Genomic DNA, 60948 nt, shown 5'->3' on the forward strand with positions numbered 1-60948 from the left:
AGGCTGGCTGGTCTACCCCCAATCCTTTGCCTGGCCTGTGGGCCCCACGCTCTGTCTTCTTCCATGGGCTTTTTCCTTCAGGGGGCCGTAGCCACATGTTTGGTCTGTGGAGGCTCCGGCTTGCATCTTCCCAGTTCAGGGGTCCTGGGAGGAGGACAGCGGCTGTTCGCAGCAAAAGTCCTGGGACTCACTGGAGGAAATCGGACGTGGCCCCATCTACGAGCTGATAAAACTGCCTGACTGGTTGTAGGGGATGCGTCCTGCCAATTGGCCAGTCACAGGAGCAAGGGCGGGACCCACCATGGAACAGTGGTCCTTTCCAAAAAGTAAAAATGGGGTCAGAAGGGAACCAGCCCTGAGCAGTCAAAACCAGCAAGTAAGCCATGGAGCCCAGGAGGACAGCCCTGCGGAGTCCCAGGAACACTTGGGTTTCTCCTGAGCCTGGGAAGCCCAGAAAAGGCAGAGCAGGAGTGAGGATAAGGGGACCAGACTCAGGGAGACCACTGCAGACCGAACTGTTGTGTCACCACCCAGATGCCCTGGAGGGGGCTGGGCGCCCAGGCTGGCTGCACCCTTCCTCCTCAAGGCCGCCAGTCCAGCCTGTGCCCTGCTGTGGTCCCATCCTTCCTTGGACACGTGGCAGGGAAGTTCCTCGTGCGGCGGGCGGGTTCCTTACGTCTGCACACTGCGGCTTCAGTACACAACTTCCTTCCTGCTTTCGTCATTTCTCAGTTCCCGCTCCTGATGTGCATCAGAGCCTACGTTAGAGAATGAGGTCATCCTGCGGCCAGTGTCCACTCTCCGACCCGGCGGTGCACTGACCTCCCTGTGACTGATGAGGGCAATGGCCAGAGGGTGGGCAGGATCGGGGGTGGGGTTGGTCCCATGGAGCCCCATTGCCCGACAGAGTCTGGGGTGTGCAGGAAGGCATGCACCCCCACAACCCCTGATCCCCTCCCCTGATCCTCAGGACCACAAGCCCCCAAACTCAGTCTGCCACATTCAAAGTCTCCCCAGTTTGCACATGACTTTGGGGCTCCATTCCTGGTATGGTTTGGATGTGAGGTGTCCCTCCAAAAAGCTCCTGTGTTAATGCAGGAATATTCAGGGGTGAGTGGTTGGCCTGAGAGGGCCGCACCCTAATTAGTCCTTCCTGGTTTGGGTGGACTGCAGGCTGGCGGGGGTGACTGGGGGAGGAGGTCCCTGGGGGTTGCCCTAGTGTAGGGCTGCTCTCCCCACGACCCCGTCCTCTCTCTTTCTCTCTCTGCTTCCTTGGCGCCAGGAGCTGAGCAGCTTCGATCCACCCCCCCTCCCCAAGGATGTTCTGCCTCACCTTAGGCCCAGAGAGAAGGAGTCGGCCATCTACGGACTGAGAGACCTCTGATACCATAAGCCAAAATAAACTTTTCCTCCTCTAAATTGTCTTTGTCCAGTGTTTTGGTCACAGTGACACAAAGCTGACTAAAACAGTGCCCTTCTCTGCATTCGCAGCCCATCCTAGATTCTGGACCTAGTATGGGTCTATTTCTTATCAGCCCTTCCTTGGTTTCAGGATTTAAGATCATTCAAAACACTCACAGAAACACCCAGAATAATGTTTGGCCAAATGCGTGGACACCTGGGGCCCAGCCAGATGGACATCTGAAGTGCAGTGTTTCCCCGTGGTACTTCCAGCACGGAGACGGATTTATACCCAGCTGTTGGAGCCCCTGGTGATGGTCTTGTCCTCTTTCCATTCAGACCTGTGCCCTTTGTGCCATCGCACAGGCTCACAACTTCAGATACCACCCGGATCCTCAGGATTCTGTGTTCTCGTGTCCAGCCTGAACTCTTTCTCCAGATCCACGTATCCACCTCCTCCTGCCTTCTCTCCACTTGTGTGTCTAATGCACACCCAGCCCGGCCTGTCCCAAGCTGAGCTCTGACACTGGTCACTTTAAGCCCACCATGGCTCAGACCCAAAACACTGGCTTCATCCCTAACTTTTCTTCCTCTTCCTGTGGCATCTGTCTGTCAACAAACACTGTCTTTTCACTCACTCCTCTGCCCTGCACCACACCCATCTGGACCCCAAGTCCTCATCTCCTATCCCTGGCATTGCAACTGGCAAGTTTGTGCAGCAAGTGGGGTGATCACTGGAAACAGGAGAAACTCCTGTTCGAGAACAGTCCTCACAGTGCACTCAGGGAATGGCTCATCTTAGGCATCATCGGGACTGGGTCATGGGTTATCTGGACGTTTGCTCAGACATTTTTCTGGGTGCTTCAGTGAGGGCATTTGGAATAAGATCGACATTTAAATGAGCAGACTTTGAGTTAATTGTGTTGCCCTCAATGTGGGTGGGCCTGGGCCTACCAGTTGAATACCTGAGTGGACTGACAGACCATCCTGCAAGTAAGTAGATCTAGTTTGCTGACTGCTTCAACCTGGGGCATGAGTTAGTTTCTACCTTCAGGCTGGAACTGATATGTGGGCTCTTCCTAGCTCTCTTCCTGCCAGCTGTGGACTCCAACACCAGTGGCTGCCCTGGGTCTCCAGCTTGCCAACTACATATCTTGGCATCTGTAATTGTGTGAGCCAATTCCCTACCCAGGACTTACCCTTATCCCTGAGGGACTGCTTCCAGGAACCCCAGGGGGTGCCTGAAGCTGCAGATAGTGCCAAGTCTCCCACAAGCATTGAGAACTTTCACATTTTCCCTGAAGGGAAGAAATTTGCATTTCTCTTTGGCCAATCTAAATTGTTGACATAATTTTTCTTGAGCTCTGGGGACATTCATAAGTAAAGTAAGGGCTACCTGAACACAAGCCCATGAAATGGCAACAGTTGGTCTGAGAACTGAAATGGTTAGTAATGGGAGGGTAGCCTATACAGCTACGGATATGCTAGAAAAAAGGAGAATACATATCTTGGACAAGAGAGAGCAGGACAATACATGATTTCTTCACAGTGCGTAGAATGGGGAGAAATTAAAATTTCTGGATTGTGGATTTCTGGAATTTTCCTTCAACTTTAAATTGTTGTTGTTGTTGTTGTTGTTGGACCATGGTCAACTGTGGGTAACTGAAGCCAGGGAATGTGAAGATGTGGAATAAGAGGGACTACCACAATAAATACACACACGCACATACAATCGGTTGGGTTTCTCAGGAGAGCCCTGATGAATGCATTCAGCAATAGTCAAGTTCATGCAACAGCCTCCAGATCTCTCCACCATCTGGCCCAGGACAACTTCCAGGATCGCACTCCCCCCTTTCCCATCCGTCACTGTCCTGCTGTCACCTGGCATTTCCCATGCCCGTCACCTGTTCTTCCTTGGGGTTCTAGAGGTGCCTTTTCCCTTGGAATGGACCACTTTGCCTAGACACTGAACTCACTGCCTTGCTCCCCTCCTGTCTTGACAGAGGGCATCTCGGGCATGTGGCCTTCCCTGGCCATGTTACCAAACACAGCAGATCTCAACAAATCCTCTTCGGCACTCCTGTTTTCATATTTTTCCTAGAACAAATCATTCCCTGGGAGACTATGTTTTAATTTCCATAATAAAAGTCTGTGCTGAGGGCCATTACCAAGTAGGTATGACGCATCATAATCCTTGCCAGTGTACCCCATGTTAAATGGACTTGCCTTGGAAATTTGCTGCGACCTTGCTTGTGTGTTTGAGAAAGGTGACCCTGCTCAATCACCAGGGTGGATCCAGGATTAGGGTGTATTCCTACAGGAAGTATCTCCGTCCTTGGGTTTAGGGCGTGACAATAGGAGTTTTAGGGAAGTTGAGGTTGAAGATTATTGATGCTGGGATTAGGGTGTTCCTGCTGCTTGTTCCCGTTGAGTTCTGGTGAGATTAAAATGGGACTTGAAAAAAGCCTCGTGGAGTAGGATTTGGGATCGGACATATTGAGATTGCCCCTGAACGTGTGTGGAGGCTGGTGTGAGATCGGGAATAAAGAATTGCTGTTTGAACCTACAAAGCTGTGGTGCCTCCTGATTCTGGTGCCCCCCAAGACATCGGCAAGTCTGTCTCCCCACTGGAATTTCTGGCTCACCTCCCATCCTGAACTTATCCTCTGCGGTATCCTCTGGTGCCCTGTGGTGCCATGAAGAATGAAGGAATGAAGCTCAGTGCCAGGCATCTCCTAGGCACACTACACACATGAATCAAGGGACCCTCACCCAGCATTTCAATGATTGACTCTATTTTCCAGATGAGCAAATTTAGACACAGAGAGTGCAGGTGACTTTCATAAGGTTGAACAGCTATAGGCCAAGTCTGGGTTCCTCCTCGGGCACTTCGTGTCCTCCAAACCCCGACTCTAAGGCCTGATCTGGACATCGTCACCAGGTGTGAGGACGATCACAGGGTCAGTGACACAAATCCCAGGGACCAGGAGACGCCATGGTAACTGATCAGAGGGTCCACATCTTCCCTGTTATGGGCCAGTTCACGTCCACGTGGTGCATGTGTGGCTAAGGACTTGCCCCCCTTCCTGAGGGGGGACACCCACCACCTGGACACAGCCCAGCCTCCCCTCGTCACAGCTCCTGACAGTGAATTTGCTCTTTGTTCCCCCGAGGAGACTCAATGAGCCTCAGGAAAGGGGGTCCCCACTCAGGGTTCTGGATCTTGAGTCTGGGCACATTCTCCACTCCCAGCTGTCCTTCCTCCTTCCCGTCTGCATCCACCCTTGATGACCCACTGCTGATTTACACCATTTTATAGGAGAGGCACTTCCAGCCTCCTGTCTGGACAAGACTCCACCCTCTGGGGACCTCAGCTCATCCCTGAGGCAACTGTAGGTTGGGGAGGCAGCTGGTTCCCAGCCCCACCTCAGCACCAGCAGCACAAGGCACCAGTTCCCCTTTGGAGGGTGACCACAGCTGTCACTCACCACTGGCTTCCTGCCAGGGCTTCCTCTGTCCCGCCCCACCCCAGCTTCAGAGGACCCTGGACTGGCTCCGGCCCTGGCACATGCAGGATGCTGCCCCTGCTGCTGCTGCCCCTGCTCTGGGCAGGTGAGTGGGCTGAGGGAGGGGCGGCCAGGGCGGGGGCGGGGCTGAGCTGAGCCTGTGTGTCCCCCCAGGGTCCCTGCAGGAGGATGCAGGGTACAAGCTCCAGCTGCAGGAGTCGGTGACAGTGCAGGCTGGCCTGTGTGCCCTGGTGCCCTGCTCCTTCTCCTACCCCTGGAGTGGGTGGAGTGCCCCCAGCAAGCTCTACATCTACTGGATCCAGGAAGGGGACAGGTCATACTATGATGGTCCTGTGGCCACAAACAACCCAAACATGAACGTCAGAACAGAATACAGGAATCGATTCCATCTCCCTGGGGACGTCAGGGACAACAACTGCTCTCTGCTCATCAGAGACGCCAAGAACAAGGACACAGGAAGCTACGTCCTGGTGGCAGATATAGGACTGGATACAAGATATATCTACAGAGATAAGAAGCTGAGTCTGCAGGTGACAGGTAGGCGGGGCCCAGATGGTACCCAGGGAGTGGAGACCCCTGGATTAGAACAGGGTCAGGACGTTAGAGCTGTCCCTGCTCTGGTCTTGGGGCCGGGTGCTCAGAGGTGGTACAGGACCCAGGGCCAGCTGGGACCTGAGGCTCCAGTCACTCTCAGCGTCCCCTGGGTGTCCCCTCTCTCTGGGGCCCAGGCATCTGGCTCTCTCCTCCTCAGCCCTCACAGAGAAGCCCGTCATCCTCTCTCGGGAGCCTCTGGAGTCCGGCCACCCCACAAACCTGAGCTGCCGCCTGCCGGGGTCCTGTGAAGGGGGAAGGCCTCTCCAGTTCTCCTGGACAGGGGCGGTCACTAGCTCCATGGCCCCCGGGGCCCTCCAGTCCTCAGTGCTCAGCCTCACCCCGAGGCCCCAGGACCACGGCACCAACCTCACCTGTCAGGTGAAACTGCGAGGATCTGCGGTGACCACGGAGAGAACCGTCCAGCTCAGTGTGTCCTGTGAGTGCAGGAGGCCAGGGGGTCCCCAGGGTATTGTGAGCAGGGAGTGTGTGTGTGTGAGTGTGTGTGAGTGTGTGTGTGTGTGTGTGTGTGTGTGAGTGTGTGTGAGTGTGTGTAGGAATGTAGAAGGATAATGTCAGACAACCAGTTTGTGGAACTGAGCGCTTGGAGTCCAGGTGGGAGGGTCAGAGGGACAGCACCCCCCCTTCCTGGTGTCCATGGCCCCCTTGGGCTCCTCCATGGCCCACGCCCTTCCCGCTGCTCACTCTGAAGCAGGACCCTGTCTTTCCTCCCAGATGCCCCTCAGAACCTCAGCGTCCGCATCCTCTTCGGAAACGGCACAGGTAGGAAAGCGCTCTTCCTGTCCACAGCTGAGACCACCTCCAAGTACAGGGGACTCAAGCTTAATGGAATTGGATTTAGGAGCAGGAAGGAAGAACCGTCCCCTTCCATCACCTTCCCTCTGTGCACCCCACGTTCACACACTAGGTTCTTCTCAAAGACACAGCCTCTGGACCCTGCCGGTCCCCTGTCCCTGCCAGGTCCACTTCTTACTGGGATCTCCAGGACCCACAGATCCTTGCCACCCCACCTCACCATGGCTCGGTTCTGGGGGCTCCTGCCCCTGCATGGCCTCCTGAGTCCTGGTCCTGCTGCACTGACCTACCCTCTTTCCAAGGCCACAGGGCTCTCTGCTTTCTCTGCCACACAGTCCACACATGTCCCTGTGAGACGCTGCACCTCCTCTCAAGACTCGCAGCCAAAGTCTCCAGGGTGTAAGGGCCAAGCCTTTGAGAACCGACGAGGAATCCAGTCGGGATGGGCCAAGGCAGTGGGGAGGTCCAGTCAGACCTGGGAGCAGGGTCCCATGAGTCCCCCACTGGCGGTCTCTTAGCACCCCTTTCCCCCCAGCTTTCCTGGAAGGCCAGGCTCTGGTGCTGCGCTGTGCTGCAGACAGCAACCCTGCGGCCCAGCTGAGCTGGTTCCAGAGGTCCTCCACCCAGAACGTCTCCCAGGTCTCTGACACTGGGCTCCTGGACCTGTCCCGAGTAGGGGCTGCGGAAGGAGAGGCCTTTACCTGCCGAGCTCAGAACGCACTGGGCTCCCACAGTGTCTCTGTGAGGCTCTCCTGTGAGTTCGGGAACCCTGAGGTCTGGACATCTGGATTCTGGAGGAGGGGCACCTGCTGACCCTCCTGCACCTTCCCCACAGACCCCCCAAGGCTGCTGGGACCCTCCTGCTCCTGGGAGGCCCAGGCTCTGCTCTGCAGCTGCTCCTCCTGCGCCTGGCCGGCCCCCTCCCTGCACTGGCGGCTGGGGGAGGGGCTGCTGGAGGGGAACAGCAGCAATGCCTCCCTCAGGGTCAGCTCCAGCTCCGCGGGGCCCTGGGCCAACAGCTCCCTGAGCCTGCACGGGGCGCTCAGCTCCGACCTCAGGCTGAGCTGTGAGGCCCAGAACGCCCATGGCACCCAGAGTGCCACCGTCCTGCTGCTGCCAGGTCAGGGGCCTGTCGTGGAGGGGGACAGGGTGTCTGAGGGGAGGCTCCTGGATCTGAGGGGGGGGCTGGGTCTGGAATAAGCGGCTGGGAGTGGGTCCCTTGGCTTCCTGACTGAGCCAGCCCTGAGCGGCTCCACCGGGAGCGGGGGAGTGAGTCCTCTGCCCTTCTTCTCTGCAGGAAGGCCCGGGCCAGGGGTGCTGCTCGCAGCCCTTGGAGGTGCTGGTGCAGGGGCTCTGCTCTCTCTCTGTCTCTGCCTCCTCTTCTTTTGCATGTAAGTCTTGGTCCCGGAGTTGTGATTCGGGATCTTTAAGATGCGGGGAAGGCCTCCAATGATCAGGATGGAAATAAAGATTTTACTACTCACAGACCCTGGGTTTGGGGGGTGCCTGAGGTCATGCGCATGGCAGTCAAGGAGCACCCCGGCTCCTTGGGGGGGGTACGGCATTATCCAGACAGGTGGATTCAGGGGGGGTTAATGGAGCAGGTGAATGTGAGCCCCAGGGAGTCACATTCACAGGGTGACATCTGTGCGTCCATGCAGGGTGTGGGGGCAGGGGCCACTCAGGTGTGCTGTCTGCAGCTGTGATCTCCAGGACGGAGGGGCTGAGGCAGATGTCTGGTGGAGCACACTGAGGGACGGGAGGAGGTGGAGAGCTAGAAACTGTGGCTGAGCCCCGCTTCCAGCATCAGGAGCTCAGGCCAATGCAGAAAGGCTGCTGAGGCCCCACCAGGTCATGAGAATCCACTAGGAAAGGACAAGGAGGTACATGGCAGTGAGCAGGCGAGGGGCCCCTGGATCCCAGAAACGCCACGCTCAGTAGATGCAGAGGGGCCTCTGTTCTCCTTCCTGACAGCCGTATTGGTCCATACTGCGTGTACTTGCCATCTAAGGGCTGAAGGTGAATAGCTCAAGGGCTTTCAGCTGTTCACAGAGGAACGCACCCATCGCCACCATCAATTTAGAAGGTTTTCATGAGGCCAAAGTGAAAAAAGGGTTCTGCTCCCTCTCATCGTCACCCCCACCCCCTGATTTTCCCCCCGCCCTACCCTCTTCTGTCCCTGGCTTGGCGTAGGTGAAACCCTACGGTTCCAGTCCTTTGCGTCTGGATCCTCTCACTTCGCACAGTGTCTTCAGGGTTCCCCCACGTTGCAGCCCGTGTCAGAGCTTCAACCCTCTTGGTTCCTAAAGGGCACTGCTTGGGGGCTGGAGCTGGAGCCCAGTGGAGGAGCAGGTGCCCACCATGCTCAGGGCTCTGGTTAGATCCCAGCACTGGAAAAAGAAAACAAGGCTCCAGTGATGTTCCACCGTACGGATGACACACATTTCCTTCATCCATTCACTATGTGATGGGCACTTGGGTGGCGTCCACCTCTTGGCCATCATGAATAACGCTCCTATGATCGTTCATACGCAAGTTCTTAGGTACAAGGGGGTCCTGTAGGAGTGGAAATGCAGGCTCAGGCCACTCAGCCTCACCCCTGGGTGGGCACGGGATGGAGTCCTCTCTCACGTCCAGGCCTCTGGGTCGGCTGGGTTCTCCATCTTCGTGGGGCAGAGGCAGGCTGCCCACTTGTGCTGGAGCTGGTCCGACTGCCTGTGTGTTCCTTCCCTCAGAGTGAAGTCCTGCAGAAAGCACGGGCCTGGGAAACCAGAGGTCATGGATGACAGGGACCCTGTCATGGACACCGTCCCCTGGGTGAGTGATGTGCGTTGGGTCATGGGGCGGGGCGGGGAGGTCTGTGCACGTCCACACTGAGGCCTTCAGCATTTCCCACACCTGCTCCTCCCTGGTCACCTGGCAGAGACCCAGGAGGTGCCCTCTCTCCTGTTCTCGCCCTTCATCTCCAGGAGCCAGTAACGGCTATGTCTGCCCAGCCTTCCTTCTAGGAAAGCTAACTGGCCCTCGACTCATCCTCCTGCCTGAACTCTGCTGGACACTCAGTCTACCTCCCTCCTCGCCTCCGCCTTTCACCCTGGACACAGGCTGCCAAAACCTTCTCCCCAAGACTCTTACCTTCCAGCCTACCCAGAGCCCCATTGCTGGGAGAATCAGGTCCACACTCCTGGGCCCATCATCTGTTGGCCAGCCCCCACTGTGTCCTGTCCTCTGGTCCAGCCACAGTGGCCTTCTCACCGTCCACACACAGAGACACACACTTGCAGCTCTGGCCTCGGCAGGCACAGCTCCTCCTGCCTGGAACACCCTTTCCTCCCCCTTTCCACCAGGCCCCCTGGTCTAACCCTCAGCTCTAACCTCCACTCCAGGAGAACCCTGTCTCCCTCCCTGCGGGCATCCCCCCTCCCTCCTCCATGTCCCCAGGGTCCTGCAGGCCTCCCTGTGCTGAGGGGCTCAGGATGCCCTCTTCACCTGTCTCCTCCACCCTCTCACTGTATTGGTGACATTCTTCAGGACCAGGGCTGGCTCTCCCTCAGCCTGCTCCTGTCTAGCACGTTCCCCTTTATAGAACCAGGTCCACGTTACCCTGGATGGAATTACCCACGGTGCTTGGTTCCTGATCAAGCACTTAGCCCAGGAACAAGCATTGTTCACTCTTACTCCCTCATTTTTATTCATAATGTGTGAAACACCGGGAGCCTTCCTTCCAGTCTGAGGCCAAAGGCGTGGGCGATGGCTGACACCTCACCCTGCCTGTGTGGCTGCTTGGTCCCCGCCCAGGGCTGCTGTTCTGGGTCTCCTCTTCCTAATGCTGACATGTGCATATAAGAAGCACACTCCACTTGGTTTTCCCAACCCACAAAGGGCGCCCTGTTCTGCTCACTCTTCTTGGACTTGCTTTGTGGACTCTGGATCACACTGATGATTCAGACACATTATTGTGCAGAGCTGCAGCCTATTTTTCCCTCCTGTGCAATAGTTTATCTTGTGATCACGTCGATTATCTAGGCTCAGACAGATGGGCAGTTGAGTTGTTTCCAGATTCAGGGAGTTTTTCTTGAGCATCATGTGGGAATTGAATGGCTGGGTCACGGGTATGTGAAGGTCCATCTTTACAAGATTGTGACACGCACTTTCCCGAAGCCCTGGTCTCCACGTACACCCCACCTGTGCCTGTGAGACCCAGGAGGTACGCCCACAGTCTTCGAAGTTGGTTTGACCACTTGTCTCAGTGTGTTCTCGTCTCACTCTCTCACTGTGGGGTCAGTTTGCATTTCCTGGGTGTCCAGGAAGATGGAAATCTCTACATTTTCTCTGGCATGTCAACACCTCTCTATGCAATGCCGGCCACATCCGGAGCCCGTTCCTCTACTGAGTGTTCACTCTTGTCAGATTGAACTTGAATTTGTTGGGGGGCTTTATGTATTGATACACTAATTTTTTTTTCTGGAAATATGTACCTCCCAGTGCGTCGCTGGCCTTCACTTTTCCCAAGGTGACCTTGGGTGAACGTAAGTTCTTAATTGTAAGGTGATCATCTTCATGGATCATCTTTATTCTACTGAGTGTCTTTTAAGAAAATCTTTCCCATCCTAAGATTGGGATATTTGGGTAAAGTTTCTAGTAAAATTTTCATATTTTGCTTTTCACATGTAAGTGCTGAGCCTGCCTGGGCTTGGTGTCTGTGTGTGGTGTGCAGTGTGTACCCACAGGTGTTTCCTGTGTTGACACACATGCCACTCTGTCATGTATCCTCATACCTTGTGGGAGTGGGCCCCTTCTGTGGCCTCTGCTATGATGCAATGACCAAGTTTATTGTCTCCAAGCCAGAACGGTCTAGGAGTAAACAGAGAGGCCCCCATGTCTAGTGGGGCAAGACCCCTCCTCGGTCTCCTTCCACAAATGGTCTTGGCTCTTCTTGGCCCTTTGTTTTTCATGTGACTGTAGAATCAGTTGGTCAAGTTCTAAAACAGACTTCTGTTGGTGTTTTAGTTGGAGTTACATTGAGCCTGTTTGTCAGTCTGGGAAGAATTTGCTTATTTATGAATCCTTCTTATCCACACAAGTATATTCGTCTTAAATCTCTTTTAGTGTCTTCAAGGAAGTTGTAGGATTTCTCCACACAGGGCTGGTTCCTCTTTTGAAGTTTCTTCCTAAATATGGTTAGGGTTGCTATGATAATATCTATCTTTTAATAAGTGTATTTTTTAAAATTTCATATTGCCTAAATGATGAGTGAGAGCCTTTTTTTTAATATGAGGGATTTTTTTTGGCAATAAAAAAATATGACAGGCAGGACTTAGGTGTCATTTAGGGTCTCATTCCTTTGGTAGCTGAAGAACTCTTCGGTCTTTTCATGAGCCTGCTGATCTGTTAATGACTGATTGATTGACTGGTTGCAGTGCTGGGGATTGAACCCAGGACCTCGCTCCTGCTTCACTAATGCTCTGCCCCTGAACTACACCGCCAGCCCTTTTTATTTTTTATTTTGAGACATGGTCTCGCTAAGTTGCTGAGCCTGGCTTTGAACTTGCCGTCCTCCCACCTCGGTGTTTCAGTCAGCGATTTGGCTGCTGTGACCGAAAGACCTGACAAGAACAATTTTAGGAGGAAAAGGTTATTTGGGGCTCATAGCTTCAGAGGTCTCAGTCCATAGAGAGGCAGCTCCATTCATTCCTGGGGGCTCCAAGTGAGGCAGAACCTCATGGCAGACGAGTGTGGCGGAGAGAAGCCGCTGGAGACATCACACCAGGAAGCAGAGAGAGACAGACAGACAGACAGACAGAGGGGGAGATCCCTTCATGGACAAAATATAAATCCGAGGGGCAGGCTCCAGTCACCCCACCTCCTCCAGCCACACCCTCTCCAGTTATCACCGGCTATCCCACCAGGGGATTAGTGCACCGATTGGGTGAAGCTCCTCATAACCCAATCATTTCTCCTCTAAGCTTCTTGCATTGTCTCACTCAGGAGCTTTTGGAGGACACCTTCTATCTAAACCATGACACTCAGCCTCCAGGTCACTGGGATTACAGGCGTGCACCACTGCACCAGCTGACCTGTTCTTTTCTCAGAGAGAGATGACATCTCAGAGACGGGTGTTATCCTGGACTGTCATGATTTGCGGAGTCAGAGCAGCTGAATTCGATGCAGGTGTGATTCTATTTTCTTCAACAATCAGCTCATCCTTTTGGACTTCCTCTCATGTGCCCCATAGGTGTATTTTCTTCTAGGAGATTTCAACAATTTACCCACTTTCCTGAATACTCACTTTGAGGGGAAGTGAAAGCACACAGACCTGGCTTCCTGCAGCCACAGAAGCTGCACCACCTCTCTGGCCACAGGGTACCGGCTGAGATCCGTTGAACTGCTGACAAATGCGTTTCACTTCCTCACTGTCCGTCCACACAGAGCTTCTGCTTTTTCTTTCCAACACAGATGGAGCTGAATTCCTCTGGTGGGCTCCCCAGGGCTTCTCTGTGACTGCATCCCTTTACGGTGACACCCACCTCCACGGGTGACACAGATGTCTGGGTGCCGAGAACCAGCTCCATTGTCTAAGTAGCTTCATCGGGTGAAACTCAAATTACTAATTTTTTATTGTTGTTTTGGTGCCAAGGATTGAACCTGAGGCCTTGCAGATGCTAGGCAAGTGCTGTACAAGTAAGCCACATCTTCAGCTCAAATTACATTTTTAATTTATCTTGTATCCTTTTGATTTGGTAAGCTATCCTATTAATTGAAATAATCTGTATATATAAATTGAATTATTTTGAATAATTTTAAAATTTAAAAACATCATATATTGGTTGGTGTGGGGTATTACTTTGAATCCTTGGGGATTTCGAATTAGATGATTTTTGTCAGCTACAAGATCATACCAGCTTATTTCTTCTCTTTATATCCTTTGTTCCTTTTGCTTGTTCTAATGCACTGGCTGAGACTCCAGTCGAACTCAAGGAGAAGTGTGTGACCTTGGGCATCTTTTGTTACTCCTGACTTTGAGGGAAATGAACTCTCTAACTCACTATCCTGCCATTTAGGTTGGTTTCTGTCAACCTTATTCAGGTTAAGGAAATTCCTTTCTATCACTAAACCACTTTACATTTTTTATTATAAATTTTTATTGAACATTTCAAATAAAATCCAACGGATAGGATTTTTGCCCTCCTAAATCTATTACCATTGTTAGTGACGATCAATTTTTTGTTGATGTCGTTGTACTGGGGATTGAAGCCTGGGTCTTGCTCATACCACACGCTTCTGTCCAAGATTTTTCTCAGGTGAAACTACTCTGTCTTTCCTGGGAGAACCACGTTGTTCCGGGCGTATGTTTTTGGTACCCTGTAGATTCGGCTGGTTAGTGTCTTTGCCTCTCTACATCAACAGACCCGTCACTTCCTTTCTTCTCCTGTCGACTTTGTTTGGACATTGATCTGCCGCGCGACCAGCACGCTAGCTTCCATTCTAGAGGTCCTGAGCATAGAAGTTAACTAGTGAGATCAAAGCAAACACACAGAAACTCATTTTACCTTTTTCTTGACCAGGTCTGAGAGGCTCCTGCCTCGAGCCACCCGAGCCACCCGGTGGGACAGCGAGGTTGACACAAGAGACCAGCAGGAGAGAGGAAGGGGCACGCCAGGGAGTGGCCTTTTATTGGGGAACAAGAAATTCAGGGGAAAATTCCATGCAATGAAGGTTGAGGGGGACAGCATTCCAAGGTCAGGGTCAGTGATTGGTCTCAGGGTCAATGGTCAGTCACACCCCCACACGGATGGGCTCTCGCACCTAAAAAGGGTGGGGATTAGTTCTGACACAGCTTGGCCGGAAAGCCTCGCACCCAGTCAGGGAGGTGCCCAATCACGTATGGCTTCCCACACATTGAGATAACATTGAGGTGGTGAAGACAATCGCTCCTTTTTATCGTCTGGAAGAGAGTGCATGAATCTGGGATGGCTCACTTCTTGACAGGCTGATAGATGTCAAGGGCTTGGTGTTGTCTCCTCACTCCATTTTCCTAGATCAGTCATTTTATGTGTTGTTCAGTGAGCTTTATCCTGGGGACATGTTAGTTTTTTGACAAAGGTCATGTGTGCGTGCATTCTGCAGTCTCTGTACTAGTTTAGAGAGTTTACTTCCCCTTTTATATTCCTGGTAGAGTGTCCAGTGACTTCTCTCTTTTTCTCTAGGTAGATCTCACTATCTTCTTATTTATTATCAGTTTCAGAGAACCAACTTCTCAGATGCTTGACTTTCTCACTGCACCTTTGTTTTCTACCTGGTTTGGTTTTGCTCTCATTTTCTCAGCCCCTGCCTTCTGCTTGCTTCCGTTCATTCTGATGTGCGTCACTAATTTTTAAGAGGGATACTTAGCTTATTAACTTATAGCTCTTTCTTCTTTTTGAAAGTAGTTATGGATGCATTTCTTTAAAACACCACCAGTTTTGATATGTTATTTTTACATCAGTCAGTTCCAGATATGTTAGAGCTCATCAAAATTTCTTCTTGGAATCTTACATTATTTGGTGTTTTAAAAAATTATACAGATATTTTTAGACCACTTTCCATAAAAGATCCTAACTAGATGCCTTCTGGTGAAAATGCATGGTCTTTATTATACCGAATTTTACATTGTATTGAGGCTTGATCTGTGACCTGTACCTAATAAGGTTTTATAATGTTTCCTGTGTGCTTAAGAATATGCACATTTTTATTTCTTAAATTCTAGATAAAAGTTCCCAGACCAGTGCATTCATTGTAATATTTAAATCCAGATCTTTTCTGATAGATTCCCTGATCTGCAAATATTCGGGAAACGTGTCTTAAAATCTTAGATGATGATAACATATTTGTCAATTCCTCCCTGCAGATCTACCACGTGTTTCTTATATCTGTGTGCTTTTAATTAAAACTATTTATTTTAGAAGCATCAATTCTCAGTGTATTGAACATCTGATCACACATGATGTTCCTTTCCATTCACACGGATAAGTTTTGCTTTAAAGTTTATTTGGTTGGATCTTAACACAGCTACCCAACTTTGCGGTGGGTTAGATGGGGTCTTATGCTTTTCAAGCCTCATTTTCCCCAACATTTTAAATCTTTATGCTTTAGCGGTGGTTTTTGTACATGGTGTGTCAGCAGCTGTTCAAGAGTGCCCTGTGACACCCTCTAGCGTTTACCCTGTTGGTGTTGATTGTGGTCATTGAGGTGGAGATTTCACATTTTATTTTTACTTGGCTCTACTTCTCTAATGTTTTGTTTTCCTTCTTTCTTACTTAAAAATCAATGCCTCTGTCTCACACAGAACACTTTCATATCTCTTGGTCACTCTTCCTTCTACTCTGTAAAATGTTGGTATTTTCTATAGATCTAAATTTTCATTCTGGGTTATTAAGAACGTATTTGTGATTTTTCCATTCCTTTTTTGAAAATATGCAGCTACACGTTTCACCAAGCTATTTTGCACCTTCACATCCTGTACTTATCACAGGATATCCTGGGGTTGCACTCTCTCTCTCTCTCTCTCTCTCTCTCTTTTCTTTTTTTAAATTTGTCTTCCCAGTGGGGCTTCAGTCTGGGTTTCCCTGTGCTGAAGCTTCTGGGGGGGGGGGTTGTGAAAAAGTGAAAACAGTTTTTTTGCCCCTATTTTTACCCGGAGAGAAGAGGAATTCCAGGATCTGATGTCCCTCAGCCCTTGTCCCTTCAGCCCGACTTCCTCTTGAGCCGTGAGATGTTTTCCCCAATTGGACCTGGGGTCTCTTGGGGAGTGGTCCCCTACCCCAGCTCCCAAGGGCACCTGAGGGGTCTGGTTGGGGCTGTTCACAGGTGCCTTCTGCAGGACACCTCTTTGCGGATGGACTGCTGAATGCCCCAGAACCCTCTGTGACCTGGCGGCCCTTGTTTATATGGGCAGGTGCCTTGTGGCTCTCATCTGGCTAGCATCCGGTTCATTCCCACCAAGACGGCCACTCTGGGGGGAGCGCTGGCCAGGAGAGCCCGGTTTGGGCGTGGGGTCAAGTCACAGCGCAGGCCGGTGGCCCAGCACCTGCAGTGCAGCGGCAGAGCTGTGCTGGGGACCCAGAGAGAAGAGGGCAGGTCCCGGGGGCAGCGGGAGGGGCGGCGCAGGACGCCTCCACCAGGCTCGGGCGGGACCTGCAGGCTGTTGGAGAGGGGGGCTGCCCCTGGGCTCTAGAGCAAGCCGATGGGCTCCCTGGGGTCACGCAGTGATGACAGGCACCTGCTTGGGGGCGGGCACCAGGTCAAGTCAGGAAAGCTGCCCGGCTGCCCCGTCGGGAAGCGGTGACAAGGGGTCCAAGGAGGCCAACTCCGCATCGACCACCCTGAGGAAGGAGCAGGGCGAGACCCCGGAGCCGCCGAGGGCGACTGCGCCTGCTGCCGTAGGGGGGAGCAGATGCCCCTGCGACGGGGTTAAGAATTCGCAGGTGAGGATTCCCACCTTGCCCGCCTCCAGATTCCGCCTTTCTCCCTCCTCCCCTCCAGGGTCCCAGGCAGAAGTCCTGTCCCGACACCTCTGGGGACCAAGCCTGCCCGGCTGGGGGCGCTGTCCCCCCGGGGAAGCAGGAGATGCACTACGCCACGCTCAGCTTCCACGGGACCCCGTCGGCAATGCCTCGGGGGCGCGAGGCCACCAGCAGCACAGAGTACTCAGAGATCAGGACGAGCAAGTGAGGACACCCCAGAGCCCGGCCTGGCGGAGGAGAGGAGAAGTCAGGACTGACTGCGGAAGCAGGAAGCATCGCCACCCAAAACTGAAAGCGCAGCTGGGTGGAGCAGAGAGGGGCCACTGCGGGATGGAGAGACTTGGGCTCAAACCGGCCCCAGCGCCTTCTGGGGCGTTGTTATCAAGAGAGCCACCTCACCTCTGTCCTCCTTTCCCATCCTGTAAGTCAGAGAAACCGAGACATGGAGGCCACAGCAGAGGTGCGCTGCAGGGCCGCTGCTTCCTGCTTCTCCCAACAGAAAGCCTCTCCAGGCAAGTTCCCCTGAGGCTGGGGGACCCGGGCAGGAGCCGGCCACCAGCTTGTGGAAGCCCCTCCAGGAGAGGCCAGCTCCTCTGCCCAGCATCGGGTTCATGCTGTGACCACCACTGTGCTCTCCAGGTCATCTCTTCACCCCACCATGTCCACCAAGGGCTCCAGCATCTCTCTTCCTCCCCAGTCCCTTCCTCAGCCCCTTCATGGGACCCAGAGGGCCTGTGCACAGCCTAAGAGCTGAGAATGACTTTCTTCCTGGCCTCAGACAACCTGTCACAGGCCTCTCCTTCCTCTGGTGCTCCGAGCCCTTGATGGTCTCCCTGCAGCCCCCACCATTCCCTGGACCCTTCACGCTGGTTCACACCACCCCAGCTTTGCAGCTGCGACCCTCCTCCTGGTGGCCATGCCCCTGGCTTCCGTCTGGTTCATGCCTTCCCGCTGTCCATCCTGCTCTCCAGACGCTGGTCCTTGGTGGATGGTTGAGAGGGTGGACCGAAGACAGACCACATACATGCCCTTCTCGAAACCCAAACTCGTTGGGTTTTTTAAGTGCTAAGACAAAAGCAGTGACGGGTTTTCAAGCACCACCCAAACGTAAATAAACAGCATTGTTGTCTCCTAAGCGTTCAAGTGGCCATGAGGAAAGGAGTGGGCAAGTCCAGTGTGGCACAGAGTATTGGATAAAGGCTTCAGTTAGAGACAGAGTCAGCTTGGGTTAATATCCCAGCCACAGGAGCTCCTTGGGTCATGACGGGGGTGCACATAAGACCCTTAACCCCGGGACGGCACAGCTCAGGGGCTCAGCACAGCTCAGGGGCTCAGCACACTACCATGGATCCCTCATTTACCCTGATAACGGTGGGACTCGCTGGGAGCTGAACCCAGGGCCTCGTGCAGGCTGAGCAAACACTATTCTACTGAGCAGTATCCCCAGCCCTGCTTTGTGCCACTGTCAAGTTGAAACATCGTAAGTCAAGTCGTGCAAAGTCAGGGTCAGTCTGTTCAAGGTCTTCACCATACACACACCTAACGTAAAACACCAGAGAATGTCAAGGAGCAGAAGGAGATGAATTGTGCATTATGCCAACTCTGAGAAAAAGAAAACTTGTGTAGTCCTTTTTGGTGATACCAAATACCCAGGGCCACACTGTTATGTTCTTACAGGATTCCAAAGCACCCACTCGTATTTCAGAATATGTACACAAGGGTGGTGCTGATAGTCAAAGGCCGAAAATGAGACGCTCTCAAGTGTCAGGATAGGGGCCACTCATGAAGAGGACCTTCTTGTCCTGCTTCTGGGCCTGAGAGATGACCGCACAATGTGAATCTTTGTAACAAAAATGTGAAAATATAGCAAGATAGGACAAGTCTGGTGTTCTGAGAGTCATCTTTTGTTGGAGATTTTGAATAAAAAATAAAAGTTTTTTAACAGAGATGATGGCCCAATGTCAAGGACAACTCATCCTGCCTATCCAGAGGTTTGATAGATTTGACAACATTAAAATTGGAACAGTTTTCTCAAAGGACTCTGGAGATAAAGTTAGGTCTGCAAAGTATAAAGCTAACCAGACATTATTGGTTGTGGGGACACTGGGAGAGGTCCTGACAGTCAGCAAGACCCATCTGACTAAAGGCCAGGGGCCTGGCAGGGCCTGGCAGATCCTGAAATGGTGAAGGGGGTAAAGCCAGGGCTGAGTGAATGCTGAAAGGAAGTCGGTCCTGGTGGAAGTGGGTCCAGGTCCCCACAGCCCCTCCCCAACTCACAGCAGCCCCAGGGCTGCTCAGGGCAAGAGGAAGAGATGGAGGCTGCAGGCCGGGCTGGGTTCCCTCTGCAGTAGGGCCGAGTCCGCCTGGCTCCAGTGCCTGCACGGTGTGTAGCCAAGGCAGAGCTCAACGCTGATTTATGGGTGTTTTGAGTATCTCAGCCTCTCCCCAATATAGTCTATTCCATGAGGCAAATCCCTGCACTGCTGGTTGCAGTGAGGAAACAGCCACAGGCCCACAGCTCACACCGCTGCCGGCCCAGAACAGGCAGCAGGTGCCCTTTACCAACTCCAGCCTCGGCCGGTTCTTCCTGCTTCAGCGCAGCTCATCCCCAGCCTCCTGCTTCCCCTCGCCTCCCCCGACCCTCTCTGCAGGCCACATGGAAATCCCGATTCTCCGAGGTGCTCTGGCTGGCTTGGTCGCTCCCCTAAGACGCACGGAAGTTCACCGGGGACCTTTCTCCTCTGGGAACCTTCTGGTGGATCACTCCTTGCCTGTAGTAAGCAGGTTGAGAATCCGATGGAAGCAGAGCATCCTGAACTAGGAGGAAGGTGGTGCTGGGAGCTGGTCCTTGGAGAAATGACCTCAAACCCCCTGGACTCCCCTCCGGTGGCAGCTCCTGGGCTATGGTCTGATGGTCCATCCCTCTTGAATGCAAACCCTCCCCAGAGCACGTCTGGTTTCTTTGGGGATCCAGTGTTTGATACAGGGTTCAGGAGCACGCTCTGTGGTACCAGGTGGGTGTCGGTTGCCATCCCAACCCCAGAATGTAGGCGATGATGTGAGACCCTGTGTGGCCACTCCATGAGGAGCCTCAGTTTCCCACTCTGTCAGATGACACTTACCAACTGCCCCCTCTCAGCGGGTGGCGAGGGTGAAATGAAGCAGTGTGGGGAGACAGCCGGGACCTGGCACCCGGGGCCTGGCACCGGGGAGCGCCAGCCGACACCCAGCTCCTTCCTGGTCTCCTGAGCAAGGGGAGAGCCAGCAACACTAAATACGTGGTCTTCGGAAGAATTCCTCGTCTCCCCTGTCTCCCACCAGAGCGGAGGAATAAGCACCGGGCAAACAGAGGGCCCGAGGGAAAGCACCGAGAGGCGCCCACCTGCCCCGTTTCTTCCCCGGATCCTGCTTACCTGGGCGTCCTGCGGGCCTGGGGCTCGGACCTTGTGCCTGGGGATTTGGGCGAATGGCAAGAGCGGGCGGTTTCCGGGATTCAGAGACCCGCGGTGCTCCAGGACCACGGACAGCGCCAACCCCGCGGCCCGGCGCCCAGCAGGCCCTGGCGGGTGGAGCGCCCCCTGTAGACAAGCTCGGGTCTGTCCCGGAGGCAGAAGGAAGCAAGTCGGGGAACCAGGTTGGTGACATTCTGTCCTGCAGGACAGAGGGGCTGTTAAGGGGTCCAAGCTTCTCCTCAGCCTCCCCTCTGAACGCGCCCTAGGGAAGAGAGGACTTAGCTGCAGAGAGACAACACACTTCTCACAAGGCACCGGGTTCCTCACCTCTCAGGGCCGACCACCTGTCCATACAACACTGTGTCAGACTCCTTCCCCTCCTCCCCTCACTGTCCAGTGGGCTGGGATTCATCTCTTGATTTAACTCCCTTCCTTCTACTGTCATGGAGCTCTGGACAACACTATTTTTGAACAACAACAACAACAAAATAACATTTTTGTGACCCTGTTCTGTGCCTGGCTCTATGTCAAGTCCTGCTTGATCTCACGTGAAAGAATGAAGTATCAGGAGACTCATTAGAAATGTGTATTTTAGCTCATGGGTTACAGAAATAATTTCTAATCTCTTCATTCGGTGTGAACAGTGATTACTCAGATTGGAAAAATGATCCTGTGGCCTTAGGGGACCCCGGGATGGAAAAATTTGTCATGAGGGGCAGAGAAGACCCAGAAAGGGCAAAATGGTGATATGGTAAGGAGAGGAGAATTGATAGATACCATGAGGGGGGAGGCCTGGGGGGATGAAGGAACTATTTAGAAGTCAAAGCTCATTCTGAAGGTGTGAGCGCAGGGCCCGTGGGAGACGTGAGAACTGGCTGAAAGATGCCAGCAAGTCCAGCTGCTTTCTGGACTCAAAGTGACACAAGAAGAGCAAGTGTCACACCCTCGTCTGCGGCTTGAGCCAGGGGCCCGGCTCTCAATTACAGCCCTGACCATGGAGGAAACCATCTCAGAGGAGTTTGAATTCAATCATCCTTTCTGGAAGCTTCTTGGGTGGCCAGACATGGGCTGAGGGCCAGGGAGGTCTTGGCCCCAGACCCTCCTGCTCCTAGAGAGAAGCTTCAAGAATTCCAAGTGGGGAGTGGGAGGGAGGGAGGGAGCCAGGCCCCACATCTGAGGGCAGTGGAGATGGACACCTGGGAAGGCAACACCTGAACTGGCCGTGGGGGGAGGAGCCATGGTCAGGCGGCCGCTGGACCTGGAGTGACAGGAGCTCAGTTTCATTTCCTGGGTGGTCCTAGGCTACCCTGGTGGAGGAGCTTGGGGAGCCCAATCTAGAAAGTGTCTCCAGCTGCCTGCTCCTCCTACATCTGTCCTGGGGCTCCAGACAGAAAGGGCTGGTCAGGTGACATCGGGGGTCCCAGACCTGCCCACTCCAAGTCAGGTTGCTGCTGCTTCCCGCTCTGTGAGCATGCAGAGGAGAGAGGGCTGCTGCGGGTGGACTGACCCCACGGAGGGTCTCTGGGCTCCGTGTCGGGGTTCAACGTGGAGAAATGCGCAGTTAGGAGCTGCAGTGTGAGAAGGTCCATCCAGCGCAGGACCAAGAGCCTTTGCCTCCTCAGGCTCTGACCTTCCTCACCCTGAAAGCTCTGTTTTTATTCTAGAATCATCTCTATCTTTTGAACTGTGGAAGAGGCCGGAACATACCACCGACTTCTTATACCCACAGACAGCTGCAGCAAGCCAACCAAAGGTCCTGGGCCAATGCCACCGCTTTAGGGACCTCCAGATCAAGCTCCCCGGGCTGCAGGGATGGCAGGGTGAGGGAGAGGAGGACATTTTTCATGAGACACTCTCCCAAGTAGAAAACACCATCTTTGCATGTGCCAGAGAGGGACAGAGCCTCCTCCAGGGGCCTGGGCTGAGGAAGGCAGGAAGGCCCAAGGCTGAAAGGGAAGGGTCAGCAGGGGGCTGTGCAGAGGCCACTCTTGTGCCACCTGTGCTCTGTGCTCTAGGTCCCCCAGTGCTGACCCAGGTACCTGACATTCACGTCCTGGAGTCTGGGCACAAAGGGATCCTGCCTTCCCCATGCAAGTTTGTGGGGACAGGACCCAACAACTCTCCAGGCAGTGGGTCACCCTGAGACACTGCACCCCAAACCACACTTCTTCTAATCCAAAGATCCTCTGCACAGGATCCCCAGGTGGACTCAGATCCGGTCACATTTGCTGGTTCCGTGAAGGGGCCGTCCTCACCCAGATGCTCCAGGGTCACACAGCACAGTCCTCAGCACCAAAGGCCAGGGCAAGCCCCCCACTCCAAGACCTCCAGACCAGCACCATCCTGCCCCCGAGTACAAGTTGCTCCAGATGTGGAACACAGGGACACCAGGGCTCTTTGAGGATGACAGGCATGTCCTAGAAGAGGGCAAGGTCATGGAGTGTGGGGACGGGGAGGAGGAGGGCGGGCAGGGGACTGCTGACTCCCCTTCACAGCTGGTGATGCCCCAGAGTGGACGTTGTGTGGTGCAGCTCTTGTGTCAGGTCAGCTGGCCATGGGACAAACAGGCCTACGGGGGTCCATTCATGGATGGCATCCTAGGGACAGAGGCACTAGAGCGGTAAGGTGCAGCAAACTCTCTAGTTCAGGTGACCAGATTCTGACCACAGCTTTCCAGGTCATTTCAAACCAAATGCGTTTGTGGAAAAGAAACAAACAACCAACCAAAAAGTAGAAAAGCTGGATACAATGTTTCAAATATTTGGAGTCAATGGAGAGAAAAAGTTCACGGTAAAGATCTGAAAGAAGTGGGAACTCAAGAGAGAAAAGCCAAGTGTCTGGACATGGTTTTTATCCTCAAAATCGTTGCTGAATCCAAGCAGATGTTGAAAAGCTGAGTAGACTATTCTCAGTTACAAGGAGCTACAGGGGTAAAAACTGTGGTTGAGGCTTGTCAAAGACGAGCATCAACACTGACATGTTTCTATAAGTTTACAGAAACTTATAGAGTGGGGGACCTTATAGAGTGGGGTTGAGCCAAATAGATGAGACCTGGTGAGGACTGAAACCAGACTTAGCTCTCAGGAGGCTGAGGCAGGAGGATTGCTAGTTCAAAGCCAGCCTCAGCAACTTATCTGGACCCTAGGCAACTCAGCAAGACCCTGCCACAAAACAAAAGATAAAAACGGCAGGGATGGGGCTCAGTGGTTGAGCACCCCTGGGTTCAATCCCCTGCACTAAAAAATAAGAACAAACAAAATGGAAAAAGAATGTGAAAAACAAAATTAAAACAAAAACAGACTTGAAATTTCCTCCATCTCTGATCAGACGAAGGTGATCCACCTGCTAGAAGCAAGAGTGGATATGCTCTGCAGAATGATAATTTGACCCGGAGTCTAAAATTGTTTCTCTGCTTTTTCAAACTGTAACTGAGCACAGCTGGGGAATCACGGCCACCGAGGGAATGATGAGAACGAGGCTCACCAGCGGACCTGGCCCTTAGCCCAGCTGTGGTGAGAAAGCCGGGGGGCGGTGTTCCCAAGGTTCCCGGAGGCACAGGTGCAGTGGACAATACGGAGCGTGCAGAGAAACCTGCCGAGCCAAGCGTGCCCACTGCTCCTGGGGGAGCCCACGGGGCGCTCACAGGAAGCCCACAGGAGGCCTGTGAGCTGCTGTGCACAGTGGTGGCGTGAAGCTGGTGCTGTCATGGGCTGGCAGTGGGGAGAGCCCTCTGTGGAGGAGGGCGGAGCCAAGTGGAGCCAGGTGCCCCTGTAGCAGGTCATTCTGTAGTGCCCACAGCAAGAGCCCACTCTGGTTCTCTGCCTGGTTCCTTTTAAAATGTATTCCAACTCAGCAGTGAGCTCTTCCAGGGCGTCTCTGTTTCCTGGGCCCGTGGGGACAGTCGAAGCCCAGGCCTGCTCTCCTCTAAGTGGGTGACCTGTGAAATCCTCCTGGTGCCAGTTGTTCTGTCATGTCTCCCAGAAGGCTCGCAAATTTTTTTAAATAGAATGTCCAGTATTTTGTATAAAAAGGTGTGGAAATGAGTGCTGTCTGAAGTGTCCTTCCTCTGGAATCAAGGACAGTCTAGCACAGCGCTGCACAGTGATGGCGGAATGGTCCTGTGGTCTGTGCTGTTCAACGTGGCAGCCGTGGCCACGTGTGGCTGTGCAGCACTTGAAAGGCATCTACAGTGACTGAGGAACGAGTTTCAAAATTAACTTTAGTTAAACCTAAATGGGCTCATGGGGCTGGGAAGAGCCTATTTTTGCCTTCTGGCAAGCAGATAGAGTAGGGATAGATCCCCGCATCCAGTCCAGGGTCGAGTTTGAGGCATGGCTGGCCTTTTGTGGGTGACCCTTACTTCTCATCTGTGTCCCTTCTTAAGTCCTAACTGAAGGTGTGGGTGTTCACTGGGTCCCTTCTTGTGGGATCCTGAACATCAAGTTCTATTCACCCCGTCCCGCGGTTGTCCAGGGAAAGTCTAAGCACACTGCTGGGCTCCACCCGCTGCACGGTGGTCCCTGAGTTCTGCCTGCAGCAGTAGCTCCAGACAGCACCACGCTGTCTCCAGCCCACCCTGACGCAGCTCAAAGCTAGGCTTGATCCCCCCTCTGAGCCGGTGCTCTCTGCTTGCTTCCTTAGCCTTCCGGCCCCTTCAGCAGAAGGGGCTTCCGGTTCTCTAGGTTACTGCCACCTGGTAGCTCTCCGACGTCTTTGGACTGGTGTGTGTGTTGCTTGGTTTTCCAGCTGGTCTCACAATCTCGGTTGACACAGGCCACTCCATCATGGCTAGGAACCTGCCTTTACCTCAAAGAGGCCCTGACCTCCCAAACTAAAATAGCATCCCTTTATACCTTTTCCCTTTATGTTGCTTTATTCTAAATTCCCAGCACTCATCGTCACCTGACCCGGTGATATATATTGATTTATCCATTATCTCTCTCCTGTGAGACTGAAAGCTGCGCGCGCGCGCACACACACACACACACACACACACAAAACACACATACACACACACACCATGACCCATGCCTAGAACAGCCCCTACTGGAGCTGTTATTATGTATGTTATTATTTGATCAATAAATGTTTCTAGATGAATGATGCTATGTGATCCGATGGGGAGAAAGATGTGTTTTTTGCCCTCAGAGATCAGTCCAGCTGGGTAGAACTACACCCCAAAGGGTCGGACGGTCACATGGGAGGGCCCTGTGCCCAGGGTTGGGTGAGATGGGTGGAGAGAATCAGGAACGATTCCAGGAGGACCCTGGAGGATTTAAGAGGAAGGTGGGAACGGAAGGGCATATTGATAAGGGACCCAGCCCAGCAAAGCTCCTGAGGAGGCTCTGAGAACCTCATCTCTTCTGGGACCACAAAGCAGCGACCCTGAAGCCAAGAGGTTTGGTGGCCAAACCTCAAAAGTAATAAGCAAGTGTTCACCCTCCTTTCTGCACTTGGAACCCCATCCCCTCAAGTCCTTTGGAGGGTTTTGAAGCTCAGAAAGTTTAAGTCACTAATACAGGCTCGCCCAGCTCTGCCCCCAAAGCCTGAGGTCTGGGAGCCACCAGGCCCTCATCACCCATGCCAGAGACACCAGGATAGATTCAGGTGGGGACGCACAAAAGAATAGGACAGAGTGGGGGAGGGGAAGTCCCACAGCATCTGGGAGCTCTGGAGCCAAGCAGGCGGCGGTGGGAGCCCCAGCTCAGTTACCGAGGCTTGGCTACAGGCAAGGAGGGGGACACGGGGATGGAAGGAGAGGGCGCAGCACCTGGTGGACTGGAGCCCTGGAAGGGAGGCATTCTCACGGTGACTGGGACCTGTATCTGTCACTTCAACTGACTTTGTTCATCTCACTGCACGGAGCTCTCAGCGGCTCGCCAAAGCCCCACAGAAGCGCTCAGCACACGGACCCGAAACTCCACTGGCTCTGAAAGCAGGTGGCTGGGCCCCAGGCCTCTGGGGCGCAGTTCCCACAGAGTTCCTGGACCCCGTCCCCTGCGAGCCCCTCGCGGAGGGCCAGACACAAGCTCAGGAGTTTAATCAGTGCTGTTTACAGGCATCCCCGCCCGGCTGGCCCGGACCCTAGAGAGACCTGAGCCGCTATAAAGTAGCGACCCCGCGGCGCCTCCTCGTGGCAAACACTGTGATCCCAGGAACGTGGGAGTTTGAGACAGGAGGCTCTTAAGTGTTGAGGGCTCTGCAACTTCAGGCCAGACCCTGTCAAAAAATTTAAAGGTGGGGGGTGGGCATGCTGGGGATGCAGCTCAGGGGTAGAATGCTCCTGGTTGGATCCCAGTACTGCAAAAACAAAAAGAAAGCAACAAACAACACACACAAAGCAGTGTTTTGTTTTTTTTTTTTTAAAAACACCCCCCCACACACACAAAACAACAAAAGCCTTTTTAAAAATGACAAAATGTCTTTTTTAAGTAGAGAACTCCAGCTCTAGCCTTTGCCCCTCTATTTGCGTGGACCAAGAAAGAGGGCAAGATCAGATGTTTTAAAGCCTGGCCTACTCCATCTCGGGGAGGCGCGCAGCCTTCCGAGAACCTTCAGTGGGAACCAGCCCCAAACTGGAGCATGCGCATATCCCATCGCTTTACTGGGCTCCTCCTCTTAGGTTATGCACAGGGTCTCCTTTTTCCTCTTGGCGCCTTTTCTTCCTCGAAAACTCCTGACCACACCCTTCCAGTTATGTCGCGCTCACGCGTCACAATGTGCGTGGCTCCCACGAGACGTGGCACACCATCTTGCCGAAGGTGCAGCAGGAGCTCCGTGGTGCTACCGGCTACTGCTACTGCGTTCCTAGTCCAAGCCCCAGAGCAGGTCTCCATAGATGGCGAAGGTGAGCAGCAGCTCCTAGCGCGCCGCCTGGCCGCCAGCACCACGTCTGGGTAGTGGCGGATGCCCTCGTCCACCTCAACGAGGCGCAGCAGGAGGTCCCGGTGCGGTGTGCGTCACGTGCCCAGCCCGGCGGAGTCCTTGCTAATGGAGGCACCCACATCACCATGGCGCCACACAGTAGCAGGGGGCGCACCTGGGCCTCAAGGCAGAGCAGCGCGTCCTCATTGTGGTCGGAGGAGGCTCACCTAAGGGCGGGCATCGTGGGGTTGGCTTCCCTTGGATCAGAGGGAGAAGTGGGGAGGCTGCCTGGACAGCGCCCCTGCCTGTAATGGACCAGGCACAGGTGTGCACAAGAGGAAGCTTTCTCGGCCAGGGGCTGGAGGGTTATATTTGGCTAAAGAGAACACCGCGCCTGAAAAGCTGCTCAGGTTGCACTCATGCACCACAAAGAGGTGAGGCCTAGGGATTTCCAGGGCAGAGAGAAATAAACAAGTATATTCAGAATTAGGTTGTGTCCCTTCTAGAGGAGTGGGGTGCCTTTCAGGACCAGTTGCAGAGCCTCCCCTGTTACAGCCCTGATCAGAGGGGCACGGTGGAGATCATCGACCTGGCTGGCCCTCCAGGGCTGCTCAGAGTGCCTGAGAGGAGGTGCAGGACTCACAAGGACAGAGGGAGGTCGGGGCCTGCAGCTGTGTTGGAGGGAAGGTGGATAAACCTGAAAGACCAATTGGATTTCACTACTGGGGACGGGATACCGCCTCCAGGAATGGGTGCTGATCACTTCCTCTGAAAGGAAGGAAGTCTCCTCTAGAGACGGGGGCAGCATGGATGGCACCTCTGTGGGGACCAGCTGGGGATGCACCTGTTTTAAGTGCACAAGCTTCTGTAGCCTCAGGGAGACATGGATCAGCCCATCCTAGGACCCTCTCTGTCCTCCCCTTTCCTGCATCATCCATCCCCACCCAGCCAAGACCCCAGGCCTCCAGTCACACCCTCCTTGACCTCTCTGCCTGATGAACCCATAGAAATGCAACAAGATTAGGGCCCTCCTCAAACCACCATAGCACCCTGGTCCCCAGCTTGGACTACTACAGGAGCCTCCTCACCATTTAGAGCAAGTCAGGCGGCTTCTACGGTTTAGGATGTTCAGAATTATATCCTAACTGTATACTTACTGTCACACCAGGAGGACAGGGACCAGTGCCACTCAGATATCTACCAGGCATCTAAAACCCCAACTTCCTGATTCCTTTAACCTAACATGCTTCTCCTTCTCCACCCTTCCAGCTGCTCAGACCAGAGGCCTTGGGGCCCAGGACCACTCTTGTCACTCTTCTTGTGGGTAGCTTCAAATTGCAGTCAGCCTTGACCTTTCCTTCAGTTGTCACAACAAACCTAGAAGCCAAACACTTCTCAGCATCTCCACAGCCAGCCCCCTAGGCCAGACCCCCTTGCTGCTGGGCTGTTGTAGAAGACCCTCGCTGGCCTCCTGCCTCCCCTCCTTTACAGGTCAACATCCAGTGGGCCCCGCCCAGTGTCTTACCATCCACCCAGGAGTCTCATCTGCTTTAGTAAATGTTCCCTGCCTGAGGCCCTGAGCCTACAGGGCTCTTTTTTTCTCTGAACCTCATCCCCTCGCTCTGCCTTTCAGCCATGCTGGCCTCTGCTGTCAGGCACACCAGGACACACCAGCCGTCAGGTGCTCCCACTGACTCCTCCTGCTCCTCCCTGCCAGTGAGCCCAGCAAGTAGCCCCCAGGACTCACCTGTCACAACCATCAGGCACATCTGTCACAGCTGAGCACTCCATTCTGTCAAACCTTCTCTCCCCCAGCACTTGATCAAGTCTTCCCTCTGCTGCCCTTGGATTTCTCTCCCTACTCAGTCTCTTGGGGAGACCCCTTTATAGTTGTCAGATTGTCCCCAGCACCCGTCTTTTCATTCTCCTTAAGGGTGACTCTGAATCTTAATGTTTCCAGCCTAGACCTCCAAATGCCTGAATGAAGATCATTGGCTCTTTCACATCTTCTTGGTGCCCAAACTGACCAGGTGCAGCTCCCAAAGCCGAAGGTGACTCTCAGGGATCAGTTCCCTGTCTCCCCAGAGTAGCACCACCTTCCACCTAGCATCTCTGCAGGACAGCATCGTGCCTGAGGGAGTGGGTTTCCCTTTGGTGGCATGGGCTGGCTGAGAAAAGCTAAGAAAAATAGTATGGAGAAATGACCACAGAGCACAGAAAGTAGTTTCAGAGAGTGGGAAGTGATGGGCAAAGCTGACCACACAGGTCCAGCTTCTACCAAAGAAAGGAGCCTGTGTTTGATTTATTTATATCAGAAGACAGCAAAGGCTTTCTTCACCAAAACAGGATAGAGGTGGGGGCAGGTAGGCCGCTCGGTTCCTAGGGGTGATGCCCATCTCCAGAGCTGCGCGGGAACTTCTGGCAGAGCAGAGGGGGGAGTTCACTGGCTTTGGGCAGTCTGTCCTGGTGGGCCTGCCACAGGAAGTTCCCAATGCCAGGTCTACTCTCTCATTGGCTATGATGCTGAAAAGGTCCTCACACATTTCATGGATGGCTTCCCGCAGGACAGGACTCACCTTCCACTCTAACTTTACAGTCAACCTAGTCCAGGAATCCACCTCCTAAGGTCCTCATCAGACTCTGTCCCACCCCTGATAGAAACCCTGATTTGACTCCCCACCCTGAGCCAGTGGATATTTGAGGTCCTTTATGTCCCTTTGTGGTCTGGCCCCCCAACCTCAGCCAGATAAATGCCTGGTGGGCTTCTCCACCCCCTGCACTTCTGGCCAGGCGGAACCCACTGAATGCAGGATGCTGCGGTGACTGGACCTTACCTTCCAGTCTCAGCTTTTATCCACTCATCTACAAATGTCCACTGAGTGAGTGCCTCCTAGCATGCCCTAGGCACTGGGAACTCAGCAGTGCACAAGGTAGGAAAGGCTGCTGCTCTCTAGGCCCCATTCTAAGGAAGAGCCAAGCCATGGATACACAAGTAAATGGCCAGGGTGCTTTCCGAAAATGAAAGGCAATCTGAGAAAACTATTTGATGGTGTGACTGAGGAAACAGGGGAGGGAGTCTCTCAGGATGGAGCGATCAGAGAAGGCCTTGAGCTGAGGCGAGCAGGATAAGGAGCCAGGCATTAGAAAAGCTAACTACAAAGGTAATAGTAAATGCTAAGTCACAAAGAGCAGGGCCTGGCCAGGTCCAGTTGGCTGGGGAGTGAGTTGTGGCTGAAGACCACAGAGGGATGGCATCTTGGAGGCATGCGAAGTGAAGAGCTTGAATTTTATTTTGAAGGAGGTGGAGCCTTGGATGATTTTAGGCTACGCGTTGGCAGGATTTGATTTATATTTTAACAGAAGCCCGTGGGCTGCTCCTGAGATGAGAGGGAGGGTGGCCAGGACAGGAGCAGGCAGAACAGTCAGGAGGCTCCTACAGTTACCCAGGGGATCCTCGGACAGTTAAGGCAGTAGAGAGGAGGAGAAGTAGATTGTGGCTCTCTGGAGACAGAGCCAGTCGATGGGACTCCGGAGACTTGGTTGAGGTAGGCAAGTGGATGAGAAAAAAGAACTCCAGACAAGTCGGAGGTACTGTCTTAAACACGTGGGAGGAAAGCCGGAGCATTTAGTGGAAGAGAAGATAGATAGGCCTGAACGGAGACAGGGGTGGGTTTAGGGCGGAGAATATGGAGTTTCGCTTGGACAAGGTCGGGTCTTTGTGAATTTTCCTGAGCCCTGAGCTGGGTCGGGCGGCGCCTCTGGGCTTCCGCAGCTGCCCGTGCACCCCGTGACCTAATCTGACCACTCCGGGTTTATCCAGGGCAGAGGAAGGTGCGCTCGCGCTGCACCAGGGTTGGAGGGCGAGGCTTCATATAGGGCCGCAGAATCCAAAGCTCTTCAGCAGGTGCAACAGCTGCCCAGGGCTTTCCCGCAGGGACAAGGGCACTGAGAGGTCACAAAGAGCCCACTCTCTCCAGAGGAGCCTATGGGAATGCGTGGATGGAAACCCAGAGGCATTTAATTCCAGCACGACAGTGCGACGGAGGCGCTCACCTGGGCTGAACCGGCACTTGCAGGTTGCAAGGCCAAGGAAAGGACTCCAGGCGCCGGCGGAGTGCTTCCGCCCCCAGCGGAGGAGCTGCGCCTACAACTCCCGGCGGCCCCGGCACCGCCGCGCGCTCTACCCGCCGCTCCTGGAGCGCACCGGGTCTCCGTCTGCGCCTGCGCACGCGCTGTGTGGATCCCGAGTTCTGCTCGCAGCAGCGCAGTTTATGCCGAAGCAGAACGGATATTTTCCAGACTTTCTGCTCTTATGGGGTGTAAGCGTTTGTGGCTGGTGGGGCGGGGTGTGGAAAGGAGAGGTAGCGCCTGCGCTGACCGCGAGCCCGGGGTGAGGAGTGGGCTTCTGCGCGCGCCTGGGGCAGCCGCGGTACCCCGGCCGGCGGGTGGCCAGGGTCTGCACGCGGAGCTCACCGGGAGCGGTTGACGCGAGGAACAGTTATGCGCTGGCATCGGTGGGTCGCGCAGGCCACCCCAGCAGGTGGAGTAGGCAGCTTGGCTCAGGCTTGAAGCAGGTGAGTCCTCTAAGACCAGCACCCAAAGACGACGAAGCACGCTCCCTGGAGTCCACCGGAGCCCTGCTCCCCAGGCCCAAGCCCTCGACCTCCTTCCTGCCCCGTCTTCTGAATATTCTGAGATCTTGTCCCCCATGAGGCCCGTGATGAAGATTGACGGTGGGGGCTGATAGGGACCCCTCAGTGTCTGAGCCTGTCACTTCTGAGGGTTGAACTCTGGTCTGGGGGTGAGAGGGTCATTGCCCCACGCCCTGTCCTGTGGGACACGGGTGTATGGGGCTTGGTCAGGAGGTAGGAGGGTAAATGTGAGGTAGCCGCGCTGCAAGCCAGGACGTGGTGGGAACGACAGCACGTAACCCACCACGCCCCAAACCTTAGTCCTGCAAATCTCTCAATGAAATGGACTCAGGTGCATTAAAATAAGTTTAAAACCATAATGTAGAGCTTATGTAATTAAGTAATGTTAGATTTGTTGTAATTATTACTATATAATTATACACTGAAGTTTTATTTAATTGCAGACTACATTAGTTCTTAAGTTCTTATTAAGCCCATGTGGGGTGACGGACAGAATGGGTTAGTGAATGGTTAGCTCCTGCTGGACTAAGCGCTGCACTTCCCACTCATAGGAAAATGAGGGTAAGAATTGCACCTGCCTCCTAAAGTGTTTGTGAAGATAAATTTAGTCACATTGCTCTACCAAACAATAACATTTGTTTTTTTCATCTCACTCCCCATAATCAGGAATGCCTGCCTTTTCTGGACCAGGCCTGATTTTAAAGTCCTTTTAGAAGAAGCTATGAAGTAAGTTCCAAAACTCAGACATCCTAAGCATAGTCTGTCATGGGCTCCCAGCTGGGGAGGGCAGGGGCGATTTGGAACCCATAGAACATTTGGCCTCCTCTGTGGACATTTGTGGTTGTCATGTGGAGGGGAGACCAGGGGCAGGCCTGAGAGTGAGTGGGTGGCAGGCAGGCTGCTAACGCTGTACAGGGGAGCTTCCGCAGTAGTTACTTGGCCCCAAAAGTGAAGAGTACCAGAGTGAGAAACCCTGACCTGAGCAGTATTTTCTCCTGTGGGTTTTTACCCTAAAGCCACAGTCTACAACATTCAAGGGTTTCTATGCTGGTTTAAGTTTTCTGCTCCAGATGATTTAATTAAATAAGTGGACCTCAACACCGCATACTGAAGCCAGCCTGCCTGTGAGACTCCTCACTCCACTTGCTTAGTTGTTGACCTGAGTGTGACTTACCCTTTCTGCCCCTCAGTGTCCTCATGTGTTAAATCGGGTGGTTATATTGGTGGAAGGGTTAAATGAGTTAATGTATATAATGCATTCAGATCAGTGCTTGGCATATAGTAAGTGCTGTTAAAAGGGGCAGGGGTTGGTTCTTTCTGTCATTTCCTTTGAGGTAACAATGATAAGCATTTTTTTTTTTTTTGATACCGGAGATTGAACCAGGGGTACTTAACCACTGAGCCATGTTCCCAGCCCTCTTCCTTTTTCTCTTTTAATTTTACTTTTTTTATTTTGAGACAAGGTCTTGCTTAGTTGCTAAGACTGGCTTTGAACTCATGATCCTCCTGCCTCAGCCTCCCCTAGCCGCTGGGCTTGCAGGCGGGTGCCACTGCAGCCAGTCTGATGAGCCGTCTTGAGATCCATTCGTGGCTTGAGGCAGGTCCACTGGACAGGCCCATCGAATCCTGAGTGGCCGTGCTCATCAGCGTGCACAGTTTGGGCAGAGGCTTTGCATGAATACTTCTCAGACATCTTGGGTCTTACCTGTGGCAGCACATTAACCGTGACCAGGCTGGTGTGGGGGCTGGAGAGGGCGTGCACCCCACCTCTCATCACTCGTGGTGAAGGTCCAGCTCCTCAGCCTGGCTGCGTCCAGCTGGCCTCTGGTGACTCCGCAGTCGTAGTCTACCCTGGGCTCTGGCAGTTCCCCACATCTGCTATCTGCTTTGTCAAGTAAATGGGGTTCTCTGTCCTGAAAGGCAGTTCTTAGCTCTTGAAGGTCAAGAAGTTGAGAGAGTGACAAATATCACCTTCGAGCAGAAGCACCCTGTGGTTTTGACATGTATTTCCAGGCCTGACAGATCCAGCCAGGCTTAAATTCCATCCTTTAACACAAACATTTCTCATGAGACATGTCTTTGGAAAGAGAGAGTGTCAGTCAGCTTTTCCTCGCTGTGACCAAAATACACAACAAGAAAGCAGAGGAGAAAGAGTGTCTTTTGGCTCATGGCTCCAGAGGCTCAGTCCCTGGTAGGTTGAGCCACTGTCCTGGGCTCAGTGAGGAAGAGCATCATCGCAGAGGGGTGAGGTGGAGGAGCACTGCCCCATTCTCAGCCCAGGAAGCAGAGCGGAGGGAAGGTGACCCTCCCAGGGCTGCCCTAGGGCCCTCCTCTGCCAGCCACGCCCCACAGTCTTTCTAACCAGGACGGGCTGAGGAGGTTACAGCTCTGTCTGATCATTTCATTAACTCGGGAGCTTTTGGGGGACACTTCATATCCAAACCATAACAGAGGCCTCTGGATGGTTGGTTTCCCACGTTCCCTCTGCTCCCTGCGCGGAGGTGTTTCCTGTGGAGCTGGAGGGCTCATCTTTACTTGGCTCTGAAGGAGACAGCCACACTGTCCACAGCAGCAGCACTTTCTGTCCCAGTACCAGGTAGCAGTCTCAAGATGGGATTCTGCTCTGTGCTTTCTAGATAAGGGGGACCCAGTGTTACTTGGGCCAGACAGAGGCCCCTCTGCCTTGGCCTTTCCAGCATTCTGCTCCTCTCACCACTGGCTCCTTTGGTCTGACTCTGAAGAGCTCATATTAGGAACCTGATGAAGAAAAGGGGACCAGGCAGCCCAGCTCATGGGAGGGTCTCCCAGGCCACAGTGGTCTCCTAAGTGATGGACAGCTCACCATGGCAGCCAGAGGGAGCTTTCCACAAGTGAGAATGTAATTTTTTATCAAATGAAACAGTACCATGTCACTTGGAAAATGTAGGTTTAAGAATTTAGTTTGAATGTAACATATAAGAGTTGCTATTAAGACGTCAAAATTTTTCTTGAAGTCTTATGTAACTTTTTTAAGTTGTAGATGGACAAACACCCTTATTTTATTGATTTTTTTTTTTTTAATGTGGAGCTGAGGATCGAACCCAGTGCCTCACACATGCAAGACAAGCTCTCTGTCGCTGGCTACAATCCCAGCCCCAAGAACAATCAAGTTTTTAAAATGCAATTAATTTTTATCATACTTGGTTCCTTTCCACAATAGCAAAATGGAAGTCACATGAATATACTCACCACATTCATTTTCAATCATTGTTCAGAATTGTTTCCCCCAATACAGTGGCAGTGTCTCAAGTCATAGTCCCTATAACTGTGACAAGAATTAGAGAAGAGGAAGAAGAAAACACTGATAACACCTGGCTCGGAGGTGTTTCCTGTGGAGCTGGAGGGCTCATCTTTACTTGGCTCTGAAGGAGACAGCCACACTGTCCACAGCAGCAGCACTTTCTGTCCCAGTACCAGGTAGCAGTCTCAAGATGGGATTCTGGGTGTCCTCACATGGGGGAGGATGACCCTTGATCTGTTTGGTGACTTGTGCAGGAGGGTGTCATGCTGACACCAGAAGACCAAGTACACCATCTAAGTCCAGTCTTTCCTCTTGCTCACCAGCACCTGCCTACAAAGGGACCTAGGGCCACCACCAAGGCCTTGTTGGCACCTGTGAGCGGAGCAGCTGCACAGCACTGTGGCATGGGTCAAGCGTTGGCTAACGTGCATCATTCACATCTGGAAAATGGGAATCATTGTGAGCCCCACCTTTTTTAGCACAGCAAATGTCTACAAATTGCTGCTGAGCAATTCCACCAGAGTATTTCAAAGACTGATCACATCACTGAAGTTCCTGAGATGTTCTTGACAGTTGGCTGCGTGAATGGAATACATTTTCCACCTCATTGGTGAGGTTCAGAGTCTCCTTGTTTTGCTTAAAGGAAGGGTGGCTAAATCCAGGGATGTCACTTAGAAGCTTGGCTGGTATTCTATGAAGTAAAGGTAAGCTACCTTCCAGCTCAAAAGCTGGGAGAAATTCCAGCAGGTAGTTCTTCCTAATGCCTGGCCCACAACAGAGAATGTGCAGCTAGATTCTGGTTTCCTTGGGGCTCCAAAATTCAAGGATTTCCTTCCCATGCCCCACATTTAAGATTTGATCCTGAGCCTGCTTCTGTAATGAGATACTCTTCCCCTTCACTGGAAACGATGTGTGCCGAGGTCCTGATGAGGACCAGCCTGGTGCAGCTGTGCAGTGCCTGTGACAAACTCATTTAGGCATCTTCAATTCTGGTTCCAGAGTGGTGGTCAGAACCAGTGTGAAACAGCACGGACACTGCAGTCTGTTCATGGCACCCATTTGCTTCCAGTTTGGGGCCAACCCCTGGGGTGAAACAGGAGAGGAGAGACTGTCCCAATCTCTGGTGTCATTATCAAAGATGGAGTTTCCATAGGAAATACCGCCTCTGTTCTGCAACTGTCAGTTCAAAGAAGGCATCAGCTAGGAAACTGAAGCACAGGAGAGTGCCCCAGGATTCATCCTCATCCTACAGTTAGAGGGAGACCCTCAGGGCCTGTGAATGTCCTCGTCCTCCATGGGTCTCTGGAAGAGCAGGACTCTGCACCCTCTGGTCCTTAAGGAGCAACACTGACACTCCAGGAAGAGGGGGGGAGAGAAGGTGCAAAGGAGAAGACAAGGGAAGCGGGGCGGCAGAGGCACCCTCCGTTGGTGGGGCTGTAGTTCTGCCTCCAGAACCGTTTCCCTCCCTGGCGCTCCTGACGTCCTTTGGTAGGCCGGAAGAAAGGCGGCCATCTTCTGCACTGCGGGGCATTTAGCAGCACCCCTAGCTTCTGACAATGGCACTCTCCCCCTGCAAGTTGGGACAAAGAATGACTTTAGACACTGCCAGATGCACCCCAGGGGATAAAAGCTCCCCTGGTGGAGAACCACTGCTCAGAGCCAGTGTGAGAATCAGAGCACATCCCTCCCTGCTCCCTCACCCTGACCCGGAAGAACCTGCGTGACCCACCCTGGCTGCTACTCTGGCCTCTGCCTACTGCCCTTTCCAGCATTCCCCGCTTCTCACTCTGGGGCCTTTGCCAGAAGTGCTTCCCATGGCTGCCTCCTAGTCATCTTCCAGGTTTCAGGTTAAATGTCACCTCTCCAACCCTCCTAGCAGAAATAGCCATACACTGTTCCTTTACATCACTGCCCTTTTCTTTTGTAGATTGTTATTATCTGAAACCTGCTTTTCACGTCTGCTTCACCATGTCAGTGTCCTGGAAGCAGAGTTTTGACAATTTTATTTGTGGTCTTTGTCTCTATGATAAAACCTGGCACAAAGTGGGTCCTTGGGAAATACAGTGAGTGAATAAATAACTGAAGGCTTGAGCCTTTTGCTGGGTGGGGCTGGGGACCTAGAGATGAGCCATACAGAAGGCCTGCCCTCACAGGGTTCCAGGCCGGTGAGGCAGAGAGACCTGGATACAGATCATTTTAGTTCTGGTGACCAGAGATGTAACAGCAGTGCCAGGGACCATGAAAGCCCAGGGTGCAGGAGGGTGCAGGACTTGGAGGACACTCCCCAGACAAGGAGCACTCATGATGGCTCGTGGCTGAAGAGCAAGAGTTCACAGGGCAGAGAAGAGCACTCATACTTATTCTCCCATTTCCTGGGGCTTTGCTTGCTCAAAAATGTGGGGTCTCCAAGAAGAGGCCATCCTGAACCCTGCCCTTGGCAAGCTCCTCATCTGGTGGGAGGGGCTGTGCAGTCCGGATCCAGGATAGATTGCAGCAGAGGGAAACACAGGCATGGAAACCGTGAGGGGCTACTTGGTTCTTGTTGGGGTGTGGGAGGGGAGAGCGTCCAGTATGAGCGGTTGTCTAGCACCCTTCTGTGCAGGATGCTGGACATTCGAGAGAACTCGGCCCAGTCCTGGAATAATGCTGAGCCCATGTCGCACTGACCTATGCACATTGTTTGTCCAAGTGCTACAATCCAGAAGGCCAACCTGGCCATAGGCCCCACTACAGACAAGGACATGGAGGCTTAAGAGATGTTGAGGTGCTCACAGGGAGAGCAGCCCAGTTGGCATCAAGTATGACCAGAGGGTTTGGAGGGGCTGAACTGGAAGAGTGGACACATGCACAAGACGGCCATCTTTTTACACAGGTAGCATGACACTGAGTGGCCTTGGGCCAGTCTCACACTGGCTTCTCTTCCATGGAGTCTGCAAAACCAGTCAGGGAAGGCTGTGTGCAGGAGGCCAGGACAGACCCCCCTGGAGAACAGAGAGAAGTGAGAGGCTTGCAGTGTGGGAGGAATGATGACCTGTTTCCTTCCCAGGATGGAACAGCACAGGGGGCTCCTGTTATCGTTCGTGGCTGTACAGCTGCTGCTCATGGGGGCCTTCCACCAAAGCCATCACCTCCATGACCTCACCTCCTTTCTGCGCCTCCTGATACAAGACAGGTCAGAGGTGAGAGAAGGGTTGCCCCTCGTTGACCCATGGTTCTGAATGTGCCTCCTGAGCTCCAGCTCCTTTTGGTCCAGGTCTCCCCTCCAGGAACCTCTCAGCAGGATGTCTACTCCAACCTCAGCCAGATCCACCCTGTGGATGTCAGTGAGGATGATCTGCCAAACTGCCCCATCATCTCACCCTACATCAGTAAGCGTTTGGCGGGCCTTCCAGCCCCCCAGCCCCATCCCAGGCCATGGGGAGATAGTGGCAATCCCTGGGAGTTGGGCAGAGCCGGAGGCAGAAAGCAGTGGATCTGGTGGCTGTGGGTGACTGTTGTGGTTATCTAGCTGTATCTCAACAAATCACCCCAAAACAGCGTCCTTGAGCAACCATCACTTCTCAAAGTTTATGTAGGTCAGGAATTTGGGGAAGGGCTCAGTTGGGTGGTTATGGTACAGGTTTTCCATTCAGTTGACGAGATGGGACTGCAGCTGAACGGCAATGCGCTGAAGTCCTGGGAGCTGGCTGAGTATCTCCCTCTTCACGCCCATTCTGCTCAACTCCGGGCCTCTCTGTGTCAACTCATCATATGGGCTAGTTTGGGCTTCCTGGAAGCATGGTGGCCTCAGAATGATTACTTCTTACATGGCAGCCGTAAGCTTCAAGAGCATGTATTTGCACAAACATGGTGGAAGATACATAGCTTCTTGTGATCTAGCCTCAAAAGTGACATGGCGTCACTTCTGCCATACTACAGTGATTAAAGCCCATCTACCTTCAAGGTGTTAAGGACAGGGGATACCCACCCCTTCAGGAGGAGGAATGTCAAATTCACATTGTAAGGAAGGCGTGATGGGTGAGAGAGACTGTTGTGGACATCGGGAAAAGTCTGGAACAGGAAGGGAATGGGAGTCTGGGGTCCTCAATGAGAGGGAAGTGAGAAAGTAAGAATTGGGGGAATCTGGGAACCATCTGGAAGGAAACATCTGGGAGTTCAGGGAGCAGATTTAGAACTATAGGTCAGCGGGGAAAAGCAACAGGCAATGAGCTTACTTAAGTCCACATGCATGACTCAGCCCCCGTACTGGCACAGTAGTTTCCCAGGACTCCTCAACAAGGTATCACAAACTGGGTGACGAGAGGAATTTATTCTCTAGCTATTCTGGAGAACAGAATTCTAAAATCGAGGTTTTAGCAAGGGTTGGTTCCTTCGGGAAGCTCTTGGGGAGGAACCATCCTACACCTCTCTCCTACTTTAGGGTTGCTGGCAATCCTTGATTTGTGGCATGTCACTCTATAATCTGACCATGGTTGTCTTCTCTCTGGGTCTTCACCTGGCTTTCTTATATGAATACTAGTCACTGGGTTTAGGGCCCACTCTGATCCAATGTAAATGCATCTTAACAAATTAAAACTGCAAACACGCTCTTCAGTAAAGCCACATTGAAGTTACAGATGGACATGAATTAAGGGGAGCTCTATTCAACCTGGAGCAACTGGGTTGTGGGGCTGCTGGGATAGGTCCCTAAACATCCTGGGCTTCTGCATCTCTCAGATGGTCCTTTGAAAGTGATGTTCCCAGAGAACCTGACAATGGAGAAGGCAGTGGAAAAGAACCCATTGGTGAGGCTGGGAGGTCAATACAAACCACCAGACTGCTGGACCTGGCACCACACGGCAGTGGTGGTACCCTACTATGGGCAAGCCCAGCACCTGCAGCAGCTTCTCTTCCACCTGCACCCCTTCCTGCAGCGCCAGCAACTGCATTATGCCATTTATGTAGTGAACCAGGTGAGACAGGGATGAGGAAGGACATGGGCAAAAGGGTAGAGGGTCTGGGCATGGGCTTGGAGAGTTGGGCTGAAGATGGCACTCCCTGAGGTGAGAATGTCTGAGTATCTAGGAGGCTGAATCTGGGTCAAGAAGATCTTGAATTGGGTGAATCTGGAGTCAGGACTGTGGGTTGGGACTGGACTTGCCAAGTCTGGGATCAGCTTGAGTGGCTGGCTATCTGAGTCAAAGATGCAGTCCTGCTGAGCCTGGGGCTCTCTGAGACCAGAGCTGGCCAGGTTAGACAGTAACCTAGGGGGTAAATTAAAGCACTGGGATTGGGGGCAGTTGGATAGTAGTTTGACTCCCAGTTTTGTCTGTTACTAGCTGTGTGGTCTGAGTGTGGGAATCATTAATTTATTCAACACACTGGTATTCAGTAGAGCTGTGTATGAACCAGTTTCCCCTTCATGATAGGGATGATAATGACACTTCTGTCACTGGATTGTGGGAGGGATTAACCAGGTTAACGAAGGTAAAGCACTTAGGTCAAGGCCTAGCACACAGCAGGCACTCCACAAGTGATAACAATGATGGCGGTGATGATGATGACAATGACTGTGATGCTGTTGCTGCTGCCAACAACAGTGCTGATGGTGGCCATGCCAATAGCTGTACAGAAGATGGTGATGGAGATGTGATGCTGGTAGTGATGACAGGAGTGATTGTGTTGATGGTGTTAAAGATGATGACATGACAGTGATAATACTGATAGTGCAAACAGTGAACATGATAAAGTGACAGTGATGGTGGTGCTGAAGATGGTCATGATTAAGGAGGTGATGAGGACGAAGGAAATGGTGGAGGAGAGTCGAACCTTGTGGTGGTTCCCAGGCCTCAGACCCAGTCTCCATTTGGCAAGAACAGAAACGGAGACACAATCCCTCATCACCCCTCACCTCTGCCTCCTCCAGATGGCCCCTTGAAAATTATGGAACCTTGAAGAAGGCCGAAGGAAAGTTGAGGCTGAAGTGACCGGTTGACTGGGGTAGGGGTGGGATACAAGAAAAGCTTCCCAGGAGAGTAACTTGAACGGCATCTTCCTGGCCAAGTATGGGGTTTCCAGATCCAGAGTAGAAATGAGAAGGTATTCCAGGCGAGGAAATAGCCCTTGAGAAGGCTGGAGAGGACCAGTGTGGCAGGTGGAGGAACAGACCACTGCCTGACTGGGAGGGCAGCACCGAGCATCTGTGTCCACCCCAGGTAAACAACACTGCCTTCAACCGGGGCAAGCTACGCAATGTGGGGTTCCGGGAGGCCATGCAGGAGGAGAACTGGGACTGTGTCTTCTTCCATGATGTGAACCTACTCCCAGAGGATGACCGCAACATCTACACCTGTGACATCTTCCCTGCTCATGTGTCTGTGGCTATCAACAAGTTCAACTACAAGTAGGTAGACAAAGGGAGCTACTACTGTGAAGCACTGCTGTCCCTGTCTTTCCTTGTAGCTCACCCTGCCAGTCGGTACAGTGTGGTAGATGATCTCTGCCCTGTTCCCTGAAACTAAGGGTGGGAGGGGTGATGGGCCTGGGGAAACTCTGCAGATAGTGAAGAACCTTCCTCTTAGACATGGATGTAAACTGGGGTGGAGTGATAACTGAAGAGGGGTCAGGAGATGTGCTTAATATAGTGATGGGCAGAGAGGGCTGTTACAGAATCAGAGGAGGACATGAGGAAGGTCTGCCTAAGGGTGAGGAAGGTTATTTTAAGGGTCTGAGGAAAAAAGATCATCAAGAAGGTCACAAGAGGTGCCAGATGATTCAGGGAATGAAGATATTCTGAGACTCAAAGGGAAGCTAACCCCAGGCTTGAAAAGGAGATGAACAGAGACAAACACAGGGATCAGGAGATGTTATTGTGGAGGAGTGAAGAAGGGCTGACCCAGAAATGGACCCTGGAGACGCTTGCCAGCAGGGCCTCTGTGACCTGAAATTCCTGTGCTTCCAACTCTCTGCCTCTGAAGGCTGCCCTACCAAGGCTACCTTGGAGGGGTATTTGCCCTGCGCCCCATTCACTACCTGAGGATAAATGGCTTCTCCAATGTGTACTGGAACTGGGATGATGAGGACGACAACATTGCTACCAGGTGAGGACCTGAGGGTCCCACTGTGTGGGGACAGGATTCCCTAGACTGAGGCTGGCTTGGGTCTCCCAGACTGGGGAGACGTGGCATGGGGATGGTCAGAGGAGACAAATGTATGATGTCCCTGCCCTTCCTCCTGTCCCCGAAAGGGTAAAACTAAGTGGGATGCTCCTGTCACGGCCCCACCTACTCTTTGGCCGCTACCACATGCTAGAGGAGGGGCAGGACCAGAGCCAGAAGCAGAGCGTCTGGAGGTCAGTCAGGGTGGAGGCGTGGTGGTCAGCCTGGGGCTCCCTGAAGCTGGGACTCCCATGGCTGCCCCTTGCCTCCCTCAGACTTGGTCTTCGGGCCTGGATCCACCAAAGGTGGAGACACGATGGCATCAACTCACTGGGCTACAGGCTGCTGTCCAAGGAGCGGCATCCCCTCTATACCAACCTCACTGTCGACATCAACTTCCAAAACCCAGAAGCCCCAGTGCCAAACAGAGGTATCTGGAGGCTGAGAGAGAGCTTCTGAGGCCAGGGTTTGGGCATCCTTCCCACCCACCCCATCTGATTTTTAATAAAGGAATTCATTTTATTGGTGTCTCCTGTCTGCCCTCCCTAATTCCCATCCCTCCTCTCTTTTATCCACCATGCCTAGGACGTACCTCTACCAGACATTAATGACACAGAGAAGGCTTCCCTTGGAGTGGATGCACTGAAAATGGGGATCAGAATTTTGTGTTAAATAGAGGAAGCTCTGACTGGGACTCCAGGTTGAATAACAGAATTCTACTTCGGAAAATATCTGCATTTCAGATTTAATGAAAGTCCACGCTTAGTGAATTGAAAGAACAAACATCTGTGGAATACTTATGGTGGGCAGCCACCACTTTAATGCTTGGCTTCACATAATTAATGCAAGTAATTCACAAAGGAAGCCATGAGTTAAGGACTACTAATGGGAGTATCCATTGTGCACTTGAGGTAATAATGGTATGAAGAGGTTAAGTCACTTGTCACCAAGTTGGTGAGACACTGAGTGGGGGTATACAGTGCCCAGGCAGGCTGGTTCCAGAACCCATAAGCCTAACTGCTATGCCCAAGCCTTGTGCTAATTCTTGGAATGATCAAAAGATGGATCAAGTTCTAATTTGGGCTGGGGGAAGGCAGAATTTTTTTTGTTAAATCACATAATATGAAATTCTCTATTTCACCATGCCCATCACTGCCCAATATTAGAGGTGGTCATGGAGAGAAGGATAGTTTAATAGTGAGTCAAGATACTGGCATCAGGCAGCCTGGGTCAAGTCTGAGCTTTTCTCATGAATAGATTTGTGGTCTTGGTAAGATTTGTATCAAGTTCTCTAGGCCTAGGTATCTTCAGCTATAAAATAGAATCTGTCAGGGTAGATTACCTCCTAATGGCCAAGAATGAATGAATGAGTTAATTAACACAAGCTGCTTATAATAATAGCTTCTTCTTCTGAAAACTCAACTCTGGACTCCTCAATCTTACTTTAAGATCCTTGCACAAAGAGTTATTCATCTCTCAGTTCTTGAAGCCCACAGATCTTTTCTCAAAGCTTTGGACATGGCTCACATGACAGGAAACTTCGTATTTCTCTCCGGGACCCAGCAACTCCAAAGCCATCACCCAGCCACCCTCCAGATTCTTCAGTCTCTGATCCAACAGGCACTAAGTGCCAAAGGCTTGTCCCAAGAACTGCCATGAAGAGGCAATAGAGAATAATAGAAGTCAGAGATTGAGAGGGAGATGAGCAGAATGGACAGAGAGGCCTGGGGAGGAAAGGGACAGAGAAAGGAACAAAGGGGCTATGAACCATGGGCCCTACGGGAGTGAGGTGTAAGTCAGAGGTGTGGGCAACATTCTGGAAGAGGATGGAGGAGTCTGTCCCAGGGTGTGTTTGTATGTGTGTATGTGGGGGGCGGGGGTACAGAGGACCATGTGAGGAGTGAATACCTGCTGGAGCTAAGGATCCAGGCAGGCTCAGGGACACAGTCCCATCATCATCCACCAAGCACTTGATCGCTCCAGGAAATTCCAAGGGCTTAATATACTTACAGTTTGCTTCTCACTCATGGAATAAGGTACAATTGTATTCTCCTGTTGAGATAAATAACTTGCTTAGTGCATGCACAGACCTGGACCTGCTATTTCCCTCTTCAGAAGGGAATACAAGAGTTTTTGTTTCGTTTTAAATATTTATTTTTTGGGGGTGGGCACAATTTTTTTTTTTTAATGTGTGCTAGGCGAGTGCGCTACCACTTGAGCCACATCCCCAGCCCATTTTAATACTCTCCAGGTGCAGTGGTTTGGAAGGCAGGAGGATCGAAAGTTCAAAGCTGGCCTCAGCAACTTAGTGGGCCCCTGTCTCAAAATGGTCTGGGGATGTGGCTCAGTGGTTGAGTGCCCCTGGGTTCAATCCTGATACCAAAATAAACAAATAAATGAAACTATAATATGGGTATGATTACAAGCCTAGTAACGTGGGGTACCATCTGCTGCAAACATCTTCCATGAAGAGCCAGAAAAACGAACATGTTCAGCATAGGGCCACAGGGCCTCTGCCACATCTGCTGAGTTCTGCCAGTGGACTCAGCAGCCCTAGGCAGGACATAAGCAGATGAGCACACTACGCTCCAATAAGACTTTTAAAAAAGCAAAACTGTTGGTTAGTTGGTAGGCCAGATTTGGCCAATGGCCACAATCTACTGACTCCTGGTGTATACAACTAGGTGCCTTAATAAATAATGCCAGCAAATCCAGAGAAAAAGGCTGGTTCTGGTTATCTGTGGAGACACACACCACAGATGGTAGAGACGGAAGGAAGAGGGAGTAGAGAGCTAAGCTAATAATGAAAGAAAAGTCATAATATGAAGCTTACTACGCAGTATAATATCTGGGTTGAGCTGAGGCAGCCACCATAGTCCTTGAGTCACGTTCCTGGCGACAAAAACACTCAGGGTCACTCCCAGGGGAACTGGGCAGTGCGAAATTACCACACAAGAGACAGAGATACCTTTTTCTTTGGGGGGTCCTGTGACGGCTCCTCTGACCTTAAGGGTCCACAGAAAGAGAGAACGAGCCATGCTGACCCCTTTTATTGAGGAGAAGCCATTCAAATGAAGAAGGGGTCAGGTTTCAGGGGACTGAGTCTAGCTTTGTGATGTCCACTGTCAGCAGGTTGACTGACCTCTAGGAAGGCCACACCCAAGGAAGGCCACACCCAAGGGCAGAGCAAGAGAAGGGGACACACAAAGGGCATTTCCATGTAACATTCTATCCCAAACAGGGAAAGGGGGTAATATCACAAAGGAAGAGGTGAGCGTAGCTCGACCCCTGGGGCTGCAGGAAGGCACGCCTTGGCATGAAGACACATTTGGCGACATTTTTAAGACCCTCAAGATCAGGGGCACTGTCTACAGCCACTTTGATGTGGCCAGATCACGCGAAGTGACTGACAGGGCCTCACCAATCAGGAAAATGGTGGCCACAAGGCGTGGCAGCCTCCCACATCCTTGGGTGCAAATTCTGTGACTCTGCAGCAAGAATGTGAGCAAAACACAGAGTAGTGAGAAACCACTGATAGAGTGACAGGACTGCCTTCAGCAGGGGCTGCAGGGCCCCTCCGAGACGGGACGGTGTGCAGTTTTTAAGGGAATGAAGTCCTCTGTTCTCCTCTGGATTTCCCCGTCTCCCCCAAGCTGGTTTACTGCCCTCTGGATAGCCCCCTGCAACATCCCTTGTGAGGGAAGGATATCCTGGTTGACAGGGTGGCTGGACAGTTTCACTGATGACGCTGGCACAGTCCCCTTGAGGGGTCGTAACTACCTGTAGCTGGGGGTCTTGATGTGCCAGACCCCACTTTTCTGAAACTTATCTGTTTTAGTAGGTCCCCAGGATTTTAAGTAATAATTCCCAAGGGATTAAGTTCTTGCAGCCTGGGGAAGGCTAGGCATTCCAGATCTCATTTCCCAGCTCTTGCCTGTTTAGATGGGTTCTCTGCAGTTTCACTTTTATGGCATCTGGATTTTTCTTGGTGCACAGGCCTAACGTCTGTTCTTCATTGTCCTTTCTCTCTACCCACCTGTTCACGGCTAACCTGCTAACAATATAATAAATTAATAATCGTTGATGGTACAATTCCATGATATAGATTTTCAAAAGGGAATAAATTCAATTAACACAAATTAGACTCTTTTTTAAAAAATAATTATGATCTACTCCTGTTTTGCAGTAAATTCTACTGCAAACCCCACTGAACTACGGGAATACATACACATACACATATACAAACATATAAACATAAATATGTAGGCTGATCTATATAGCATACACGTATACATACATATATAATATACATGCACACATTACTGACCCATGTACATACCTTGTCCTATCAGTCACTTTGCTGGCACTCTATTTTTATTTTTATTTATTATTGTTTATTTTTTTGGTCCTGGGGATTATAGAGAAGCTTTTTACCACTGAGCTACATCCCCAACCCATTTTATCTTTTATTTTGAGACAGAGTCTCACTAAGTTGTTTAGGGCCTCGCTAAATTTCTGAGGCCGGTCTCAAATTTGTGGTCTTCTGCCTCAGCCTCCTGTGTAGCTGGGATGATAGGAATGTGCCACTGCACCTGGCTACTGGCACTTTAGAAAAACTGATATCCCACAATAAATGCAATTATAAATGAAATAATTTTTTAAAAACTTTTCCACCAATTAATCTGGTAACAAGGTGTCTTGTACCATTTTATATAGAAAGTCTATTCTCAACATATTAGTCTTATTTCTTCCTGAGAGAAAATTCATAATCCTTAACAAAACCACACATTTCTAATTTTTTTCTAAAGCATTAATACTATTAATGTATAATTGGATCTCTAAGTCTGCTTAGTCACATAACTCAGGGAGTACATTTTGGCTAGCGATATGCTGATGGATTAGGAATTGATTTCTTGGTAAAGCCTTTCACAGAGTAACTGCATCTGTAAGCACTGTCTCTGGTATGGGTTGCCTGGTGTTTATTGAAATTTGACCTGTTGTTGAAGGCTTTCCCACATTCAGAACACACATAAGGCCTCTCCCCTGTGTGAATTCGTTGATGTACCTTGAGCTGTGGTTTCTTACTGAACAGTTTCCCACAGTCACAGCATTCATAAGGCTTCTCTCCAATATGAGTTCCTTGATGAGTAGTCAACTCCAATTTATGGAGGAAGGCCTTTCCACATCTGTGACAGACAAAAGGTCTCTCTCTAGTGTGAGTTACCTGATGTTTGTGGAAATTTGACCTGCCGTTGAAGGCCTTACCACATTCAGGGCACACATAGGGTTTCTCCCCTGTGTGAATTCGCCGGTGCTCTCTGAATTGGGACTTGGATGCGAAAGCTTTCCCACAGTCGCTGCATTTGTAAGGCTTCTCTCCTGTGTGAGTTCTCTGGTGCATGCTGAGTATTGACTTCTGGTTGAAGGCCTTCCCACATTCACTGCAAACATGGTGTCTTTCTCCAGTATGAATTTTCTGGTGCATGTTAAGGTGTGACTTTTGGGTGAAGGTTTTTCCACAGTCACTACATTCATATGGTTTCTCCCCAGTGTGAATTCGATGATGTATATCAAGCTGTGACTTAGAAATGAAGGATTTCCCACAGTTACAGCACTGATAAGGCTTTTCTCCAGTGTGGCTTCTCTGATGCACAGTCAGGTGTGCCTTCTGGATGAAGGCCTGCCCGCAGTCAACACACATATAGGACTTCTGCCCTGAATGGATTCTCTGGTGCAGGTTGAGTGTCGACTTCTGGGTGAAGGCTTTCCCACACTCGCCGCATGCATACTGCCTCTCGCCAGTATGAATTTTCTGATGTACGCTGAGGGTGGAGTTCTGGGAGAAACCTTTGCCACATTGGCTGCATTCATAGAGTTTTTCTCTACTATGAGTTCTCTGATGCCTGAAGAGAGACAACGTCTGGGAAAAGGCTTTTCCACATTCATGGCATTTATATGGCTTCTTTCTACTGTGAGTCCTCTGGTGGGTAACCAATTCTGATTTCTGAATGAAGACCTTCCCACATTCCTTACAGATATAGGGTGAGCTGCCTGTGTGGCCTGTCACATGTACACTGAGTTCTGGATGTGGGGTAAATGCATTCCCAAATTTGCTGCATTTATGAAGCTCCACACTACAAGTTCTCTGCTGGGTAAAGATGTGTGGCTTCTGGGTGAATTCCTCTCCACACTCTGTACATTCACCTGGTTTCCCCCGAAGATGAATCTGATGTTGCCTAAGTGGTTGTTTACGGCTGAGAACTTTTCCACACTGATTACCTGTGCATAAGTTCTCTTCTGTAGGAACCGTCTTGCAGCTGGCATTAGAAGAGCTATGAATGAGCAGCTGACCAGAGCCAACGATGTCTTCAGGCTGTTTTGTGACACTGCTTTGATTTTGAACATTTGCTTCTAGGTTAGGTTTCAAACGTTTTACAAACGAGCACCACTTCAGAGGTCTCTTTTGTGAAGCAACAAGGAGGAGCCTCAAGAGAATGACGTTCCCGGGGTCCTTATGTACACAATTGCTCTCGATGCTCAATGTTTTCTTGCTGATGAAGGCCCCATGTCTCAGGAGGTGTATTTGATTTTGCTGATCTCTCTTTGTAAGGTCAGCATCCCGCCACAATTCTTCTAAAATGGAACACCATGAACCACCTCTTGTGATTTCACTCACCGTATCATTTTGAAATGAAGCTTTCTCAGAAACTTCCTGTTGTAGGATATCAAGCCCAAATTCTTCTGGGAGGAGAAACAGAAGATGAAACAGGCATGACAACAGGATAGAGGAGGGATCACATGGAGTTGATTGTAACGGAACATGAGGAAACCTGAGTCATGTAAACATAATGCTGATGATGGTGACAGGGAGTAGAACACTCACTCAGCCCTAAGTACACACCAAACTCTGATCTAACAGCACTCACCATGTGCCAAGCAGCATCTGATACATGATGAAGAAATGGAAGTATAGATGCTTGCATAACTGGCAACAGCACTTTGCTATCTGTGGGACCACTGGATTTAGACAAGGGCAACCTGACTGACCTTACGTAGGCTACCTAGACACCCAAACCTCAGAGAGTGAGTAAGGAGTGACAGGGCTGAAGGAGGGAGCTCAGAGTGCAGGACTTCCGTGGTTGTGGAGAAATGCCTATTCATAGCCTTTGTCCATTTTAAAAACAAGTTTCCTCTTTTTGTTTCATCTTGCATTCCTGATAGCAACTTTACCCAAATGTTTGCTTCATTTATTTTGGTGATCTTACACTCTTACATCCCCAGGCACAGATCTGGAACATTTTTAACTTTTCACTTCATGTAGATCATACAAATCTTGCCAAACCTGATAATATTTAAATTTCTACCAAAAACGTCCAAGGTAAACCATCAGAACTGTGCGAAAAAGCTTTTCCATAACTTTTTAACGTATCTTACCAATGTTGAAACAAAAGAAATCCAATATACTCCCAAATCTAAGCATATACTCATATCCTCCACCTCCACTAAGCTTTCATCCTCTGCTTCTTCAAAATTGCTGCATGGAACAGTAACTCATACTGTGCCTTGAAAATTAGCTTCCAATGTCACTTCACCTCTCTTTTCTCTGAACTTTAAAAAAAAAAAAAACAGTTACTCTGTACCCCTCCACTTGGATACTTTTTATTCCAAGTAGCCTTCTCCTAAACAGGCTGATGCTTCTACAACTCATGCCATCGTCCTCTCATTACATCCCCTTTTCAATTTACCTCAGCAGATGTTTAAAATGTTCTTCTAAAATACAACAAAACACTCTTTTTTGTCTTTAGAAATTCACCAATTCTTGTACCCTAAATGGTGTCCTCAGGCTTAGCATCGATGTAATGAAAGGTAGAGAGAACACAAAATACTCAGCGGACTATATGCAAAGTAGGTCATCTACATGGCAGACATTAAGGAAAGTATGGAAACAACGATCAGGGCATGAATAATGGAAATATTCAGGTGTATTTTTAGACTAGAAATATGGGTCATGATGACAATGTCATGAAGAGTTTGTTAATCCTAAAGAGAAAGAAATAACAACATGTTTGCATCAAAATCTATTGGAAAAAAAAAACAGCAATGTTTGATGTGATAAAATCTGTCAGAAACATCTTGACTGAACTCAAGAAAGGGCAAAATGAGAAAACAGGGAGCTTATTTATACAGATACCACCAGGATTAAGAAAAAGAGCCATGTAGACAGCAGGGTGTGGTGATGCACACCTGTAATCCCAGCCACTGGAAGGCGGAAGCGTGGGATTGCAAGTCCAAGGCCAGCCTCAGCATTAGTGAGGTCCTGGGGATGTAGCTCAGTGGTAAATCACCCTTGGGTTCAATTCCCAGAACCAAAAACAAAAAACCCAAACAAATTAACAAAGAAAAAAGAGCCATGTAAATTGTGTAGTCAACAAGAAAAAGAGAAGAATTCCAGAGTAATAAATTAGAAGACTGAGAGAAGAGCCCAGAAATGGAAGAATCTGACAAAATTTGTCAGATTATAAGAAGTTCTAGTTTGGATGAGGATAATTCAAATTTCTGATCTTCCAAAATTAAGGAAGTGAGTCATCTCAAGAGAACTATTCTCCAGGTAAGAACTATTCTCTCAGGCAGCAGAATACAGCTTACGCACAGGAACTAGATGTATACATGTAGGAGCTGTTGCATTACAAAAATGGAGAGTGGGGATGCAGAATGGATGGGTTCTTTCAGTCAATTCCTACATGAAACAATGACCAGATGAATATAAAGATCACCAAACTAGGGGCAGCAAAACTGGGAGCAGGGAGGACAGAGGGGATCCAACACAGAAAACAAAATCAATGAATTCAGGGACAAATAAACAGCAAATTTTTAAAAGGCAGAAAACTACATGGACACAAAGGAAAATAAGATGAAAAGGAATGTACAGAGGAAAACCCCAACTAGGATGATGATGGTGAGATGCTCTATTCAGTTACTAATGAAATAAACAGCAATGAAACAACCCTGTTACCCAACACAGGGGCCACATTATAAGCCAGTCTGGTTAATGTCAAGGCTAACAAGTTGTTCCAACACCAACCCTTTTGCGTTTGCACATGGGAGTATGGACTGGTGCCGCCCATCAGAAGAGCAACGTGGTCAGTGAGTTAAGTATACCTACCTCCATGATGAGACAAGCCCACTCCCTTACTCGCCTGTAAGACAGTCTCACACTGTCTCCTGCTCTACATTTCTAACGTCATGTACTGAAGCATTAGTTGTAGTTGTAGGAAGAAGGAAGTACCAATGTCCACCACTGGGGGAAAGAAACAGTGAGGAAGACGGAGAATGCCCCCAAAGATACTCATTTCCACGTGGGAAGAGTCACTCACCTTCGCACCTCTGAGGAGGGCGTTCCGTGTCCCCCTGCTGTGAATCCTTTCCTGAATGTACCCTGAAGATCACCTCTGAGCTGGGAGTGACGTACCCCGCTTTGAGAAGGACACAGGATTGGTGTGTGGCTTCTTAGGTATTATGTGGTGCACATCATTTCTTTATTTTTGAAGTACTGGGAACTGAACCCAGGGGTGCTATACCACTAAACTACATCCCCATTCCTTTTTATTTTTTGAGACAGGGCCTCACTAAGTAGCCAAGGCTGGCCTTGAACATGCAGTCGTCCTGCCTCAGCCTCCCAAGCTGCTGGGATTACAGGTGTGTGCCACTACACCCAGGGGCTCCTTGGTTTTAGAGGGCATCAATAAAACTTTGCAATCACTCATTAGCTAAGTCAGCGTTTTCCACTGGGCATGAAGTAGTATTTGGAGGTACCCAAAAGGAATGAAATATCACCAAGGAAAAAACCATGACATACTCTGATATGTGTTCTACAAGGAGGAGAAAGAAAATCTCCAGAAGCCCATCCAAGATCCCCAAGTCAGTGGTGCTCACCCACTGAGAAGAGGTGACTATAGATCTCCAGCATCACGTCCTTGTACAGGTGTCTCTGGGCAGGGTCTAGTTGCTGCCACTCCTCCCTGGTGAAGTCCATTGTCACATCCTCAAAGGACACCAATCTCTGTAACAAGATATCCCAGCTCACTGTAAATTATTCATCATTAGTAATGTAGAAGTTACACATAAAGATGTGTTTCTGATGATTTTTCACAATGACACATCATTAGCCTTCCCACTAAATATCTATTTCATATTGTCTCTTGGGAGATTAAAAAATTTATATGAATATCCTGCCATCCATTGTGCAGTCTTTATATTTTTTCAAAAAGGAGAACGGAAATGAAGAGAGACAGAAAAAGTATAGGAAGGGCAACAGTATGGAAGGCTTTAGGAAAATAAAAACGATTTCCAATCTATAATGTGAACCCAGTTAAAGATAAATATAATGGTAAAATAAATAATTTCTATGACATCTTTGAGTACATATACTCAAAGTATATAGTACACACCTTATAGTAATTTATATTATAATATAGTAATTTATATTACAGTTATTTAAAAAAGTATGTGAGTATATAGTACACACCCTATAGTAATTTATAATATAGTAAATTTTATAATGTAGTAATTTATAATAATTTATATTATAATATAGTAATTTATCAAAGTTGAGTATATAGTACACACACACTTTGATAAATTACTATACACTTAATATATAAATATTGGGTTTTTTGGCCTTTGGCATTCTCATAAGATTTACCTGCCATGCACATATTTCCAAGGAGTTCCTATAGGATGGACTCCACAAAAAGAGTAACTATAACCTGAAAGAGAAAGCCAAAGGATTCAGGACATAGGGAGCTACATGCATCAGAGAGAAGAGAATTCCCAGGTGAGGGTGAAGGGAGCCACCATGACAAGCCTGAGTGTCCAGTGCTCAGAGAACTACAGGGCTCCAAGCATAAGTCAGAAAAGTGCCAGAAGAGGCTTCATCAAGAAGATAAAATGGCTGGGCACCACAGCACACGCCTAAAATCCCAGCGGCTCGGGAGGCTGAGTGAGGCAGGAGGATCACAAGTTCAAAGCCAGCCTCAACAGCTTAGTGAGTCCCAAAGCAACTTGGCAAGACCCTGTCTCAAAAAGTTAAAAAAAGGACTGGGGTGTGAATCAGTAGGTAAGCACTTCTGGGTTCAATTCCTGGTACCAAAAAGAAGAAGAAGAAGATAGAATTGACAAACTGACTTTCCTGAACTCTGGTTGGCTTTACTCCCAGGCTGGCTGCTTGCTGACCGTATAAACTTGAGCCAACTGTTTTATTCTGAGGCTCAGCCTCCTCTTCTATAAAATGGGAATGACAGCCACTCACAGGTCTATGGTGAAGATGAGAACAGTGGGACACAGGAGCTCTAAATGTGCTGCTCTTAATGTTAGCTAACAATCAACTCAATTTATGAGAAGGATATCCACACACTTGGAGGAAAATCTGTCGATATATTTACATAAAATTATTTGGTCAATACATAAAATCATTCAGTCCGGTTAAAAACAAAATGTTGTGCAGAACAAAAATCATCACATTATACACAGACAGCTGTTGAAGCAGGTTAGATAGTCATAACCAGGGAAGATGGATCTGACCAGAAGTGATCCCATGTCTTAGAGGCGTGGGCATGGCAAGCATGCATTTGCATGCTGGGGACTGGAGCGTGTGGGAGACATTAGTCCAAACCCAAGAACCTGCAAGGCGGCAAGGTGAGCATGTCACTAAGATTAGGAGGCATGGGCATTAGCCCCCTGTGGTCCACTCTCACAAATACTGAGTTCAGGATCCGCTGCTCCCTGCTGCAGATCTGGACAGCTGCTCCGGGGCAGCTCTGCTTACCTCACAAGATCTGGGCTGCTCCTCTGGGCCCAGGACCTGGGGCTTCTGGGGTAAGTGCACACCAGCTGGCATCCCCGCTGGACTTCTACTCTTGGTTTCTCTTGCTAGCAGCTCCACTTTCCTCAGAAGCTGGGAGCTGGGTGGGCACCAGAGGCTCCAACCAGAGCCACTGGGGAGAGACAGGTGGACAGCAAAGAGAATTCCTGCAGTCTGGACGACTCAGCCTAACCCAGAGGCTCCACAGACACCAGGAAACCTGGAAAGGCAACGACTGTGTGGTCACTCATCCAACGGTTGCCCCACAGAATTGGAGGGCCCTAACATGAAGGTTACTGTGTAGACACTGCAGAGAAAACAAAGCCCAACTGTAGTTATTAGGGAAAAAAAGGCTATGAGTTGAGACTGAACTTGAAGGACTCTTGTAGCTGGGCCACCTTAACTGTGAGAAGAGGAAGATTACCAACCACCAATCACTGACCTTGCCATGTCCACAGGGTCTGGGGGATACACCAGCCCTGACCCACCCATCCATCTCCAAAGGACCCCAATGCGGGCTGCCCAGAAAGCAACGCAGTCGCCCTGGCAAACGCCCATCTGCAATCCTCCAGCCGGCTCCCAGGGGGCACCCTTGGCCCCCGACTCTACTGGCGCCCTGGGTGGACTAGGAGGCACCTCGACCTCCGGCCCCTGGAGCACCCGGCCCCCAACCCAGCTCTGGCTACATGGGGGCCCAGCAGGACGGCCCTGTCCTCCAGTGCCACCACTAGGCGCTCTGACGACGCACGCGCTCCGACCTCCAAGGACATCAGAGTATTCCTGGAAATCAAGCTACGAAAAGAGTGTGAGTGTGTGTGTGTGTGTGTGTGTGTGTGTGTGTGTGTGTGTGTGTGTGTGTAAAACAGCGAGAAAAGCGAAAACTACAGCTTAACTCTGCCCCGCAGGGCCGTCACTCAGCCCCGTCCCTGGCCGGACACGCCCATCCGCACGACGCCGGCCCGCCCCTCTCAGCCCACGGCCTCGTCTTCACCCAGCTCAGAACCCCCGCATCGCTGACCCCAAGCCGACTTCCCCTCACCGACTCCAAAGAATCCCCACTGCAGATATACCAAATCACCTCGGCGTCCCGCGACTAGTGTAGCCCTCTACGGTCTAAGCGGAAGTGCGTTCTTCGAAACTTCCGGCTTGCCAGCCTTCGCGTCGGGATGGCCTTATACAAGTTGCGATAGGCGCATGCCCACTAGCACCCCCGAAGCTACGTCTGCCAATGGTCATCAGGGCCGACAGCGTGGGTGGGTGGGTCGTTAGCGGCTCCTTAGAAACTGTCATGGCCGCGCCCATAGGATTATGATACCGGAGGCCACCATCAAAGAACTCCCATTCCGTACAGCCAGGGAAGGCAAGTGGAATGTCAAAGAGTTAAACTCTTGGGCTGTCACAGGATGGCAGAAGACTTATTCCAATACTTGCGTGTGTGATATATATATATATATATATATATAATCACACACACACTGTACATATATATGTGATACATATGTACATATAATAAATTGTGTGTGTGTGTGTGTGTGTGTGTGTGTGTGTGTGTGTGTGTATCAGTCCGTTGCAGGTCAGCAACCGGGTTCATGTTCCCCAGTGTTGAAGATTCAACAGAGCGTAGAGAAAAAGTTTTATTTAAGAAAGTGAGAGAGATATAAGAGATGGGGCTTTCGCACAGGAGAAGCATTTCTTTCATGATATGGAGTCTCAGGGTAAATGGAATCTGTTTGGTCGTTGCCTAGCCTGGCCCATAACATATAGACCCTAGAATCCCCTTTTTACTTACTGTCTTCTCTTTCCTCCCTGCATACATTTCCAAGAGCAGTGGTACAGAGGATAGTTGTTAGCAATCCATTGTCTTTCTTTGCCTACCAGTCCTCATCCCCTGGGACCTCATCCTTCTTTACCTACATTGACTGCCTGACCTTCACCCCTGCCTCCTTTTGCTGAGGAATGTAACATCACCTGTCCACTTAGGCCAGTCAGGCTGCAGGAAGATTGCTTTTAGGCAAAAAAGAAAGCAGGTGGGGTGAGCACAGTGGGCCCATTTTGTAGAATTATCCTCTTAGTCTGGTGTTCCCACCATCTTCTCTGTCTCCTAACTTACACACACACACACACACACACACACACAAGCATGTAATATATACATATGTATAATATATATGTGCATATATTTCTTAGAGAAACTGGTGCGTATTCTGAAAAAAAAAACTTTTTCTCTGTATGTTTCACACTAATTAAAAGGCTTTTTCTATTTTTCTTCTTCTGAATTACTAAAAATTGAAAATCATGTGGGCTGTTGGAAAATGGGAAGTAGAGCCCAGGGAAGATCGAAAAGGTGAACAACTGAAGTGAACTTTCTTATACATAATGATTTGGAAGCGGTGAAGCCAGAATCAGACGGGCAGTCAGTTTAGGCAGGTAAGTCGAGTCAGGTGGGATCAAGGAGGCCAATTTTGAGTGAGTCCAGGAAGGTGGAGACTGTCCCCTGAGGGATTGAAATGTTAATTCCTTCAGCCCTTCCTCCACCCTTATCAAGAACCTGCCCCTGCTCCAACCTGCTGCTGAGGTCACCTGTCCCAGGAGTTGCCCCTGCCTACAGGGAGCTATAATGTGTCCTGGCCTGCCCTCCCCCCTTAAGCCTACCTGGTGCCCACCTTTGGGCCATCCCTCTGAGCATTTCCTAGGCCAAGTCACATAAGGAGAAAGTTAAGAGGAAGAGGGCAGGAGAACAAAGGAAGCCTAAGACTCATAGAAACACAGAACACCCTGGCTTCTGGGGACACCAGGACACCAGCTATGGCCCCCTCCTCCCTCCCTGGAGAAGTCTATGTTACCCCTTTTTCAAATAAACCCTGATTTATATGCTTGCCTCCGGGTGCTTCTCCAATGTTATACTTCATCACGTGAGGAAGCAGGACTCGTCACCAATAACCGGTGGTACCAGCAGTTCATGGTCACCAAAGAACTAAGGTCCAGTCTCACTTATATAGAGAAAAAAAGGGGGAGGAGAAGTGAAATATATAGAAACAGTAGAACAGGAGTGTGAAGGGCAGAAAACGGGGAGAGTCAGGTTAAAAGGTAAAAGCATGCACTTACATAGGAAGAGGAGTTATGCAGAATGAATAAGTCCATAGCCCTAACAGTGGAGGACTAAAGTGGATAATACTGAATCTATGAGGTTGCAGAAGCTGTTCATCTGGAGAGCAGGTGCAGGAAGGAGCAGATCCTGGACTTGCTGTCCCTGAAGCCAGTTTGATCCTCCCTCTGAGAGTGGACCCCAGGGGGCTAATGTCCCCACACCTCCTCGTCTTTCAGTGACATGCTCATCTCTCAGGTTCTTGGGTTGAGACCGGCGCCTCTCTCACTCCCATCCCCAGCACATGCCCATGCCTCCAAGAGCGAGTCCATTTCTGATCATCAGATCCATCTTCCCTGTTACATGACTGACTGAACTACGTAGGGCTGCCCATATACACTGGGATGACTTTTCCTCTCTTGTACAACTTTTAACTTTTCTCAGGAGTGAATAATTACATGTGTCAGCTATTCGTTTACCTTTCTGTATACAGGTTCATTTTACCTTACCAGCAATGCTTGGGACAAAAAGTGTTCTGGATTTCTGATTTTTTCAGACTTTGGAGTACTGGCATATACATAATGAGATATCTTTCTAAACATGAAATTCATTTATGTTTCCGATACACCTTAAAGACATGGCCTGAAGATAATTTTGTATAACAATTTGAGCATGCCTGTGTCACCAGCTGTTCATGGGTTGCATGTGGGTCACCATTCTTGGATGCCTCGTGCATAGAGATACCTGGTGTGTGGGAATAACCAGCGGACATTTCCTCTGGTCAATTGCCCAGGGACAATGTGAATCTCTTTCCCACTCTGCTTTGGCCCACACAGCACCTGAGATGGGTGTGCCGAGATGTCAATCAACCTGCTGACTGCAAGACATCATGAAGCAAGACTCCGCCCTTGAAACCTTACCCCTGCCTTTCATGTAACCCCTTAAATAAACCACTGGAGCCATTTTCCCTTTGTCTAGTTCCAGAGCCCATGTGGACTAGATCTATCAGGGGCTTCACTTCCTGTAAACATATTTCTGAGTATTTGTGCTTTGTTATTCGCTAATTATCTGAGATTGTAAGTTTTAGGGTGGCTTGGATTTCCCCTGGGCAGAAAGAACCCCACAAAGAGATGCTGGCCATCATCCTTTCCCCTAGAAATTCCTGCATTTTTTTTCATTTTTAAAAAATAATTCCATGATTTTTTTTCTTTTTTTAGTGCTTTGCAGTTATACCTAGGAGTTGGGTTCATTCTGACAAAAACATCATGACTGGAATGTGATTTACTGCATTTCAGTACTGCCTCCTTCTTTCCTCCCCCCCTCCCCTCCTATTCTCCTTCCTCTACTCTCTTGCATTTTGACTGCAACACGTCACACAAAGTAAGGGACAGAACTTTCCCCTTGTGGCATCGTATTGATACTCCACATGTTTTGGATTTTGGAGCACTAAAGATTTCAGAGTTTCAGATGAGGGGAGCTCAACCTGCACTAATTAACACATTGCCAGATTTCCCTCCCATTGTGTGGCTCTTCTTCTAAAACCTGGCCTTATTATTAACTCACATCAAGAGTAGCAATGACTGCACTCATTTAGAGCTGCCTGTGTCCCAGGCACTGTTCTGATCTTCACAACAGACCCCTGAGCTGCGATTATGACCCCCGTTTTACGGAAGAGAAGCCCGAGGCATGGAATGAAACCACTGACCCAAGTTCCTGCAGCCAGAAGGCAGCCAGCCTCGGGGCAAACCAGCCAGTCTGCCGGGGAGGGTCCCACCCCTCCAACTTCTTAGGGAGATGAGGTCAGAACCCTCACGATCCCGTCACTTCCCAAAGCCCCACCACTGAGTATTGCTGCGCTGGGGACCTCATCTTCAACACGTGAGCCTTCAGGGGACATCCAGATCTAAACCCTAACACCAGCATTGAAAGGTGATCGCAGGACGTGTATCCATACGTGTGATGTGTGTGTGTACATGTCTATGTATGTAGATATTTATACATTATCTGGTCACATATTTCTCGATCAAGGAGAAAGGGAGACAAATTGCCAGTAGGAAGAATGCAAGAGAAGATTCCACTGGGACTCCTACAAATATTAAAGGGTAATAAGGGGAAAATATAAATAACCCCACGTGAATTCATTAGACAGGTAGATAAAACAAATATTTTTGAAGGAAAAATAAAAGTTTAATGATCTGAGAAGAATTACTGAGAGAAATGAATATATTTGTATATAAACATATGTATTTACCTAGGTGTGCAGAACATGTATATTTACTTAGATGGATATCTCCTATGATCAGGAATTGGAAGACTTAATATAGGTAAGGCACACGTTTTCTCCAAATTAGGTTACAAATTCACAGCAATCCCAAACAAATTCTCAGCAAGAGGTCTTACAGAAATTGACCACCTAATTCTAAATTTTATCGACAAGCAAGTGCACGCCAGCCACTCTGACAAAGGACTGATGTCCGGAATCTATAAGCACTCACAAAAACTTTAAAAACCAAGTAACCTAATTGAAAAAAATGCAGATGATCTGAATTGGCAGTTCTTTAAAAAGAAATGCAAGTGGCCAACAAATATATGAAAAATGTTCAATAACATTAGCCGTGGTAATAGTTAAAATAGATGTTATTTAAAAACAACAACAAAAATAACAAATGGTGGTGAGAATGTGGATACAAAGGAACTCTTATATGCTGTTGGTGAGAATCTCAAGGCTACTATGAAGAACAATATGGGCTTCCTCAAAAACAACTAAAAATAGACCCACCATGTGACCAGTTAGGCCACTTCCAGGTGTCTAGCCAAAGGAAATGAAATCAGCATACCAAAAAGATGCCCACACACCCATTTTTTATTGCAACAGTATTTGCAATAGAGCTAAGATATGGAATTAACCGGGGTGATCATCCGTGGATGAGTGAACTTAAAAATGTGTGTATATTCACCATGCAATAGTATTTAGCCACAAAAAATAAAATCCTGTATTTGCAGACAAATGGAAGACATTACGTTAAGTGAAATAACAGATGCAGAAAGACAAGTACCGGATATTCTCTCTCCGATGTGGCAGTTTAAAAACAGTAGTCAACCTAAATGTAGAGTAGTGGTAACTAGTGGTTGGCGCAGGAGGAGCAGAGTGGGGATGATGGAAGACTGCATTTGACTAGTGCACACTGTAGGCATGTATTAAATGTCACAAAACCCCACTAACATACACAATATATGATCATCAAAAATTACAGATGGCAAATGATACAGGCAAGCACTAAACAGGGTATAGGTGGTGCCCCTATCCTACCATCAGATGAATGAGTTTTTAGTGCAAAGTGCATTTCTACTAGATAACAAAGTAAACTTCATAGAGATCAAAGATTTCATACAAAAGAAAAGTATAAAATTTCTTTTTTTAAAAGTATTTTTTAGTTGTAGTTGACACAACACCTTTATTTTATTTATTTACTTTTATGTGGGGCTGAGGATCGAACCCAGGGCCTCGCACGTGCTAGGCAAGCGCTCTACCACTGAGCCACAACCCCAGCCCCCAAAGTATAAAATTTCTAAACGTCTACACGTGCCCAGATAGTCTTCAAATGCACAGAACACGAATATTCAGTCTTAGCTCCTTTCCCCAGAAGCTTTGGGTGCCTGGGAACTTAGCATCAGGCCCTAGACCATGACTCCTTGGGGACTGTCCAGGTCTGCTGTGTGTAGGGAGGACGTGTGCACGGCCCAGAGGCTGACACCACACTGGCTGTTCCTGATCCTGAGTC

At 50.4% G+C, this 60948-nt stretch overlaps 3 protein-coding genes across 10 annotated transcripts; 2 read left to right on the forward strand and 1 right to left on the reverse strand.

The window, feature by feature from the left end:
• Nucleotides 1–4950: 4950 nt before the first annotated feature.
• LOC113177494 (sialic acid-binding Ig-like lectin 5) lies at nucleotides 4951–17075 on the forward strand. Its single transcript, XM_077793326.1, has 9 exons — nucleotides 4951–5013; nucleotides 5082–5465; nucleotides 5680–5958; nucleotides 6255–6302; nucleotides 6871–7089; nucleotides 7171–7455; nucleotides 7633–7726; nucleotides 9071–9152; nucleotides 16857–17075. The coding sequence occupies exons 1-9, from the start codon at nucleotides 4977–4979 to the stop codon at nucleotides 17043–17045; spliced, it is 1617 nt and encodes a 538-aa protein (XP_077649452.1). The 5' UTR covers nucleotides 4951–4976; the 3' UTR covers nucleotides 17046–17075.
• Nucleotides 17076–31501: 14426 nt separating this feature from the next.
• Nucleotides 31502–42743, forward strand: LOC113177496 (beta-1,4-galactosyltransferase 3-like). 5 transcript variants are annotated; one of them, XM_077793187.1, is made up of 11 exons: nucleotides 31502–31727; nucleotides 32249–32366; nucleotides 32472–32531; nucleotides 38132–38264; nucleotides 38339–38453; nucleotides 39802–39869; nucleotides 39999–40037; nucleotides 41280–41467; nucleotides 42042–42164; nucleotides 42311–42415; nucleotides 42497–42743. In XM_077793187.1, the coding sequence occupies exons 3-11, from the start codon at nucleotides 32527–32529 to the stop codon at nucleotides 42678–42680; spliced, it is 960 nt and encodes a 319-aa protein (XP_077649313.1). In that variant the 5' UTR covers nucleotides 31502–31727; nucleotides 32249–32366; nucleotides 32472–32526; the 3' UTR covers nucleotides 42681–42743. The 5 variants fall into 5 exon arrangements, with proteins under 5 accessions (XP_077649313.1, XP_077649311.1, XP_077649312.1 ...); XM_077793185.1 differs by having other exon boundaries at nucleotides 39802–40037; XM_077793188.1 differs by lacking the exon at nucleotides 39802–39869 and having other exon boundaries at nucleotides 31503–31727; nucleotides 38132–38257.
• A 2677-nt stretch (nucleotides 42744–45420) lies between these two features.
• Nucleotides 45421–55263, reverse strand: Znf175 (zinc finger protein 175). 4 transcript variants are annotated; one of them, XM_077793176.1, is made up of 5 exons: nucleotides 55160–55263; nucleotides 54046–54301; nucleotides 52155–52281; nucleotides 48898–48962; nucleotides 45421–46272 (listed from the first exon to the last, which is right to left on the reverse strand). In XM_077793176.1, the coding sequence occupies exons 2-5, from the start codon at nucleotides 54115–54117 to the stop codon at nucleotides 46234–46236; spliced, it is 303 nt and encodes a 100-aa protein (XP_077649302.1). In that variant the 5' UTR covers nucleotides 54118–54301; nucleotides 55160–55263; the 3' UTR covers nucleotides 45421–46233. The 4 variants fall into 4 exon arrangements, with proteins under 4 accessions (XP_077649302.1, XP_077649303.1, XP_026237815.2 ...); XM_077793177.1 differs by lacking the exon at nucleotides 45421–46272 and adding an exon at nucleotides 51596–51694 and having other exon boundaries at nucleotides 46628–48962; XM_026382030.2 differs by lacking the exon at nucleotides 45421–46272 and having other exon boundaries at nucleotides 46628–48962.
• Nucleotides 55264–60948: the final 5685 nt, after the last annotated feature.

This window comes from Urocitellus parryii, chromosome 15 (assembly GCF_045843805.1).
Source record: "Urocitellus parryii isolate mUroPar1 chromosome 15, mUroPar1.hap1, whole genome shotgun sequence".
Taxonomy (NCBI): Eukaryota; Metazoa; Chordata; class Mammalia; order Rodentia; family Sciuridae; genus Urocitellus; species Urocitellus parryii.

Excerpts from the sequence above, each read along its gene's own strand:
- LOC113177494 (XM_077793326.1), top strand. The coding sequence starts at position 4,977 with ATGCTGCCCCTGCTGCTGCTGCCCCTGCTCTGGGCAG. Across the intron at positions 5,466-5,679 it reads GCTGAGTCTGCAGGTGACAG|CCCTCACAGAGAAGCCCGTC; the intron begins GTAGGCGGGGCC and ends TCTCCTCCTCAG. Across the intron at positions 7,727-9,070 it reads TGCCTCCTCTTCTTTTGCAT|AGTGAAGTCCTGCAGAAAGC; the intron begins GTAAGTCTTGGT and ends TCCTTCCCTCAG.
- LOC113177496 (XM_077793185.1), top strand. Across the intron at positions 38,265-38,338 it reads TGATACAAGACAGGTCAGAG|GTCTCCCCTCCAGGAACCTC; the intron begins GTGAGAGAAGGG and ends CTTTTGGTCCAG. Across the intron at positions 40,038-41,279 it reads CCATTTATGTAGTGAACCAG|GTAAACAACACTGCCTTCAA; the intron begins GTGAGACAGGGA and ends TGTCCACCCCAG.
- Znf175 (XM_077793177.1), bottom strand. The coding sequence starts at position 54,117 with ATGCCAGCTGGTGTGCACTTACCCCAGAAGCCCCAGGTCCTGGGCCCA. Across the intron at positions 52,282-54,045 it reads AGCAGCCCAGATCTTGTGAG|AGATTGGTGTCCTTTGAGGA; the intron begins GTAAGCAGAGCT and ends ATCTTGTTACAG. Across the intron at positions 48,963-51,595 it reads CCCTCCTCAGAGGTGCGAAG|AAGAATTTGGGCTTGATATC; the intron begins GTGAGTGACTCT and ends TTCTCCTCCCAG.